General features: G+C 29.4%; 4 protein-coding genes across 5 annotated transcripts in view; 3 read left to right on the top strand and 1 right to left on the bottom strand.

Annotated features, from left to right (window-relative positions):
* LOC111614016 (FERM, ARHGEF and pleckstrin domain-containing protein 1-like) overlaps nt 1-11815 on the top strand; it is a 24270-nt gene extending 12455 nt beyond the window's left edge. Inside the window, exons 3-4 of the mRNA XM_023355394.1 lie at nt 1369-1535; nt 11588-11815. Of these exons, the coding sequence (XP_023211162.1) occupies nt 1369-1535; nt 11588-11815 (395 nt within the window). The remainder of the gene's footprint in view (nt 1-1368; nt 1536-11587) is intronic.
* Nucleotides 11816-30791: 18976 nt separating this feature from the next.
* LOC111614014 (1-acyl-sn-glycerol-3-phosphate acyltransferase delta-like) lies at nt 30792-43217 on the top strand. 2 transcript variants are annotated; one of them, XM_023355392.1, is made up of 5 exons: nt 30792-30964; nt 33711-33892; nt 39137-39335; nt 40607-40818; nt 41173-43217. In XM_023355392.1, exons 1-5 carry the CDS (start codon nt 30865-30867, stop codon nt 41179-41181), a joined length of 702 nt encoding a protein of 233 aa, XP_023211160.1. In that variant the 5' UTR covers nt 30792-30864; the 3' UTR covers nt 41182-43217. The 2 variants fall into 2 exon arrangements, with proteins under 2 accessions (XP_023211160.1, XP_023211159.1); XM_023355391.1 differs by having other exon boundaries at nt 30793-30964; nt 40607-43217.
* Nucleotides 43218-52678: 9461 nt separating this feature from the next.
* On the top strand, nt 52679-54401 carry LOC111614017 (1-acyl-sn-glycerol-3-phosphate acyltransferase delta-like). Its single transcript, XM_023355396.1, has 2 exons — nt 52679-52896; nt 54170-54401. The coding sequence occupies exons 1-2, from the start codon at nt 52707-52709 to the stop codon at nt 54394-54396; spliced, it is 417 nt and encodes a 138-aa protein (XP_023211164.1). The 5' UTR covers nt 52679-52706; the 3' UTR covers nt 54397-54401.
* Nucleotides 54402-56415: 2014 nt separating this feature from the next.
* Nucleotides 56416-70966, bottom strand: LOC111614013 (dehydrodolichyl diphosphate synthase complex subunit DHDDS-like). The gene is made up of 7 exons (XM_023355390.1): nt 70774-70966; nt 68520-68750; nt 65721-65806; nt 64550-64666; nt 60751-60852; nt 56737-56953; nt 56416-56664 (listed from the first exon to the last, which is right to left on the bottom strand). Exons 2-7 carry the CDS (start codon nt 68739-68741, stop codon nt 56437-56439), a joined length of 972 nt encoding a protein of 323 aa, XP_023211158.1. The 5' UTR covers nt 68742-68750; nt 70774-70966; the 3' UTR covers nt 56416-56436.
* Nucleotides 70967-72089: the final 1123 nt, after the last annotated feature.

Raw genomic sequence — 72089 nt, 5'->3', positions numbered from 1 at the left:
ACTGGACCGAGTTAGCCGTATTATAGTTGGCTTTCTAGACATGAATATGTTTGTTTTAAATGTTAATTTCACTATTGTACTAAGATGTGTAGGAAACGTATTAACTTAGACTTATATGTACTGTACATTGGCACTTGTGACACAATGGCATATAAATTAGCAGCTTTTTAGGTCATTATAAAAAGAGTTATAACACATTCAGCATTAGTAGTTTTCAGAACGTAAGAGTTATTGCACATCTTAGGTAACTCTTTTCCATGACTTTCTACCCTTTGTAATTAAAGGTCTATTTAAGAACACCAAGTAATTGAGAATATGAGGTAAAGCAAAGTGCTAAAGACAGTGTATATATATATATATAGTATTTGCGAAGTTAACAACTGCACTCCTTACTACTTATCCAAAGTTAATAATATAACTTTAAGAATCAAGAGACTTCCCACTGTAATGTAGTGGTTATGGAGAACAAAGTTAAAAGAAGAGGATATGACAGGCATCTGTGTAGTCAGGTTCTCCAGGGGATGCAATGACCTATTTATTATGTAGTATCTACATAACTACATATAGAATCTTAAACAAGTGCATTAAGGAACATTAGGATTCTAAGACTAAGGTTGCTCAAGCAAGAACATGTTAATGTAATGGGCCTTTAGATGGTGATGTGCAAGTTGATTGGGAGAATTCTTTATTAAAAAATGGTCATATTCAAGTTTCAATAGATTAGTGGAACAGTATTACATATAAGTTATATATATTTTATCATGCTCAATTAACATTGTTTATAAGCAAGATTTATTAGCTTTCGATGTAAAGCAGGTGGCCATCTTAGATTCATACCACTTCTCTTTTATGGTAAGTAGTTTACATGACAGGTTTAAGAAACAGGCATCAGTATTTAACACTATACATCCTTTGGTTCTCACCTCTATAGTGTTTGCTTATCACAGGACTTTAAATTTCATCTCTATTTTATTAAAGTTTCAGTTCTGTTTTTAATATACTTATGGGTGTTAAAATTTAAACTATTAGGTTAAAAGTTTTATTAAATTATATTAAATTTAGGATGATAGAGTTTAAATTTAAAATGTTAAAATATAAGAATTTAAAATTAAGCCTTTAAACTGTTTGATTTTATCTTTCAAAGAATGAAATTGATTTTGTTCCAAATTATTTAGAGCTGAAGCTGTTCTTTAAAAAGAATGAAAGTGTTTTTTTGAATGAATAAATTTATGATTTTCTGAAATAAGCATTTTGTTTTATTTATTAATATTTTATTTTTTTTTATAATCTTTGAAAACTTGTTTCATATATATTTCTTCATAATTAATTTTATTTAGTAGTAAATTGCTAAATTATTTACGATTATAGAATCAGAAGATTATTTACACAAACTATGTATTCCTGATTCTGAACAAGATCATACTCAGGATAATACTAATATAATCAAACATCAGCATTCTTCAAATTCACTGGTACATGTTTGTTGGCATCGAAATACTAGCGTTAATTATGAAGATTGTAGACATTCTTTATTGGTAAGAAGAATCAGAATTATCTAATTAAAATTTTTCTTGTCAATTTTACAGGTGTATACAGGGTGTTTATAAATGAATGGTGTGGTTTTAAAAATTAATAATAAATCTTTTTATTATCTTATATGGGCAAACCTTACAGCATAAGCAGTGGCAGCTGTCCAAGTTTATATACTGTCAATGCCTGTGTCCCTTGAGGATGCACTGCAGACCATCACGGAGGACATGTTACATTGCATATGGGAAGAATTTGATTACCGTGTAGATGTGTGTCGTGTGACCATGGGTGCACATATTGAAGGATTGTGATTAATGCATAAAAAACTTGGACAGTGCCCTGCTTGTGCTGTAAGGTTTGCCCATATAAGGTAATAAATAGATTTATTATTAATTTTTAAAACTGCACCATTCATTTATAAACACCCTGTATATAGAAAACAACATCAAACTACAATAGTTCCTTGACATATTGCATCTTGTTATATAACTCATTTGAATATATTGCACATTTTTTGTCTTTTAATATAAAAGCACTTTAGGTGATAATCTTTAAAAAATCTGTTTTCATTGAATATCTTCTGGCAAAGAAATATTACCTTATTTCAATCATTGACCTAGAAACCACCATTGTATGAAATCACGCAAAAATAAGTCAGCATGGAGATTGAAAATAGGCAAAACAAATGAATATATGTTCTCTCTTTTAGTCTTAGGTCCTCCTATGCAGATGGCAACCAGCTGTCACCAGCAAATGTGGTCAGCTGCAATGGTTTCAGCATCATTCCATGGAATGCTAATTTTCTTTAGATCTTTTTTTATATATAGAGTGCCAGGTTGTTTGTAATTTACCTTGTTATCTTTTTTCACTGCGTGGTTTCTATTTTAAGGCTACTTTTGGTATTTTTCTAGAAGACAAAGTTCATGCTTTGCAAAAGGCATTCTATGCGCTTATCAATGTCATGTAGTTTGTGTAGGCCACAGCTTCTGAGGACTTCCTCATTTGTGATACAGTCACAATATGTAATTCTAAGTATCCTTTGGAGACAGCATTGATGGAATATGTTGAATCTCTGAGTAATCTTCTTTGTGTCTTTTCATGTTTCACAAATATAAATTACAGTTGGAATGACAATGGTGTTATAGAGATGCATCTTAATTGCTAAACTGATGCTCATGTGAACCAGATTGAGCATAGTCTCTGAAAGACAATTGAATCTTTACAAAGTTGGCATTTTATATTAGCTTCAAATCTTCCACCTTGTGATAACATGCTACCAAGATAGCAGAACTCCACCACTTCATCCATTGTTTGGCTCTTGACTGAAATTTTTACTTTTGTTTGCCTATTTATGGACATTATTTTTGTTTTATCACTGCTGATCTGCAATCCCACCCTTCCAGCCTCAAGGCTTGTGGTCATACTCTGCATCTTTGGGCATGTTTCTGATATCAATGCAATGTCATCAGCATAGTCCAGATTTGCGAGTTGCATCTGCTCTCCCCATGGAATTCCTGCACCGGGGATGGCCATTGCTTTCCTCATTATAAAATCAATGACCAGGAGGAATAATAATAGCAAGAGAGTGCAACCTTACCTAAAATCAATCTCAATTTTGAAGAAATCAGTGTATCTATTCTCTGTCTTTATACAGCGGTAGACTCCAGATACATGTATCAATGCATCACTGTGGTATATCGTAAGATCTAACAATATTCCACAGTGATTCACTGGAATATTGTTTGACAATGGACACTGTCAAAGGCTTTTTTAAAGTCAACAAAGTTAATTATCAGTGGTTTCTGAAACTATGATATGACATTCTCTATGATATTCTAAAAAACATAGATCTGTTCCCAGCATGATTATCTCTTTCTTAAGCCAACTTGCTCTTCCCTCAGGATTCATCCAACTGATCCTCTTAAAATCTGTAAGAGAATTAAGAAGACCTTTCCAGGAACTGAGAGAAGTGTAATGCCTCTCCAGTTGTTATGATAACCAATAGTGTAATAGTCAAACTTCCTTTCTTAGGAAGTTTGACTATTACACTTCTTTGCCTGTCCCTGGGAACACTTTCCTTCTTCCAACAGTTGTTCATAAGATTTGTGAGGGCTTGAATGATGTAATCTGCTCCATACTTCAGGATCGCCACTGAGATCTCATCAAGACCTGCTGCTTTGTTGTTCTTCAAAGATCTGATCACCTTTGCAGTTTCATCTATTGTGATCTCATCCATTTCCACCTCAAGGTCTTGAGATGTTGACAGTGCTGAATTCAAGTGTAGAGATAGTTGATTGGTTTAACGTCTTATTAAACTGTTCCATCCAGTGTATGCTTTGTTCTTCTTTTTACTGATCAGGAATTTACCAGTTTTATCTTTTATGGGAACCTTAGAATTTCTTCTTGCCCCAGTTAGTTCATGGACAGTACAATATAGAGACTTGGAGTTGTTCCTATCTGCTGCCTCCTGTGTCTTAACACATTTGTGTTCAATTCAGGTCCGTTTATCAGCAAGACAGTTCTTTTTTACTTACTTATGTAATATGTGATATTGTGCTACAGTTTCAGTTTTTGTTTGTGGTGATTTGGCCTGGTTTCTTTATTTGTTTTACATTCCTTCTTTTGTCTATTAGATTCCAAATGCCATTCTGTATCCAGTACTGCCTGTTGGTACCTCTTCTTTGTAATACTTTTTCAGCACTATCCTTCACTACTTGTTGAAATCCATTCCATTGTAACAGGATAAAATGGTTTCTGAGATTAAGTTGGAACTCATGAGTAGTAGGTAGATTGTGTAATTTCTCAGTTGCATAGGCGACTCTAAGGTTTATGTTTTTTTTAAGTCAAAACATAGGGAGGTCCAGAGGAGATTATGATCAGACCCATTATCAGCTCCTTGATATGCTTGGACATCTTCAAGTGATGACCTCCAGCAGCTGTTGATACAGATATAATCAATTTTATTGTTTGTGTTATCATCAGGTGAATGCCAGGTTTTCTCATATAGACATTTATGTGCAAAATAAATGTGCATTTTGTGTATTTTCAATGCACAAAATGTTCATGCTGCAGAACAGCAATAGATGTTTCCTATTATCATTTGTTTGCACAGTAGAGCCATGTGATCCAATGACACAGTAGGACTATCCTATGATTGCCTAACTGACAGTGGCATGCCGTCATTGGAAGCGGTGGATTTCTAAAAAATAAATACATATTAATTTTAATTATATGAAAATAATCGCACAATATTTTATTATAACCACATTATGTATCTTGTTACAAATTTCTATACTACACGTGGAAAAAAAGATAAGATTGCTATTGAATATTCGAATATTAGTGGCAGAGTGGAAGTGCTGTATTGTTAGCATCCAAAAAGCCAGATTTGCGCAATGCGCTTTACAGAGCACCAACCTTACCTGGTTTAGCTGGTGGAAGCCTAGGACCTTGGATGGATGCTAAACATATACCACATCCAATTCTATCCAGGACCGGTTCTGGGCTGTTAGCCACCTGCCTGCTAGATATTTGGCTGCCCTCGCCCAATTACATGAATCACGAGTAGATTTATAACGTACCTAACCGATAAGAATTTACTGGTATGTTTTTATGATAGTTCTGTATAGTTGACAGGAGTTAAAAAAATCCATTAAAATATTTGATATTTTTATTCTGCTTGCCCAATTTATATTACTCATGGATTTCAATGTTAAACCAGTGATATTACAATTTCGTAATCCCATCTTTAAGGGGATGTAGAAAAAAACTTGTACAATTCTTGTATAATGTTAAAAAATTAACTGTTACTTTGACAGCATCATTTACAACTAAATTTAATGAATGAGAGAGATGCACAAGGTACAGAAAAAGCTCTAGAATTTATTTTTTTTAAATTTATGATTTATGTATCCATTTGACATAAAAATTTGTCTTTCCACTTTTTCCCGAGACTACAAATATTCGAGTACAAAATAACTTGTTTCGACTTATTTCTACTTAAGAAGTAGTTAAATAATTAAGCGATTAGGGAATTGGGGACATAAACAAAACCCTGACGAAAGAGCCAAAATTTTACTTAAACAAAAGCTTAACCTGTAAAGTACTATTTTTAACTTATCGCTTTACAACGATTTTTGTTCCGGAAAGAGCCAGTACCTAACGGGTACTTTACGTGGGTTCGCGTTTGTTAGTTTGCCATGCCTGGACTTTTCGCATGCACCGAAATAAATTTAAAGACAAGTTAGTCAAAAATCAATAAAAGTATTTAATAAAAATTTAGGAATAACTATTTACAATATTTATAACAAACAACAAATTTATTCAATCAAATAAAATCCAAAAGTCAACCCGACAAAATTCAATCTTATTCTAACTTAAAACTATTACCCTTGGAATTCCGACAAAAATCAATCCTTAACTTAAGGTACAGAATTTCTTACAACTACAAATCCTAACCGTCACCTCAATTATACTAGGAACCTTTTTCTCAACTCAAGACTTTTCCTATTCCTCGATCCACAAATCGAAACTGCAATCGCCTTGGACTATTTCCTATTGGACACCTCGTTCACTGCTACTAGCAGACCAATGCTTATTCTTTTCAGGAGCTCACCTCTGCCGTCTTCACTTGAGCTACGCTATTTATAGTCTGAGGTGACATCACAGTTTCTAAGTGAGACACTCCCCTCACTTACATACTTATATGTAACATTCACTTTTCTCTTTATCTGGTAGCTTAATTCCCGAAAATACTTTGTTAACCTTTTACAGTCTTTTCGTGAACAATTATCGGGATGTTTCCTTTAAGGTTTAACAAGTCTCCTAAAAGTCTGTGGGGTCTGTCCCCCCCTTTCAGTGCGGGCTTACTATCTGCCGCTCGGGCGTGCACGTGAGTGCAATTGCTAGCTATGGCGCTTTCTTTTCGTCATCGGTGAGTTAGTTTTATCTTCTCTTTTTAACTTTCTAAGGTGATGGGTAAGGAAACCTTCATCCTAAATAAACATAAGCCCCAAACAAAATATAATAAAAGTAAAATAAAAGTAAATAAAAATAATGCTCGGACTTGGTTCCTTACAAACCAAACCATCTCTAGTTGAGTACGGTGGAAACTAATTTCTTCATATTATTAATGTAATAAAGACAGAAAATTTTCCAGTTCAATGAGTGTGACCGAAAAGTTGTAAATTTTGGAAATTTTTGAGGACACTTGGTTATAAAACAAATTAATTAGAAAACAAATGACTATTAAGTTTAACATATTTAGATTTTTACAGCTATGGTGAGAAACATTTAAAATTTACAACAGCGCTGTCGTGTCCTTTGAGATATACTAGTGATGCAACAAAAGAGGTATTTGACATTGACCGATATCGGCCCTGGGATACCCTGGGGATTTGGCAGTCCGCGCGTATGTGCACTCTGCAACCGTCTTCGATTCCATCCATTAGCCACTCGTAGGGAGCTATTTGACTAAGTGCATTGTTTTAAGATTTAAAAAGTAAAGAATATTTTATATTTTTATGTACGTTTCTTTACAAAGCTATATTTAATTATAATTTTCTTTAAAAGTATATTCATACAATTGAAGAATATTTTGTACCAGGTATGTACCGGTACATCCACCACACATTTTATTTCACCAAGTAAGTTTTTATTATTTTATTTTTAATTGTAGCCCTTATATCGTGGCTAGCGATTCGGAATGTAATTGTGATATTAAAAATGCATTTAGAAAAGTCTATGGTTTTTACTGGCTTATCGAATAAACGATACGAATGGACCCTAGACCATCACTGATGCGCAATTGACTGATTGTTCCTTGATGTCGGCTTCTTACAGAAACACAGCTTCCCTATCATCAAATGTCACGGCATGCCACTGCTAACTGAGCATTCATGTCATCCATAAGCAGCTTCATGTTGTGACTAAGAATCCCATTTAGTACAATCTGCAGCTGGTCATAGAATGCATCTTTATCTATCTCATCAGCATTTTCAATGGATGCATATGCCTAGATTACAGTAGTTTTACATGTCATGATTGGAATTGAGTTGTTATAATCCCACCATTGACAGGTTTCCAGTCAGTACTCAAGTTGCCTCTTTTGACAGGACGACCCCACTCCTCTTATGTGATTTTCATATGGCCAGAATGCAAGATGGTTTTGCTGGAACACAACTAGACTAAATTTTTGTAAAAAATTTAGTTTAGTTGTGTTCCAGCAAAACCACATAAACTGGAATACAACTAGACTAAATTTTTGTAAAAAATTTAGTCTAGTTGTATTCCAGTCATTCCCTGATATGATAAGCCCTTAAATGTATTATAGCCATATTCATCAATCTATTTAATTTATACTTAATGGTTTTGCCACTTCCTGTTCATCTTACTTTAATAATTTTGAGGTTTTCCATGTGGTATTTATCAAATTCTGGGAGCAACTGTGCTATCCCTGCCACACTGGTACATGGGGGGTCCTTTGTCTGTACATTCCATGTTTCAATTTTAGTTATGCTATTGGCATTTAGTATTGAATTCTGCATTGAGCACAGGACGGGCACAAATCCTCATCGNGCACCGAAATAAATTTAAAGACAAGTTAGTCAAAAATCAATAAAAGTATTTAATAAAAATTTAGGAATAACTATTTACAATATTTATAACAAACAACAAATTTATTCAATCAAATAAAATCCAAAAGTCAACCCGACAAAATTCAATCTTATTCTAACTTAAAACTATTACCCTTGGAATTCCGACAAAAATCAATCCTTAACTTAAGGTACAGAATTTCTTACAACTACAAATCCTAACCGTCACCTCAATTATACTAGGAACCTTTTTCTCAACTCAAGACTTTTCCTATTCCTCGATCCACAAATCGAAATACTGCAATCGCCTTGGACTATTTCCTATTGGACACCTCGTTCACTGCTACTAGCAGACCAATGCTTATTCTTTTCAGGAGCTCACCTCTGCCGTCTTCACTTGAGCTACGCTATTTATAGTCTGAGGTGACATCACAGTTTCTAAGTGAGACACTCCCCTCACTTACATACTTATATGTAACATTCACTTTTCTCTTTATCTGGTAGCTTAATTCCCGAAAATACTTTGTTAACCTTTTACAGTCTTTTCGTGAACAATTATCGGGATGTTTCCTTTAAGGTTTAATAAGTCTCCTAAAAGTCTGTGGGGTCTGTCCCCCCTTTCAGTGCGGGCTTACTATCTTCCGCTCGGGCGTGCACGTGAGTGCAATTGCTAGCTATGGCGCTTTCTTTTCGTCATCGGTGAGTTGGTTTTATCTTCTCTTTTTAACTTTCTAAGGTGATGGGTAAGGAAACCTTCGTCCTAACTAAACATAAGCCCCAAACAAAATATAATAAAAGTAAAATAAAAGTAAATAAAAATAATGCTCGGACTTGGTTCCTTACAAACCAAACCATCTCTAGTTGAGTACGGTGGAAACTAATTTCTTCATATTATTAATGTAATAAAGACAGAAAATTTTCCAGTTCAATGAGTGTGACCGAAAAGTTGTAAATTTTGGAAATTTTTGAGGACACTTGGTTATAAAACAAATTAATTAGAAAACAAATGACTATTAAGTTTAACATATTTAGATTTTTACAGCTATGGTGAGAAACATTTAAAATTTACAACAGCGCTGTCGTGTCCTTTGAGATATACTAGTGATGCAACAAAAGAGGTATTTGACATTGACCGATATCGGCCCTGGGATACCCTGGGGATTTGGCAGTCCGCGCGTATGTGCACTCTGCAACCGTCTTCGATTCCATCCATTAGCCACTCGTAGGGAGCTATTTGACTAAGTGTATTGTTTTAAGATTTAAAAAGTAAAGAATATTTTATATTTTCATGTACGTTTCTTTACAAAGCTATATTTAATTATAATTTTGTTTAAAAGTATATTCATACAATTGAAGAATATTTTGTACCAGGTATGTACCGGTACATCCACCACACATTTCACCAAGTAAGTTTTTATTATTTTATTTTTAATGTAGCCCTTATATCGTGGCTAGCAATTCAGAATGTAATTGTGATATTAATTATTGTGATATTAATATTAATAATTGTGATATTAAAAATGCATTTAGAAAAGTCTATGGTTTTTACTGGCTTATCGAATAAACGATACGAATGGACCCTAGACCATCACTGATGCGCAATTGACTGATTGTTCCTTGATGTCGGCTTCTTACAGAAACACAGCTTCCCTATCATCAAATGTCACGGCATGCCACTGCTAACTGAGCATTCATGTCATCCATAAGCAGCTTCATGTTGTGACTAAGAATCCCATTTAGTACAATCTGCAGCTGGTCATAGAATGCATCTTTATCTATCTCATCAGCATTTTCAATGGATGCATATGCCTAGATTACAGTAGTTTTACATGTCATGATTGGAATTGAGTTGTTATAATCCCACCATTGACAGGTTTCCAGTCAGTACTCAAGTTGCCTCTTTTGACAGGACGACCCCACTCCTCTTATGTGATTTTCATATGGCCAGAATGCAAGATGGTTTTGCTGGAACACAACTAGACTAAATTTTTGTAAAAAATTTAGTTTAGTTGTGTTCCAGCAAAACCACATAAACTGGAATACAACTAGACTAAATTTTTGTAAAAAATTTAGTCTAGTTGTATTCCAGTCATTCCCTGATATGATAAGCCCTTAAATGTATTATAGCCATATTCATCAATCTATTTAATTTATACTTAATGGTTTTGCCACTTCCTGTTCATCTTACTTTAATAATTTTGAGGTTTTCCATGTGATATTTATCAAATTCTGGGAGCAACTGTGCTATCCCTGCCACACTGGTACATGGGGGGTCCTTTGTCTGTACATTCCATGTTTCAATTTTAGTTATGCTATTGGCATTTAGTATTGAATTCTGCATTGAGCACAGGACGGGCACAAATCCTCATCGTTTTGTTTCTACACTGTCATAGAGGATGAACCAATTGTATCACGCTGAGAGTTTTGGTTTTGCTGAAATCTGCTTATTGTTTCTTTAGCAGTGACAGTTTTTATGGAATGGAGTTCCTGATCCTATGCCCCCTCCTCCTTTTTCATCTGGGCTTGAGACTGACAATGGTGGAGTAAAATATTGAATGCTTACAAATTGAATGTTTCCAAACAAATGGATAGATACATAAGTTATATTGCAACATCTGACATATTTCTCATTTGGTTTGTCTCTTGACATGCATGATAAAACAAGGGCCTGCTGTATTTTATCAAGGAATTTTATATGTTCTTTTTTATATATAACAATTTATAATTTATATTAAACAATTTATATTAAATAAAATTCTTTATGATATGATGTACTATAATTGTTTAATATAATATATTTGCATACCACAAATATATAATTTAATATTTAAAGTTGTATTTTAAAATAATTTCTTAGCAGTCTAATGAATGCATGTTAGAAAAATCTGTTAGATTTTTCTAATATGCATTCCCTTAAAATTTTTCAACCAAAATTTAGCATTAAATGATAGTAAACATTAATGTTGTTACAACAAACTAAGATAAATAAATATTCTGTCTGTCTTTATTTTTATGAATATTGAATTGCAAATGTGAAATCAAAGCATAAACTTATGCTTTCTTTTAAAAATTATCATCATTTTATGTTTTCAATGGACACTTTTGCTGTCTTCCAAACAAATACAAAAACATTTTAAATAAACTTTATGAATCTTTTTTGTGACTTTGTAAGTCATCCTTAAAATTCAAAATTTACAATTATATAAATAAATCTTATTATATTATTGTACAATTATATAAATTTGTAATTACTGTTGTGTTTATTAATTTAACTGGTAGATTTATAAGTTAGTTTCCCAAAGATTGATAGTTCATGTAATCATCCAGCCATTATAATTTTTCATCTCAGATAATTTTGATTCAAAATCACATTAATCTCTTACAAAACATTTTAAATAAGTTTTATTTAAATGAACTACAATATTGTTAATGTGTATTTTATATTTATTTTACTCAAAATATAGAATTACTTTAGTGGACCATTGTTAAGAAAATTTAAAAACAGTAGTGGATGGCAAAGATTATGGGTTGTATTTGCTCAATTTTCACTGTTTTTCTACAAATCTTATCAAGTAAGTATTATTATTAAAACTATATTTAAAATATTTTTTAAAAGTATTATTTATAATGGTAAAGACAATAGATATGAAGATCTTACAAATATGCTTTATCATCAGAAAAGACAAAATTAAATTGAATTAATTAAATTAAATGTTTTTGAGCTCAAATACTCAGCTCTAGGATTTTAATACATTTGAATAAAACATAAACTAAACATTCTTATAGAAAAATAATGTTCTATATTTAAATTTTTTGAATCATTTTAAGAAAAACTATAATATATGAGTAATATAAAAATAAAGCTGAATTAATTAATGAATCTTTTAAAAATGGGTGAAATTAAAAAAACACTAATATATGTGACCTGGTTAATAGTCCATTCTTAGGCATGGACAGTCAGAAGTGGAATAATTGGATTGAAAACATTATTATTCTTTCAACTTTGTCAGCTCGACAAAAAGGGGGATGACTTTAATCCAGTATCAGAGATGGCTAAGGATGTTTGCTTATGTGGGTGGTGTGACAGAGACAGTGATCACGACAAGTGTCTTCACAGAGAAATCATTTATTTTTATGAAAAGTTCTTACATGGTCCATTAATTACAGTCCTTCAGTAACAGTCCCTTTCAACATAGGAGAGCAATGTGGCTTCAGTCTTCTAGATGTTTCATTGACGGGTTATACATAGCCCTGGGGCAAACGAGACAATTCTTAGATCAGGAACTTGGACTGGTAGGCAATATAGTTGTGGCATTCCCACATAGAGGACAGCACAAAGTGAGAACAGTTGAAAGGATTGATGTCACACAGATTTATGGGCTATCCAAGAGAGAGAAAAACTGTCTTTTTTTAATGCATTGACACATGGTGTGTGATGACTGACTGAGAGTCTTGACTAACTGAGTGTGATATGTCCTTGAATGTCGGGGATTATATCAATCTCCATTCTTTTGATCAGCCATTTTGATTGGTTGATCTCTCTCATCCATGCTTTCCAAGTGGCTGGTCCCTTGTTACTAAGCATAACGGGACTCCAACCCAAAGTATGAGAGAGGTCAACTCGAAGCTGAATCTGATCTCCCAACCAGAGATAGTTAGTTGATCATAGGATGACATTTCTTCTAAGATTTATGACTGTGTCACATTTTAACATAAACAAAAGGGTGTCTGACTACATACATTTTTTTGTCTTTCTAAACAAATAAATTTTTTCTCTAATTAATTAAATTCTCATCACAAATTTGGAAAGTTCATTTAGGAACAATTTAATAAATTTATAGCTTTGTAACAAATTACAGGATTTGTTGATAAATAATAAATAAAAACAATGTTTTACTTTTTCAGCTTGTTATGTATATAACACAGAAAAAATATGGAATTGTGTCAAATTTTATTCTCCTGAGTTTTTTGCAAATCTCTGTGTTTTGAGACCTGAATTCAAAAAGGTCAAAAAAAAAAAATCCATGTGTGTTGGCATCTGTTTTGTTTAATATCTCAGGATGGGATAATGATTAAGAAATGAAATTTAGCATGGTAACTTGTGTATAAAGGGCATTAATACTATAGTTTTGCATTTGGTAGCTATGATAGCATTTGGTAGTTTTTAGATCAAGGAGTGGGAAGATAGAAAGGGATCATGTGTCATAACTCAGTTGAGTCAGACTTCATGAAGATTTTACTCATTATTAGCATTTATAATTTTTTATAAAACTTGTCTCTACCCTCAAAATTAAACTATTTGCAGTTTTGTAGTTATTAATAGTTGTTTTTTAACAAATTCTCTTAACAGATGGCATTGCACTCAAACTAATTTTAAATTTATTCTATTACATCATTGTGTTTTCACCAGGAAAGTTATGCATTTCATTTCTGGATTTTTTTATTAAATGAAATGTCTTGTTTTAAGTTTCAATAATTTGCGACATTGAAAACTTTTTCTAAATAATAATTTTAACCAATTAAAAATTTTAATTAGCAAAATTTAAGAAGATAACACATTAGAAAGAATGGTAAATATACAGGTGATTTTTCTCTCAATTATTTTTAAGAGAGACATGCTATATATCTTCTAATAGATACCTCCCACATTTAATTACTGAATTGGCTGACTGACCCAGCACTTATTAGCCTATGGTTATGTTCTGCAAAAAATAAAGAAACTGAGTAAAAGAACATATCAAAATATAGATATAGCAAAGGATAATTAATAACCTGTTTCACTAATTCTGATCAACTGACTTGGATACACTGTACTGGAAAATGAAATCAGAAATTTGAGATTCAGCTTTGGTTATGCCAGAGACTGGACTCTAACAAGTCATCACTGTGTTTATGCAAATGCAAGAATAGGGTAAAACATGTGAAAACAAACTTTCTGTACCAGAATTTGCAATCACAACACTGTTTATGCAGAAGCAAGAAATGTGCACAAATATCTAGACCTGTTCAAGCATTAATTCTAAGCATTAATTCTAAGCATTAATTCAAGCATTATACTGCTGCGGTAAACAGCACCAATATCCAGAAGCTCATTTGTGGTGTTTTCTGGTTATAATTACAAACCGTGATTGCTTTATTCGTAATTATTATTAGTTAATAATGAAAATAAGTTATTGTCCTTTAAACAAAAGAAAATATTCTCAAACTAAATTATAACATCAAATGAAACAAAACCCATCAACATAAAATAACATTTGGACTCAACTGCTTAAAAATATTGTATATCCATCTTGGCCAAATAATTTTATTTCAGTCACTGTTTAGTCACTTTTTCCTTGCTTGGAGTTACTATTCTCATGTATTTTGAAGTAATTTTCTGTTTCGAGACCTGTATTTGTATAGTTTGGAATACTAAACCTAACATAGATGAACTCCTCCAGTATATGAATACAATCCATATGGGATCATCTCTTCTACAATTAGATCAAACGAACAACACCAGTGTCCACTTTTTAGATAATTCAATTTATTTTGATGATATGAAACCATGCTTTGCAATTTGTTTATGCTTCTAACACAATAAAGTGCTATAAATTAAGACACTTGGCGGGTTTTCTCATCTTTATTTAGTTGATACGTGTGAAAAAATTACACGTTTCGGGCTCTTAAGCCCCTCTTCAGCCAACTATGCATATAAGTCTTATAGATTGAAGTAACAGCTTACTCTCGATATTTTTTCAGTAACATCAGCTTATTCATAATATATTTTTTTTTCAACCAACTATAATATTAGGGGAGTATACGACATATATATACAAAACTATACATAAGAATCTATAAAACTATCTTCAATTAAGGCATACCTTGAGTATTAAAGTTGTACACAATTGATTATACCTTCCACTTATAAAACAGTTCTACAAAATCCTTGATCTAAAACATACTTTGGACAACAATTATCAAATTAGTATACAATTGATCATGCTTTCCACTCATAAATCTGTTTTACGAAAGTATAGAAAGTATAGAAATAATCAAAAATCAAAATAGTATAAATAAAAATCNGTAACATGTGTTCACTTTCAGCACAGAAATAATAGACATGTCTTTTGTACTCAAGTTTGAAACAATATGGTCTGTTAATATCATCATTTTCAGTTGGAATACTGATATTATAATGAAGCACTGGTAAATTGGCAAGTGGGAAATCGTCCTATAAAATAAATATTTCAATCAATTTTATATGCTAATGTTTTTAAATTAAAAATATTGATCAATACACTAAATACTGTGCATCTTTTTTAAATATTTTAATTTTTTGTATATATAATATTACAAATTATATTAAATATAACCAAAATATTTATATTGGTTAAAAATGTAAGATAAAATTGGCATAAATATTAAATTTGATAAATATATTTATCTTTATTTATTTATATAATATTTTAAAACAAAATAAGCCTGATAATTTCTCCACTTCAGTCTCAGATACACAATTTTTCTAAATGTTCCACTCTTCCACAAACTGGGCAAGCAAATAAAATAATGAACATACTAACCTAACAAAAACAGAGGTTTAGTGTGTTTTCTAATTTATTATACATTACTTTTCTATCATATCATAAATATACTCTTTACAGAGATATCATTTGACCTTCTATTATTGAATGATAATATGAGTTTGTGTCATACATTGCTGAAAATGTACAAAAGGTCAGTTTGTCATCAATTATACAGTAGTTCCTGCTTTAAGGAATAAAATATAAATTGAATTTTTTTATGCTTCTAACACAATAAAGTGCTATAAATTAAGACACTTGGCGGGTTTTCTCATCTTTATTTAGTTGATACGTGTGCGTATCAACTAAATAAAGATGAGAAAACCCGCCAAGTGTCTTAATTTATAGCACTTTATTGTGTTAGAAGCATAAAAAAATTCAATTTATATTTTATTCCTTAAAGCAGGAACTACTGTATAATTGATGACAAACTGACCTTTTGTACATTTTCAGCAATGTATGACACAAACTCATATTATCATTCAATAATAGAAGGTCAAATGATATCTCTGTAAAGAGTATATTTATGATATGATAGAAAAGTAATGTATAATAAATTAGAAAACACACTAAACCTCTGTTTTTGTTAGGTTAGTATGTTCATTATTTTATTTGCTTGCCCAGTTTGTGGAAGAGTGGCTAATAGATACCTCCCACATTTAATTACTGAATTGGCTGANGAAAATTAATTTTTAATTTTATGTATTTATTTTAAAACAGAGTAATTAAGAAAGATATAATAGCTATTAATTTTGTCATTTGACAAAACATTGATACAAAATCTATAAATCCAAATTCAATTGAAGTTTAAAATTAATATGTAATAAAAATCAAAATTCAGTTTGATTCCTTATTAGCTGAAATATAAACAAATCTTATAAATAACTTTCTTCATACTTTTAAATTGTTGGCGTGCATTATGCAAATTTATTTTTTTGATATCTAATCTAATCACATTTTCTACTTGCAGTAATTTTTAGAATTAGATTTTCTCAAAAGAATATTTCATATACAGGGTTTTTATGAAAGTCTGTACACTCTTATAACCACTTGCTGTAGTGCCACAGAAGTAATTTGCACCAATAAGTAAGTGACTATGTATAGTCCATTGAATATGATTTTAGTGTTCCTTGTTGTGAAATACAAAACTAAAGAAACTAACTCAGAAAGCAACAGAGATAGACAAAAAAAATTCCAATTACAAAATGTTAGAGCATTGTTTAATTAGTACGAAACAATACTTGGTTCAGCAGAAACACAAAGAGCAGAAAAGACAATAAAAGTAGTAAACATTTATGGACAAAAACAACACAGTTTTAACATAAAGTTCATGCAGCATAGGTGCAACTAACCTCAAAGTAATCTACTTTACATAGTGTTTAAAGTATGCACCATCAGTAATGATGTACTTCTGGATTTGGGACAGAGCTATACTTTGAATAGCATGCAGGATTGCATGCTATTCAGGGGTTACAGAAGTACTGGTGTTGACAATGTGTTCCTTTAAATCTTCCATGGTGGAAGATTCCATAGTATACACTTTATCTTTCAGGTATCCCCAAAAGAAGAACATTGGTAATAAGTTCGGTGACTGTGGCAGCCATATTGAGTATGGTGGTTGTACTGTACACTATGTTCAAAAAGTGTGTTGCTAAACAAGTGAATTGCAAGTGTTTTGTGGACAGGACAGCCATTATGTTGAAACCATATCTGCGGCAATGCATTCAAAGAAATATTAACCAACCAATTGCTTACTGTGTTGCATAACAACTAGCAAATGCTGACCTGTTAAGTTCCTTCAATGAACACTGATCCAATTACTGATGTTTGCCATATGCCACACCACACATTAAGTGACCAACATACTTGATGGCATGAATATCCTTTCATGTATGGATTTGTCATACCCCACTAGTGGGAATTCTGGCTATTGATGATTCCATTTTTTGTAAACGTTGACTCGTCTGTCCATATGGTTTCTGTCCAAAAACCACAGCTTTTATTGTAAGGTGTTCAAGATGAAGTCATATAATCTTTGATGGTTTCCAGATATAAGGTATTGCATGAGAGTATGACTGTAGGGATAAACACCATGTTCATTCAAGATTTGCTACACCTATGATATGGACAATTCAAATGCATAGCTCACTGTAGTAGTACTGATTTTGGGTATTTGCAAGAACATAATCCAAAACGTTTGCAGGTTACAATCACATACTGATACCAACAGAATGACTCAACCAAGGACCACTGTAATGCTTCCTGTTTCTCACAGACATTGGATGGCTTGTGGCAATTGATACAACCTCACAGCACTTACTTGCATTCTGTTGACATTTGTTTTACATCAGTAATATGTTCCAGTATCTTTGGTCATGAAGACAGCCATCAATCTTCAACCTTGCGCTCTGATTCTCATTCAGTTTCCAGCAATCACTTATATCCCTTTGGCTATCTGCTGTGGTTTACATTAATTAAACTCAAATTACCATATGCTATTGTATTTCATTCATCTTTTCTGTTGCTGTTGCATGATAGCAATCAGAAATAATTTTTCCATCAATGATTTCTTAATTAATCTTTTGTACTCTTCTTTGTAAGTGTTTCTGCTGAACTATTTATCATTTTGTAATTGGCATAAGTAAGGGGAGCGAAGGTGGGTATGTTCCCCAGGTGCTGACCTTGCAGATGCCAAAATGAACTTTTAGAATTCAATGCCTGTAGAATTATTTTGTAATTAATGTTGAATCAGGAACCATAACTGCTTAGCATAGCTCTGTTTATAATTGCACTTTTTTACCTATTGTTGATTTCTGACTTAGTTTTCTTTAGTTCTGTATTTTGCAACTAGCGGGCACTAAAATTACGTTTAATGGACTGAATATAATTACTTTTTCATAACTTTTATTATTTCTTACATGACACTACAACAGGTAGTTTAAGTTATACATGGTGTACAGAATTTCCTAGGAACCCTGTATGTTTTAATAAATGCATTTCCAAGATTTTGTTTTTGTTAAGTTAATCAATAGTATTGCATATAGACATTTAATTGCAATCATATAAATACTTAAAAACTTACTTAAAAACCAAGTTATAGATATATTAGTTTATGGTAAAATAATGCATCTCTAGCATTATTTTACTAAAGATGAGGATGACAAACTACAAAAAATCGACACACCTGAACCAATTACGGTGTGATCATGCAAAAGATCGGAAAACAAACGTTTTCGAACCCCTTCTGGGTTCTGCTTCAGGTTCTAATCAGCTTCTAAAGACGTTCGATGTCCGTTATAAGTAGAAATTCGATCGTTCATGTCGTTTAAAGCTTGAAATTTAAGTTNTTCAGGTGTGTCGATTTTTTGTAGTAGTTCCGGTGTGATAGATAGTGAATTTATTTGAGGATGACAAACATATTAAAAATATAGATAGTTAATGATATATATGTTGTTCATCATCTTCATATATTGGATTTATCAATCCAATAGTTAATCTTCTGAAAAACTGTTTCTAACAAGATGATAATTCTTTTAATTAGCATGACAACTTTTATAGACCATTGAAGTACATTATTCTTGTTTCTGATGAAACTTCCTCAAGATATGTTAATTTTAGATTTCTCTATAATCATAAATAGGTATTGAGATTACAAACAGTTTGAAATTACCATGCTTGTCTGGAATCTAAGATGGCATAACTGACAATGCACTTATGTATTAAACAAATATTAAAAGTTATAATCTTGATTCAGATATTTATTTTTTAGATATATGAAAATTTAATTACGATAATAGAAATTCATTAAGCATTATATTCTAACAGGTAACTGGTTGTGTACTATCTATTAAGTATCTATTGTTAACTAAGTGAAAACATTATTTCTAATTTTGGAGATTACAGACCCAAATGAGATGTACTATATTTGTGAGTTTTAAGCTAAAACTATATTATACTATATTATCTAGCTTTGTCACATGATTATAATCATTATGAAAAGCAATATGAAAGATGAAATAAGCCTATCTGATATTAATAAGTTTCTTCCATGCTAAAATTCCAAATCAAATTATTTTCTATAGCTGAATTTTTCATAATAATTTCATAAATAAATTATTTCATTCAGAAAAATATATGTACTCTTATTCTAATTTTAATATTTTTAATGAATTTTATAGATTTTTATAGTTAACTTTTAAATATATTTATTTATAAATAGGTGGATTGAAATAATTGGTTCTGCTACTGCTCAGAGAGAATTGTTAAATTGTGTTTGTATGGATATGGAAGAAGATTTTTGAAAATCAGAATTTTACACTGATGAAATAATGTGCCTTGCTATCTTAAAAGGGAAACTTTTTGTTAATGTTTGTAAAAATATTTCCATATTATTAGAATGGATTTTATATTTCAATATCAAAAACATTTAAAGAATCCTAAAAAAATGTATTCATCAAAACTTTTTTTTATACATATATATGTATATTCTTAGATTTAGAGAATCATTGCCTTCAATCAATATATCATCAATCAATCAATGTTCCAAATCATTATTATCCTAAAATTCATATTAACGAAGGCAAAAAGTAAAAAAAAATATTAATAATAGAAGATATTGAAATTAAAAATATTCTGCTTGGTGAAAAAATGAAAATGAAAAATCTAAATATGTTATACCAGTTATCAATGTTATTAAGAATACTTTTTAATTTTTATATTTTCCTAAAAATATAATAATTATTATATAATATATACTACCGCACTGAATCCTATTTTCTTTTATACAGATAAAAATTTTCACATTTACTATTGTATTCTATGAAATACAGAAGAATTACAATCAGACTAGTTGTAAATTTATAATTCTGCTTTTTTAAGTATTTTTTAAATGAAGAGAGCATTCTTTGATATTAGAAGTATATTATTTCAATTAATTTTAATATTTAACACGCTACAATGATGCTTAAATTATTAGTTTTAATATTTAAAAATATGAATAAAAACTTTTTTATTAATTGATTAAATTTTTAAAATTTTAAAAGTGTTAATTGAAATAGGAGAATATAAAAATGTTGTGTAATTTGATTTTGAATATAAAGAAAATTTAAAGATGCTCAATAGAATTATTAATGAAAATATAATATTCATGTTAAATATTATACATTTTTCTAATATTAAATTAATCTTTATAATAAATAATTCTACATTATAATAATTTTTCTGCTGAATAATTCTACAATGTTTCAGTATTGTAGAATTTGTTGTTAAAGTTTGTTTTCTAATTGTTAAAATGTTTCATAGTAAAAGATCATAAATATGACATAGTTTATTTAAAACAATTATATGTACTGCTAAATCAAAATTGATACATTTTAATTTTGACTATTATTATGCTTTAGACCAGTGGTTCTCAATCTTTTTGAAGTCGGGGAACACTTAACTTTGACATTTTTTTTCCACAGAACACTTACAATACATCAGCTTTAAAGCAGGAGTGGTAAACCTTTTTGAAATCAAGTGCACTCGGTCTAGTAAATGACAACATTGGCATTTGCTGATTACATTCCCATACAAAAATTATTTTACATTGTATTGATTTTTCTTTTGCAATAATTTTTAATTGTATATTTGATTTTTTCAAGGAACACTTGAAGTGGCTTCACGGAACAGACTTGTTCCACGGACCACAGATTGAGAACCACGACTTTAGACTACTAAAACAATTATCTTTACTAATAAAAACTAATTTTATTCATAAAAAGCTTCAAATTTTGATATTTATTGATAAATTTTTAAACAATAATTTTGAAGTTTTTGTGAATCCAAATAATATACATTATAATTTTTTGTATATAATTTAATATTAAAAAATAATGTAAATAACAATATAGAAAATTAATTAAACATTAAAAAGTGGAAACTTTTAGTCTACTTATATAAGTGCCTAAAAATTAAAATATAATGATATTTAAATATCAGTTGTTCTCACTATTTCTCTAATGTCAAATTTGATAATAATACAAAATAAATAAAAATAAATTAAAATGATATATATAAACTAAAATAAGTAAAAACTAAATTTTTGAAAAATCATTAAAAAAGAAAATTTTTCTTCTAAAAGATATTCTTTTCCATTTTTATTTTGATGTTTTATAACTGTTATATATAAAAACTAATGGATCTTCCAAAGATGGAGAAGAATATTTCTGAAAAGATTTTAGAATAAAAATTCTCAATAGTAAAAAGAAAATAATATACAACTGCTTTCACATTACCAAAAATTATTCATTTGTACAAAAAATATTTTCGGTTCTACTAGAGCAGTATGACATTTTAAACTTGCTATCTGTTTAGAACAGCTTTTGGACAGACTATTTAAATAAGATGTTTTTAAATATTAATGAACGTATCAAACAACAGAATGATTTTAAATGCTTGCATGAAAGTTTTATGTATAAGCTTTAAAATATTTTAGAACATTTAAAATAACTAAAATTTTTTTAAAAATAAAATAAAAACACTTAACAACTCAAACTTCTTCTTATGGAATAGTAAGATCTACCAATAACTCATAGGAGTCCCTTCAGAGTCACTGGTTTCTGGAGACACAAGAGAAATTGTTTTAAAGTTGGTGGAGGATGTATTTTAAAAATTTCTTAAATGACATCAAAATAATCCTGAGATACATTGATGACATGTTACTTATTTTAAAAGGTAAAGCAAAGTTCAAGAGTTAATAAAGTGTATAAATGATAATTCGACAGGTGTGTCTGTTAGATTAATAGAGGACAGCTATGAAAGTATAAACTTTCTAGATTTAATAGTTTACAAGAAAGGATTGAAACCTTTGACTAAAGTAGTGTTGTTTACTGGGCCAAAACCAAAAGTAAAAATACACTGTGGCTGCACATATTTATTTACAACAAAACATATACAATTATACAGTATTTTGTATGTATTTTAATGTGAAACTTGCTTTTCAATTTTTTCACTTAATTTTTTAATATCAACATGTATTTTTGATGATGTACAACATAGTTGGTTTTTTAAATTTTTATCAGCCAATTTATTATGACTTTTACATTTAACAATCTTCAATTTTGAGAAAAAAAGATTCACAAAGATAGGTGATTCCCATTGCAGCTGTAATACTCATCACATTTTTTTAGGTTAGGAATTTATTATTACAGACATATTTTATATGAATTGGCAGAAAAAGGTTCCTGATTGTCCATCTTTACATGAACAAGTTATGTTGTCAATTTTACAAGATTTTCCTTAAAAGTTTAAAATGCCAGTAATTTTTGCTGGATAATGTGTGCATTTACATTCATTTGATATTTTACTTGTGATTACACAAAATAAAATTAGAATTGCATTAATAAATCTAATTTACTTTATTTTGATCTTTAAAGTCACACCTCGTCCTATATGCGAGTAAATACAGTAATTCAGGAATATTCTGGTAATTTTCATTCATAAAAATTCAATTTTCCTCTCACAATTTCCAAATTTCTTTAAGCGTTTTCTACAACTTAATTAGCAGAGATAGCTAAACAGAATAACATTAAAAATGGCTGCCAGGTCAAAGAAAAGAAAACCAGTAACTAACGGTCATTCAATTTTGAAATGACCTACAGAACATAATCATTACATAAAGCACTCCTTGGTGGCAAATAACTTGCACAGTAAAACTTAATTAAACCCATTAGCAATCTAAACAGGGAATGATTTGAAATTTTAGATCTATATGCATGTGTAAATTTGTAATTCTAATTAAAATTTTATTAGGCTTATTTCAAAAAACTTAAAAAAAAAAACAATAATAATAATGATAATCATCGTCTCATCATCAATCATCATCATTTATTTTAACGTATTAGGCATTTGCCTGTTACAGAGACGTGCTATTTAAACATAAATTATTATAACTTTACAATCAATAACTTCATTACATATAATTTTTTTTTTCTTTTTATCTAACATATATTTTAGTTTAGGCCAGGGGTGGCCAACCTTTTGCATACCATGCGCCAATTTTTGTGATAGACGAATTCAGATGCACATAGGCGTACCGTGAGTGTTAGCAGCCCGGGGCGGAGAAAAATTTCGGCCACCCGTTAACTAGGTATTTCAATTTATAAGAAGAAACTATTTATAATCTATAATTCATAAGAGAACTATCTTACACGGGTAGCACTATCTTACACTACCCGTATAAAGTAGTTCTATATGACATCAGTGGTGTAACGAATGCATAGTGTAACGTGCAAGCAAAAAATAAAAAAAAAAAAAGGTCAACAGGTCGATTGCAACGAACTGTGTATACAATGAAGCCGAATCTGGCAATGTTGCTCAGAAACGACTAAAGCGTCACTTGTAATCGTCCAATGCGCCAAGTTTGGCGCATGCGCCACGTGTTGGCCACCCCTGGTTTAGGCTCTTGATTAACCGTTTATTGTTTGAAAAATTTCCTCATATAATTATAAAGATTAAAGATAGTATCAATATTCGCTTTGTCCAATATTTTATACATATCTATCTCATTCTTACTGTTAACTATTGGCTTAATTTCAGAATTTTGAGCATTGTTGTTTTCATTGTTGCATTTACTAAAAATGTGTATTTTTGATAATGGTATATCACAATATGGGCATTTGGATTGCGCATATTCTATGTATTTATTTCCCAACATTATACTGTTTTGATTTAATCTTAGTTGAATAAAGAATTTTTTAACATTAAATGCAAGAGTTGTTAGCATATGATCATTGATTAATGGATAGTTTAAAATTATTTTGTACCAATTTCTATTTGTTCTTTTTTGAATGTCTTCGATATCTTGTATGATGGAATATTCCATTACTCTATATATTAATAACTTACTTTTTTGTTCAAAACTGTTAGTCTGATCCAAGAATAATTCTATAGAAAAACCATATGTATTTAAAATCTTCAATAGTTGTACTATCCAGTTACGTTTAAAGTCAGTATCTCTTGATTTTTCATATAGTAAATACAATGTTTTTGTTGTTAAGTCTTCGGAAGTAATTATTTTTTTAAGCCATTTAATATATCTTTTTATCAATATTGTATTTAGTTTGTATCTATTAATTTCTAGTTGTAGTACCTGCCTGGGATATTGTATTCCAATTGGAATATTCTACGAATGAATATATTTTGTATTTTTTCTAATTCATCAAGTTTACCTATGCTCCAAATTGGGGAAGCATAACCCATTGAATTCATTACAATTGAATTGAATAGATGAAATTGAGTATGCACATTCTTCATTTTGATTTTACAAAATAATACTATTAAATTATTAATTAAGTTTTTGCCTTGTTTATTGTACTCTTATAATGTTTCTCAAATGATAAATTAGGTGTAAATATTATTCCTAAAAATTTAACTTCATTTACTATTTTCACTTCTTCTTTCCTAATGTAGAACAACATGTGTTTTTTAGGTAGATTACTACCGTTTCTAAAAATCATTATTACCGACTTTTTTGGATTTATTTTTACTTTTAGTTTTTCCAGGTATTCATATATTTGTTGAATTTTTCTACACAGTGCCAAGCTGTCAGTGCTAATAAAACAATATCATCTGCGTATGTTATTGAATGTATGCTTAGATTATCAATATAGATGCCATCTTCTTCTCTTTCAAAACAGTTATTCAGATCGAAAAGATAAAAATTAAAAAGGTAAGGTGAAAACGGATCACCCTGTAACAATCCTCTATTTGTTGTAAATGGCAGCCAGACATTACTATTTTGTTTGATAATTGTCTCATATCTCCTGAATAATTTTCCTATTATTTTTATTAGATGGTTACTTGTGTTATATTTCTCCAATTTGATCTGTAAATCTCCTATACTAATCGAGTTGTATGCTTTTTCCAAGTCTAAAAAGATCGCAAAGACCTTGTGCCTTTTCTTAAGCAATTGTAGTTGGATTGTTGTCAATAAGACGAAAAGAGCTGTTTGCATACCTCCTTTATCTACAAATGCATATTGTGTTGGATTCCTATAGTTATTTTTTTCAATCCACCTGTTGAATTTATCAGCTAAAATTGCGGTAAATATTTTCCGAAAGCCCGACAGTAATGCGATTGGTCTATAATTCGATGGTTCACCTCTATTGTCTTGTTTAAATATCATTGTAAGTATGATTTCATTCCATTTAGCTGGTATTAAACTATACGTATATAATTTGTTAAATAATCTGGTTAAATAATGAATTAGTTCTGTAGGAAATAGTTTGATAAGTGAATTGGGGATCATATCTGATCCAGGTGTAGATTTGTCTTTCAATCTATGTATACATTTCTGAACTTCTTCTACCTTAATTATCTCGTCTTGGTTTATCAGATGAATTGTCCCAACTTCCGTATATGTTTGTCTCCGATTACACAAATAGTGTTCTGTGAACTTTTTAAAGTATATGACCCATTTATCATAGTCCACTCTACTTTGTATATTATATTCCAACTTCTTTTTTTGAAAATTATTGATTATCATCCAAAATATTCTTGAATCACTCTTTCTCATCATATTAATTTCTTACTAATATTCGAAAAGTATAATTTCTTTTTTGCTTTGATTAAGTTATTATAAGTTTTCTTATTTTATACGTATTTTATAAGTGTTTCTTTTGTGTTGGTTTTTCTAAAGGCTTGCAAACTCTTTTGTTTTTTGATTTTATGGATATAACAAGTGTTATCAAACCATTCGTTTTTATATCTTTGCTTATAAAATCGTCTACATTTCTTAAATCTGAATTTTCCTAATTTGGTTAAAAGCCTCTGATAGTCAGTTATAGGATCGTTCTCTTCTTCTAAATTTATTAGATCAACAATTACAGACTCAACCTCCTCCAACCATTTTCGTTTATTATATGTTGGACGATATTCCATATTAAAACCCTGACTATGTACTAGCTTATTTTATTACTTTAAGTTCAGTTGTATCGGAAAATGGTCTGAAGTATCATCTTCCAGAACTGTAAGGGTCATATAGTAATCTATCATAGCTTCTGAACATATAATGTAATCTATAGTTGACTTTCCATTTCGAGATATAAACGTGAATTCTGCGGAAACATCACCTTTCATTCTACCTTTGCCAGAAGAAAATAACAAAGAATACAGTCTTCACAATCTGCTGTTTCAGTCATTGTTGACAACCAAAAACACAAATCTTCACTTAGAGAGAACTTTTTATTTAAGGCTATGCCTCTGCACTGAGGATATTTTAAAACCAATTTACATTATTTGAGGCTATGCCTCGATAAAAAATAAAAGTGGTCTCTAAGTGAATTTTGTCAATGGTCACTGAAACAGTGGATTGTGAAGACATTTATTTTTCTTTAACAAATTTTATGTAGTAAAATTATAATTTTGTGCAGATAACTATTGAAACTTTGCCCTTTGTTTCAAGATATAGCTGATAACAAAAAATTGTTATCAGTTTTAGCCAGTGTTAAACACTGATCATTTTAATTATTTGCTCTCAGTACAGTGTTTTAAATTTCTGGCATATCTTACTTCTAATCCAATGTTGTTAAAGATGATGGCAAGCAAGCAATAGTGAATGAATTGTATTTTAATTATAATTAAAAAAATTCCAAGTTATAAAAACTTAAATTGTTTTAACATATCCTTATAATGCAAGTAATCAGAATAAATTTTTACTAATTGTACACTTGTTTACTTATATAATATGCTGAATGTTTGTCAGTTATTGTCATCAATAAGTCAAGATTTCCAAAGTGATTATGATCAGGCTGTACATAAGAATTTGATACATCAAATGATATTAAAATTTAAATTAAATTGTATATAAAACAAATTTCTAAAAGCTGCTTTTCCAAAAATAAATATATTAATGAATTAGGAAGAAAATTTTTAAAAATTACTCCTATATATCATTGTCAATATTTCTTGATTTTAATAAATTTAATTGAAGTAATTCAATATTGAAGAATGAAACTCCTACAATATTTACATAGATCTTTGTTGTTAAGATACAGTGACATCACAGAACATTCAGAATGTAACTTCAAGCATAATTTTGTACAGTTTAATATAATCATAATCTTAGTTCATATACTGTTGACACCATTAACTCTCCTTTTTTTCCTGAAATCAAAAGAAAATAACTCTGAAATTCAGTAAATATAAATTAGTGCTACTGTTCGTGTTTGTTTTGGATGATAATTAAAGACTGAACTAATTAAGAGGAAACTTTAGTAGCAGGATGGCCAAGCAGTTAGGGTGGCAGCCTACCATTCTGGGAGACACTGGATCAGATCTGGGTGGGTCAAAACACCCTCCAGGAATTTTTTAGGGTGGTCCATCTGGCTTTGTCGGACTCAGTACCTCACCATCCAGCTGTCCCTTTTCAGGCCTGGCTGTACCCAATAGGCTTAATAACTTTAGGGCAGAAAGTCAAAGTATGTGTATTGGTAAAAGGCCACTTTTCAGATTCACCAAAGAACATAAAACAAATATCAACAATTCAATCATTTTGAATTGTTTTTGTACCAAATTGTTATAAGTATCTCCCTATGTTGGATTTAGCACACTTGATGGTCCACTTGTCCTTCTTCGAATAAGGGGTCACCTACATACAAACAAGGGGTGTGCCGATGGTCAGCCCAATATCAGGAACACTTTGTGAATTAGTGATCAGAAAACACGAGAAGAGGACATAGCTTTCATTCTACCATTTAAGATAATTAACTGATTATCTTGTACAAAGTCCAAGAGAATTTTACCATCTGTATATAGTAATTTATCTTTCAGTAGTCTTCTGTAATATTATCATAATTCTGAAAAACATTTGTATCAGAGTTTTTGCCAATATGTGCATTAAGATCTCCTTCAATCAGCCATAGTTGGACTGAAAAGGACCATCTATTTAAATAATACTGTACTTCTTGTAATATGGATTTCTTATCAATTAATGGTGGGAGGTACATTACTACTAGACCCAAATATGGATAATTCCATATAGTTTTAATTTCATTATCAACTTTTATTATAACGACTATAAAGTATTCTAGAGTATACTGACAAAGAATGACTCCAAATTTTTTCTTAATTAGCAACAGGATACCACTTGATGGACAGCCAAATTTACTTTTACGAATGGCCTTACTCATTATGATATTATTCTCTTGTTTTAAATAATTTTTTTCGGTCATACTCAAGTTGAGACTCCATGTTTCTGTAATTCCAACGATTTCGTTTGAATTTAGGAATTTTCTCACTGACGATTTATGTATTTTTTTTCTCTTAAACCTTGGATATTCCAGAAACTTATATTCATCTTATTGCTTTCATAATTCGACCAATCTATATTGATCACCTTAAAATTGTTATTTATAATAGACGAATTATCTTCATTCGTATTATTATTATTTAACGTCAGCTTTTTCATTCCATAATTTTCGTGCTTTATATTAGTTTTTTCTATTAATTTATCTAAGTTTGTTTTGTTGCTAATCCTAAAAATTGATTAATTAATATGATCTCTCTTGTATTTATATCATATGTATACATTAAATTATCTTTAATATAGTAGTCGTCTATTACTCTATATCTATTGCCATCTGAATATTCTGACTAATCTTTTGGAGTAACTGCTTTCTTCTAATTCTAGAGTGATAACATAAATCGGTTTTTATTATTATTTTTTTCTTCTCATCATCCATTTTTGGTCTCATTCTCCAGAATTTTTTAAGAATTAGATTTCTGTCTTTGACTGTTTCCATTATAATTTTTACCATTTGATTATTTGGATTATTTTTTAACTGAACTAACCCTCAATTTCAATATTATTTAAATCTAAATCTTCATTTATAAATTTTTTGAGTTCTTCTACACCCTCAGAAGTTTTAAAAGGAAAATTCATGATAACTAGATTTTTTCTTGTATTTCCGTTTAATATTTTATTGAGTTCAAATTCGAAAGTACCTTTTAAATTGGCATAGGAATTAGTCCTTTTTTCTAATGTGTGAATTTTATGACCAATGTTCTTCATTTCATCTTTAATCTTGGCATTGTCTTCCTTCATACAGCTGATTTCAGATTTAATTGTTTGAATATCTTGGGTCAGAAGGTCAAACTTCTCCCGAATCAATTTGTAAATCGATTTTAATGAGTATCTGGGTTCGTTATCACTTAGATATCCTAGGTTTTCTGTTGGTTCAAAAAATCCTTAATGGTAGTGTTTTTTGTAGCACCTGTAGTTTCTCTCATATCTTCTTCGGATAGATAATCTTCTCCTAACAACTCTACTAACTGATTATTTTCTTCCGTAACTTGTGAATAATCCTTTCGAGGTCTACCTCGCCCCCTTCTTTGCATAGTTACTTGACTTGCCTGAGGGGGGAACATTGAAGAGGACCGGGATTTTTTCCTATTCCAGCCATAATTAGCAGAATTGTTATTAAATTCAAAGTTAGTGGACCCATTTGACTTCTTATAATATCTTGATAATTGACATTATTTCTTAAAACTTCCATACTAACTTTCTTCGGAACAGCTCTACCAAAAAGTCACCAACACCTTTGCTGTCAGGACACGCCCCTATTAATTTCAATTAAAAAAAAAAGTTCTTATCATTTATTGGAAAAACAGAAGACTGTTGTAATTTAAGAATGTGTGTATTGTTTGACATTTATTACACATATAGGGCAAATTTAAGGAAATATAATTTCATTATACCAATTTAATTCTAAAACACCAATTTAAAAACATTTGTCGTTGTAAACATAATGATTAAATACACATATATTTAACAGTATGTACNGCAACTTTCTATGGGTTATAAGCAGGAAATTATGATATTTATCAAAAAAATTGAATGAAATTTTATACAATATTAAAAATTAAAAAATAAGATATTAAGGAAACAATTTTTTTGGTCTAAGTTAGTCCAGCATTAGCTTAGAGCAGAGCTTTAGATAAGATTCAGTTAAATTTTGAAGTTCCACTCGGAGAGCAGATGCTGGACTAAATTAGTTCAAAAAATTAGTTCTAATAAATAAATGGTATTTATATTTAAATTTTAATTCATGACATAATTAAATATTTTATATATTTGGTATTTATAGATACTATTATTTTGTGAAGGAACAAGATTTACACCAGAAAAACACAAAGCAAGCATGGAATATGCTCGTCAAAAGAACTTGACTGAATTGAAATATCATTTGCTTCCAAGAACTAAAGGATTTAATTATTGTGTTCAGCATTTAAAGAATAAAAGTAAGATTGTATTATTATGTAGTTAAAATTGCCATTTTACACATATGTGACACAAAAATAATCAAAATATGCACTTACATAACTAGGTTTTTACAGAATATTTATTACTTATTAAAGATTTATGTAATAATATATTTACATTATTGTAGGAAAACCTAGACATTACAATATATAATGTTATATTTTGACATTTTCTTCATTTGAAGGACAGTTTGGTTTGATTTAACAATAATTTTGTATCTTAAATGATCTGTCTAAATTGCAAGTTATAATTATGAACTTTCTAGAATTCAATGTTTGGTTTACTAAGATGTTTCTATATTTCACTTTTATTGATTTTTCTTGATTTTGAATGTGGTGTTTGTTATCAATGAAAAGATTTATTCAAAAATGTCTTGAAATTGTCTTCCATTTATCTACAAATTCTTAAAGGAAATTCTCTATATATTTAAAAATGTATAATTTTTCTCTAAAATTATTTATTTGGGGGATGCTGTGGAGTTATCTCAAGAGAATTATACTAACAACCAAATTTTAAAAGTATACTAAAATTCAATTTGTCAATGATCATCATAATACAAGCAAACTGTGAAATAACCTCAAATATTGATAAATTTAATTCAACTTTCTCCAAGAGACACTTGAAAAAATTTACTTATCATATATGTCAGTAATTCAAGGTTTATAAGTATTGCACCCAAAGAAACTTTTCATGGAAGGATTAATTAATAAACAAAAATGTTTACATTATAATAGCAGTCTTAGGTTATTTGTAATGAACAGAATTGAAATAATTTAATTTTTTGTTTTGTTAAACTAAAATTATTAATAAAAAATGATCAATAGTAATTGACAGAAAAATCATAACAAAGAATACAAAGTCTTCACAATCTGCTGTTTCAGTCATTGTTGACAACCAAAAACACAAATCTTCACTTAGAGACAACCTTTTATTTGAGGCTATGCCTCTGCACTGAGGATATTTTAAAACCAATTTACATTATTTGAGGCTATGCCTCTATAAAAAAAAAGTGGTCTCTAAGTGAATTTTTGTCAATGGTGATGACTGAAACAGTGGATTGTGAAGACATAATTTTACTACATAAAATTTGTTAAAGAAAAATAATTTTGTGCAGATAACTATTGAAACTTTGCCCTTTGTTTCAAGATATAGCTGATAACAAGAAATTGTTATCAGTTTTAGCCAGTGTTAAACACTGATCATTTTAATTATTTGCTCTCAGTACAGTGTTTTAAATTTCTGGCAAATCTTACTTCTAATCCAATGTTGTTAAAGGTGATGGCAAGCAAGCAATAGTGAATGAATTGTATTTTAATTACAATTAAAATTCCAAGTTATAAAAACTTAAATTGTTTTAACATATCCTTATAATGCAAGTAATCAGAATAAATTTTTACTAATTGTACACTTGTTTACTTATATAATATGCTGAATGTTTGTCAGTTATTGTCATCAATAAGTCAAGATTTCCAAAGTGATTATGATCAGGCTGTACATAAGAATTTGATACATCAAATGATATTAAAATTTAAATTAAATTGTATATAAAATAAATTTCTAAAAGCTGCTTTTCCAAAAATAAATATATTAATGAATTAGGAAGAAAATTTTTAAAAATTACTCCTATATATCATTGTCAATATTTCTTGATTTTAATAAATTTAATTGAAGTAATTCAATATTGAAGAATGAAACTCCTACAATATTTACATAGATCTTTGTTGTTAAGATACAGTGACATCACAGAACATTCAGAATGTAACTTCAAGCATAATTTTGTACAGTTTAATATAATCATAATCTTAGTTCATATACTGTTGACACCATTAACTCTCCTTTTTTTTCCTGAAATCAAAAGAAAATAACTCTGAAATTCAGTAAATATAAATTAGTGCTACTGTTCGTGTTTGTTTTGGATGATAATTAAAGATTGAACTAATTAAAAGGAAACTTTAGTGGCAGGATGGCCAAGCAGTTAGGGTGGCAGCTTACCATTCTGGGAGAGACTGGATCAGATCTGGGTGGGTCAAAACACCCTCCAGGAATTTTTTAGGGTGGTCCATCTGGCTTTGTCGGACTCAGTACCTCACCATCCAGCTGTCCCTTTGCAGGTCTGGCTGTACCCAGTAGGCTTAATAATTTTAGGGCAGAAAGTCAAAGTATGTGTATTGGTAAAAGGCCACTTTTCAGATTCACCAAAGAACATAAAACAAATATCAACAATTCAATCATTTTGAATTGTTTTTGTACCAAAACAAAAATGTTTTGTATGTATGGTATTACAAAGAAAATATCCATTAACCAGTATCTGCCGAGTCCACTATAAATGTAAACCACAACTTTTATTTTCATTTTATTCAATTTGTAACAAAATAAAAAATTTCATTTATTATTTACATACAGAGTTTACTTTAAAACTGATCAATTTTATAGTATCCACACCATTATCTATGCAATCAAATGGAGAGAATTTCTAAATGTATTACATGTGACAAACATGTTTATCACTAATTTTATTTTGTTTTTCTATGTAGTGAACAAATGCAGTTCCTATTGATTTGGATGTTTCTAATTTTATATGTAATACAAGATGAATTTATATTTCATAATGTGTTATGTTTCTAAATTTATTTTTAAAAATATAATTTTCATGTTAATATAATTCAGAAAATTTTATTGAATTCTTAGACAATTTCATGATTTGGTCTAATAATAAATTTTCAGCACAAGCTATTTATGATATTGAAATTGCATTCCCCGAAACGCCCAAGCCTACGATGCTAAATATTTTGTTTGGCCGTAAATTAATTGGTGATATGTATGTTAGACGAATACCAATACAAGAAATTCCTATTGATTCAGATGAGGAGTGCTCGAAATGGCTCCACGAATTATATCAGCGAAAGGTAATATAATTCAATTAATTCATGTAAAAAATTTAACAAATATGTATATTTAATGTTATGTTGTGTTAATAATTATGTTAGAATAAATATCTCAAATACATGAAACACAATTTTAAATTTTGAGGTGTGTTGATATAGTTAAAAAGTTGAATTTTTATTTATTTCTTTTAAATAAATCTTGTAGAAATAATCACTAAAAATAAATATTTTCAGTTAAAAACAAGTAAAAAATACTATCTACTTCAGACTTCGAGGATTCCACAGGTCAAAACCGGCTTTCTTGTCACTTGTTTGCCAGTTTTGACCTGTAGAATCCTCAGTCTGGAGTATTTTTTACTTGTTTTTAACTGAAAATAATAATTTCTTTTTAGTGATTATTGAATAACCGATCCCATTGGTTCTAATTTTTGAATTTTATATTTATACACTTGTAGAAATAGCTTCTTGTCCTTGATTTTGTATTTAATATCTTACATCAACTTGGGCTTATTTTACTTATTGTACAGATTGGAATGAATAAAAACACTAAGCAAGTTCATCTTTCCTTTTTTCCAAATGCATTGTAAGCCTCCTCATCAATGGGTTTGAGAGTAAGTCCAAGCTGACATTAAGATATAAAAAATGAAACTTCTTATTGAGATGATATATTGACAGTTTTTTAGTGTTTGGGCATTAATTTTGTACTTAATTTTAAGAGTTTTTTTACTTTCTTGAAGATGACCAGATTACAAATAATTTTATATTCAAAAGTAAATTAAGAAATAATTAAACTTATTACATATTATGATCATTAATTACATTTAAAAGTTAATATTTATAATTCTAAAATAGAGATTTTCAAATGTTTTTATCATTAAATTTGTATACTAAATTTAATTAGAAAACTAAAAATTTAATTAGAAAACAAATTAGCTGAAGTTGGAATTTGGATCAGTGTTTTTTTGCATGGCTTGTTTCTCATTACCTTCAGAATCTAGATTGTATGTTAGTTTTTAATTTATTTAATAATTATAATGGCATATAAAAGGTAAAATTTTGACCATTCTTTCAGTAAACAATTCAACATATATCATATATGATATATAAACAAACTGAAGTTAAACTTTAACTCTAAATGCATTTCCCAGAATGAATATAATTATTAATGTAGTTTCCAGACTGAAGATTTTTAAAGAGTATGTAATAAAATTACTAACTTTTGAAATCCTGCTATATAAAAAAATTTTAAACAAAATTTGATTGAAATGGCTGACAGTATTTGTACATCCAAAAACTGTTTAATTTTTGGCATTAATGTTAAAGAATATTTTAACACTGTTTTTTGTATAATTTTAGAGATGTATAGTCTGTAAATGAAAACTGTTCCTTGTGACTAAGTGATGGAGACAAAGACGAATTTAGTTTCTTCAATGCATTTTTAATATCATAAAACATGTCAGATTTTCATGTAAAACAAATCAGTAGAAATTATAAAGTTTTTAAAATTTTCATTTAAGCGGAGCATTAGCAAAGCTGCTATTATGAGGCTTACAGAATTGTGCTTGTTCTCAAAATCTGTTTGATCAATTTCGATTAAACTTTGCCATTTTCCACTAATTGCAATGAGGATCCAAAACTGCAATAAAAATGTGGGTGTCCATGACTTGTTCAAGATACATGCACTTGTAAAACGATCTTATGACTTTGTTGTGCGATGTTTTATGGCCGCTAGCAAGTCTTGTATGGTCTTATAGAATCGAGTTCATTCTCAAAATTTAATGGATTGATTTTAATAAAACTTTGTCATTTTCCATTAATTGAGACGAGGAATCAAGAAATGTAATGTGGGTCCATTTAAATGTGAAAAATCCAGCACTGAATCGCTTAACTTTTCTGGTAACATTTAAAATTCTGGTGGTGCTATCTGTTACATTTTATTTAAAAAACTGTTTGTTTGTATTTTTAATTATTATAAAGTGGCATAAAGCTTAATTTTGAGGGTAGGGCTGGGTTTTATAAAAAATAGTAAATGCTAATAACAAGTAAAATCATCATTAAATCTGGCCTATTTGAGATATGAATCACAACTACCCTTTATCACCTACCTTGTTGACTGGTAATTAAATAGCATGAATCTGTCTAATAAACAAACCTTCTTGCAAAATTTCAGAAATTTTTAAGAGCATGGGAGCTATTAAGCTTAAAGGTCCCCTAAGTCAAAAAATGTACAAATCTTGGGAGGTCTTTATTGATAGATTGTCATACTTTCCTGGCCCTTATCTATAACAGAGGGAAAGTGAAAACAAGAGTTTATGACATTGTCACTGTAATACCTTTGTATATTGAAAACAATATCCATGCTCTCTGATGCAAAGAGATCACCTAATGAAATTTAGGCGTAGGGTCAAAAATAAAAACAGTATTATGTGCGCCTGATGGAAAATAAGCACAAAAAACAAACAAAATACAAAAACAAAGCAATCGCCATTGATTGCTTTGTTCTTGGATCGTTTCTCCATACCTGGCCAGTACAGGAATCATGTCTCCCACGGCCTGCAGGTAAGAGAATAGCCACTTTTGTGGCGGCAAGTGCAAAGTTCACCCATCTGTGTCCGTCAGGTACTGTACAAGAATTGCCTGTTCTGTGCCTAACAGATGCTGGGATCGCTTCTTTCCTTCCAGCTCCGCTTCAATTCTATTGTGATATGACAGTTGCACGATGTCCTAGTACAACAAGCACATCTCAAAATACTGTATTTACTCAGATATAAGACTCCCTCACATTTAGGATGAGGTGTGATTTTAAAGATCAAAATAAAGAAAATTAGATTAATACAACTCTAATTTTATTTTGTTTAGTCACAAGTAAAATATTGAATGAATGTAAATGCACACATTGTCCTGCAAAAATTACTGGCATTTTAAACTTTAAGGAAAAATGTTATAAAATCGACAAAATAATTTGCTTATGTAGAGTGGGACAATTGGGGACCTTTTTTTGCCAAGTCTTAACGGTTGAATCCACTCTCCATTGATTACACTTATAAGTTTCTCCGAATAATCATCTGTTTTCATGTGTGAATGGATTAAAACTTATATCGGGCTCCTGTGTGATTTTGGAATTTCAATCTGCAATTCAATTCAAAAGCTTTGTTTTTCCTATTGCTCTTCATCTTTACTTCTGACAATATACAAGAAAGATTCAAACAATCCAGATAAAATACTTGTTTTTTTAAATACAAGAGGGTAAGCATCCATTATAAATGCAAATACACAGTTCACAAAAATTATTTGCAAAAATGCAAAGAATTTTTCACTCACATGTATAGGACAATCTAGGAATTTGAAGCTCTGATAAATGAATAAAAACCTCGTCGTATATCCAAGTAAAAACAGTATTAAATAGAAAACTCAAATTTTATATGTAGAGGAGGGAAGTCTGACAATACATGCTGAACTGACTAGTCTAGATTCTTGTTTTCTTTGTTATAAATGGATTACAAAATACTACAGAGTAGCTTGAATTAGCATATCAAAGTATTTTCTTTATCAAAAATATTAAGCTAAATTTAAAGATTCAGACCATCTGAATTATGATCTGGCTTTTATTCTGTATATAATAAAAGATGTTTATTAAATCTACAAGTGAGGACTATAGTTAATTTAACTATTTATATGTAATTATCACTAAACTATTGTACCTTAACAAATTCCATTTTAAGCAGATTCAATAACAACCAACATTGTGTTTATTATGGTTATAGCCTATTTGAAAAATTCCAAATATTACTTTCTATCCAAACCACATATTCATTGCCATGGTAGATGCAGTTCATAAATATATTAATTCCTCATTTTTCAGAATACTAAAGGAATAAGTGAAGGAAAAGTTGAATTCATGAAATGTGTTTTTAGTACTGCTTTGGGTACTATTTGAAATTTAATTTTTAGATTAACATGCACCAGAACTTTCAGATACTATTTTCTTATAGCAATTGTCAAAAGTTTAAAATGCCAGTAATTTTTGCAGGACAATGTGTGCATTTACATTCGATATTTTACTTGTGATTAAAAGTTTAATTTGGATACAAATCCAAATTAAACTTTTAATAAAAAAAAAATCTCATTCATTAACAAGTCAATTTATTTTTCAAACATTAAGCAAAAGCACAATGTGTAATATATTTGCACAGTTCATTTTCGGTTACCGAGATTTGGACTCGCTTGACAATGAATTAGATAACTGTCTTTTGGCGTTAGCATGTTGTTTTGTCTAGTGTTTTTCATTTTCATTTCTGCTTCTGGCCATAAGACAACATTCCAAAGGATTTGTCATGTAATTTCTATGGAAGACTGTTTGCATATATTGTTGTAATTGTCCAAGATTTGATGTTTGGGTATGGACTGTATGTTACATAGCTTTTATCAAGTTGTAACAAAATTTATTTTGTTTTTAGTATCCTTGTTTACAATGCCTAGAGTGGTGGTGGTGGTGGTGGTGATGGTTGTAGTTGTCGATTATTTTAAACCCTAAAATTATTATGCAGCTTATATTATAATCGATATGGGTTAATAATAATAATAATAAGCACATAGACCAAACGGTGAGGAGTTGCAATTTGATACACAGTTAGTGTGCATTCTCATTACATACTCCGCCGAAGGGGGAGATGGAGAGGGTTAAGGATTACCCCGAAGAACTCGGCTTCTACTGTAATATTTTAGGTGCAGTTTTTTATGTTTTTGCAGAAAATCGAACATATTTTTAGACCCATCTAAAAATTCTCTAATTAGCCTTGAAAGAGGAGGTAACCTAATTATTGCACCCAGTGAAAATGGGTAAAATCGGCTATAATCTTAATCTTCACTTTTAAAAAATCAATTTTTCAAAAATATTTCCTCAAAATTGATGGAAAAACTTTATGGGTTAATTGTACCTAAATAACCCCCGTTTTTGTGCCTGGACCGCATTTAATCAGAGACAAAGCTTTTATTCATATTCTTTATTTTCTATGCATTTCGGGTGCAATATTTTCTTTAATTTGCACCCCTCTTCAGGATTTTTACATTTCTATAAATTTGGTAAATTTAATTATTACATCGGTAAATTACTACAATAGTTATACAACGGTTAACTAACCTGTTTAAGTTTTAGATCGAAATATGTAGTAGATAATTAATAACTTAAGGAATCAAATTTATTATTTACTTAGAAATAAGATTCTAGTATAGCAATACAACAATAAATTTTAAATATTTTTACAGGACAAAATAATGGAGGAATATCTTCAAACTGGAAAATTTCCTGGAAAATACATAGAATTTTCTCGTCGTCCTTATCCCATTATCAATATGATTTTTTGGTCATTAGTAGTGGGAACACCTTTTATTTATGGTTTATGGTTAATGTTTCTTTCTGGAAATACTGTTGTCATCATGATTGCATGGACGCTTGTTATAACAGGTAAATTTATTTGAATTAAAATTATTAATTATAAATCTAAGGATTGTATTTTATTGCATTGAATTACAACAACTTAAAATAAATCACTTCACTATTAGAATAAGTTAGGTTAGAATTCAATGCAATAAATAATTTTTGAAAAATGCAGATTAAACATTTATTTTTAATATTTATAATTAATTTCTCATTGTTTTTTTAAGCTGAAAACTTAAGTAATCAAATTTGTTATTTAAATTGTTTAATTAATGCTGAACGTTGAATACCCATTTAAAAGGTGTAAGAGTGTGTAAGAAGGTGTAAAAATGTGTAAGAGAAATCTTAGGAGAAATTATTAAACTTAAATTATAGTAAATATTTATTATTTAGCTGTTTTTAATGAATTGATTGTTTTCAAATTATCAGAATTTTCAATGAACAGATTCTTTCATTTTAGTTTAAAACCTTAATCTATTTTAATGTGTTTTTATTACATAAAAATAATTTATCCTGTTGTCCGTTAATCTAAAACTGAGAAGACTTTGAAAAGAAGAAATTATAGGCAGTTATTTATAGGATTTTATTAATGAATAATAATGTTTTACAAAATATAAATTTGTCTCCTTAACAAATTCCTTAAATTTCAGTAAATTTTTCTCTAGTGTTAATATTTTAATCAGAAATTAAATGCAATTTTAATGTGTGCTCTGCAGCTTCTAATAAAAAGCATATTAATGAATAAATAGATAGATAGATAAATAGAAATGCAAAAATAAAAATAAATGTTCAAGATCACTTAAAATCTGATCTTTTTAAATGATCGTATTCACTCTTTTGCATTATTATAAATAATAATAATAGTAAAAATAAATGTTTAGCATGCATTTCCATCACTCAAATGTGTAAATACTTTTATGTAACAAATTTTTTTGCCTTAATTAAATGCAGTAACATATTGAAATTTTATTTTAATTATTATTATTACATTTCACAATAAAGCTTATCATTTTGTACATTCGTAATTTTTATAAGAGCTAGAAGTACTTTTGTATATAACATTGCTCATACAACAGATGCAAAATGTATTTTCTATATTATGCAGCAACAAACATTTTTAAATGAGAAATATGTTAGAATTGATTTTTATATATTTAGAAGTTTTATTATTAATGTATAGTTGTTTTAAAATTGAGCTCTGTGCAGTATATTGATCAGATAAACTAAATAAACCTTTATATTGCAAATATCCGTATATTTTAATTTGACTAACATATTTTTATATTTTCTGTATATAGTAATGACGGGTGTATATTTACTTGTTCGTGTTACAAAAGCTGACAAAGGTTCTGCCTATGGCAAGACTTCACCCACTACAGCATTGCCCAAAACCGACGACGACGAAACTAAAGTGAAGTTAATGGAAGGATCGGTAACAATGGAAACAATACCCGAGACCGCAGAAGATCAAGAGAACCTTAACATCCCTAACGGACACATAAACGATGAAGTGAGAGTTTCGTAGAATTTTGTACCTATATTTATGCAGTATTTACTTACTCGATGTGTGTTAATGCAAATAAAATTTAAAAAGTAAAAAAGATTAAAAGACATAAATCTTATTTTGAAAAAAAGAAAAGAAAGCAATAAAAATGTTTTACAAAGTTTAAAGTTTAACACCTACTGTTTGCATTAACACATTTTATATTGTTTATATATAAATATACATATTAACATGGTAAAGGACCATATATTTTTGAATTTATAAAAGGAAAAAATGGATGCAATGTATGAAACCCATTATCATTCTAGTTAATTGCAATTAATGAAAGTTAATCACCAATTTCTAAACCATTTTTTACAGTTCGTATAAAGACAGATATTTTCGAATTCTGGAAATTATTTTTGTAATGGTATGGAAGTAGGAAGGTAGCTTATTTCCAAGTTTGGAAAAAATTTTAGTACTTATTTGTGTGAACCAACCGAAATATCAATATTGTAATAGCACGTGGGGAATAAATGTTTTTCCACAAGTAATTAATACTGCAAACTTTGTATTTTTTTTGTCCGTGGGCATATAAAAATTTTTGATGTTTTTATCTTTATTAAAATTAAAATTTGGCAGTATTTCCATCAGCCTCAGGAAATATTATTTTTGTCAATTGTATAAAAGAAAGCATTTAATAATAATAATTTTAAATTAAGGACATTTTAAAATTTCTAAATCGACAGTGGTTTTTAAATCATTTGAAAGTAACTGTTAGTCATTCTAATCTCTAATAATTTCAGGTTTATAATTAATTGTAATGAAGCATCAAATGATTTCATGTAAATTAAATTTGTATATATGCACAAAGCTTGTATTTGGATTTATTCATTCCATAATTTTTCTGTGTAATTCAGAAATTTCCATCAAAATTGATTTTTGAACATCACTGTTCTATTCAGACTTGTTTGTATTTTCAGTTACTTGTGAAGAAACTTATGTACTTCAAATGTTTATATTTATGTAAATTACTAAATCTTAAGTACAAAAAATTTGTTAAAAAAACCATAAATTTATATAAGAACTTAAGTAAAATATAGGATTAGATTGACTTATGAATAATTTTTAGTATTGATCAATTTGTCAAGTAATCAAAACCTATTTAAATATACAAAAGCCATCAGTTGTCCAGAGTAGTCCAGACATAAAACATTTGAAATAACATGTTTTGATCCCCAAAAAACTGCATTTGCAAACATTTTAACTAAATAGAACTTCCATAATTTTGTACAAATTTAATACTGCAGACAGTTTTTGGTATAGAGAAGTACTTGTATAATTCAAATTTTAAAACAATTGCTAAGAAAGTACTTTACACGAACATTGTATATAATGTTGTATGCATACGCTTATTATGCACAGTCTATTTGCGTGCACATCACATGTACTTATAAATGTTGTAATATTATTGAGAAATATAGTACTGTTGACTTTGATAGTTATCCACATGCATATATAAATATATAATATAGTGTATGAGGCATATCAGCAGTATTTCAGTACTAAACAAATGATTGCAAGGAACTGTTAAGAATTTATATATACACGTACATTAAAAATACACTTCTTTATTTGTAAAATTGCACAATATTATTTTGATATTTTTTGTTCCAATATCAAATTATTTATTTTCTTACTCTTGTTTTTTTAACTGAAAATTTTTATTTAAAAGTCTACCAGTAATTATTTTTGTATTAGCATACAGTGTTTAGTGCCTTAAGTAAACAGGAAACAAAAATGAAATTCTGATTACATTCACAAAATTTTGGGTGCTGCTGCAGACTGGTAGAAAACAGTTATGCATTTTTTTTAATCATATTTGAATAATATAGCACACTGCTTACCTCTTCAAATCTTAATTTAGAATTAAAACAAGTTTTGAATACTGTACATACATTTACACTAGGTAACTAAGAATGCACATATCTAATTTTTCATATTAGAGTAGCTTGTCAGTTCATATCCTTTGATTTTCAATTCTAACAAAAGGATTTTATTAAGAGAATGTTATAAAAAAAAAAACATATTTTTCTATGTGATATTCTTTATTCATGCTTTGTTCTAATTGTGCATATTTAACGATTAAATTAGTCAGACTCTGTTCTTATATTCCAATGTGTTGTTGTTCCGTAATCTGTAGCCACGGTTTCTTTTCATACATCAAAAGAATGTAAGAAAAGAAAAATTAAAATGTCTAGATTTATAAAATGTTAAATTTTGTAGTGACTTGTTTTCCAAATTGTAGTTTTCTAGAATTTTTATTTGAAGTAATTGTCGGTCACTAAGAATGTCATTCCCATTTCCCGACCGATCATATCATATTTTTAAGAAATCATTGTATAAATCAAATAGGCTTTTTATAAGAGAACCAGAAACATGCTTTTATCCCAAACAATATCCAGAAATGTGTGTAAAAAAGATTTTCTATCCATCCCAACAGGATTTTCTAATCAGACTAAAATTTATATTTTACTTGGAATTTAAATGTTAGCAATAAGAGCTTGAATTTGTAACATGTCTAAGAAACAAGTCACTGCAAGATATCTAAATATAGATTTTATTTTTGTGTAACTGTAATCATTTTGAAAAATCTTAAGTCATTTGTAACGTTAATATTTCAAATTTCTGATAGTGTAGATGATAAAAAGAAATTGTTCAAAGTTTTGTAATAAAAATATTAATTTTTATTCATGAATGTGTGTCCTTATTTATATACAATACAATGTTTTTCTCCCGCCTTAAAAAGCCCTTTTAAGGCTTTGAGACAGTCAAACCAAACCTCACTTAATTAAGCTAGACCTACAAAGATGATTATCGAGGTGGCGTGAAAAATTTCCCAACTCAAACCTTTTTACTCAAACCACTCACTTTTAACTCAAACCAGAGCAGTAGGCAGACACCTTTTTACTTCTTGGGTTGTCCGATCGTTATTAAGCACATTAACAAATAAATCAATTAAACTCGAAATATTCAAACATTGCATTTTTCTAATACAGTAGAGCCACCATACTCAACCTTTTTTTCTCTCGGGCCACATACACATGATAGCTATTACACGTGGGCCACAACATAACAATTATAATAAACTTACTTAATTTCTCACTTACCCTGGAAATTTAGTGTGATTGTTGATATTGCGAACATTTTTTCACAATTTCATTAAAATTTTTTTTTTAATACTCTTAGTGCCAGCAGGGACCAATTAAGAGGCCCATTATGGGTTCGGCCAGGTGGTGAGGGATGGGGCCCAACAAATCCGACCAGACCATACCCCGAAAAATTCCTGGGGGATTCCCTGACCCGACCGGATCCAATCCCGAGTGCCCTAGAGCGGTAGGCTGCCACCTTGATCGCTCGGCCATCTGGCCGTCAATTCATATAAATCAGGCTTGTAACTGCTGCATGCTACTCGTAAAACGGCATTCAGGTGTGAATCAGTAAACCAGTTTTTATATATGTTCTTTGCATATTTCATTTTTGAGAGTGACGTTTCACATAGATACGTTGATGCGAACAATGTAAGTAAAATTTGAGCACTTTTTTTTTTTTTACAGTCTTACATTGATCGGGCATTACTTTCCAGAAGTCAACGTAATTATTTTCCGCTCTCTTTCACGTCCGGGCCACTCACAAAAGCTCAGCGGGCCGCAGGTTGAGTATGGTGGCAGTAGAGCCTCAAACTCGGCCTAATGGGGACTGAAGGGTGGCCGAGTTTGTGAAAATGCCGGGTTATCAGGAATGGGTTAAAAAAGGATAAGTATGCATGTTTATTCAGAAAACATTGTACTGTACTTGTATGTATTGTTTGCTTGAGAATACAACAGAGAATAAACTGCCCAAATACCCTTAAACAAAGGAAAAGTACGTCCTTTATGAAGGCATAGAGCCTTTACTACATGAAAATGAAAATTAATGAATACTCTGTGTACAGTAATTTACCTGATAAGACAGACCTCAGAAAAATACTTTGAGGCATAGAGCTGTCTATGATGAAAATTAATTATCTAAGGGTATTTTTGCCCTGCCAAGGTGTGGCCGAGTTTTCAAGGCTCTACTGTATATTAAAATCCAAAAAGCTATTGGTGCAACGGCATTTAAAACTACCAAAAACGAATAGTTGGTCCCAAGTCTGTGCAGAATTTTTTTGGGTTTTCCACATGTGCTAAGCAACTAAATGGATATTTTGTATAAAGCCCTCCCGGGAGGACAATCTTCAGCATAGAAAACTTCCTATGTTTTTGAAGATCACAATGATATGATATATCATTTTGGGATAAAATAATAAGTTTTAAAATTTTATATATATATAAAACTATTTCCATCAAAACAATTATATTTAAAATTGCAAAAAATGAAAGTGTCATTAGTAACAATTTACATAGATGGAATTTACAAAAGCACTCATATGGTTAAAATAAATGAAATTTACAGAATTTACACACTGGCATTATCATCAGTAAGATCTGGCAGCCATTACTATCAAAAGTCCATTTTAAGATGTTCTTTCCCCCAGGCCATTTTAATTCACTGTATCATACAAAATATCAGACTTTCTCATAAACATAGTGAATGCTTTTACTCCTTATTTTTAACAAGTTTTAATTGGTTTTAAAGTTTTACTATTTTTTTTTTATTCATTAGTTTTTAATGTACAGTGGTGCCACGAATAATGGACTTTGTTTGGCCATTACGTGACTCGAGCAACGGACTGGCTGCAGACAATGGACTTTCCGTTCGGCAGTTACGTGAGGCAACCAATGGACTTTCTACGAACAAGTGCGAATGATGTTTCCACTCTTTTGCCATTGCCAATGACAATCTGCTATTTTTATAATATATTACTATTATTAGAATATATTATCAGTATATCTGAAGTACAGAGCTCCTGTTGGGATTATGCTCGCTCCCTTGTTTATTATGTACATCACCTCAGTGCAGGGTATTTACATTTATTTGAGTGTTGTGCAAAGAGTGGCTTCTAAAAAACCAGAAAAGTGATTTCAATTGAAACAATGCAAGAAATCATCAGGAGGAGTGAAAGTTGACAAAAACTTCCTTGTTGAATGGGGAGAGGTTTGAGTTTACCAACACTCATTATACAAACAGAGCCGAGGCCAACAGTATCAATGATCTCTACAATGACACCCTTGCCCGTCATTTCCGACAGGTGTCAAAGAAGAGAGAGAAACAGACCATCTTGGACATGCTTTTCAAGAAGCCAGCAGGGAAAAAACAAAGGATGGAACAAGAGGAGTTGACCCTGCAAGCTCCAGTAGCCTTTTCTGAATCTGATTAAAAAACAATAAAAAAAAAAAGACCCTTTGCAATGTGTAAAAAGTCTATATCTGTATGAATGTGTGAAGAAAGTGTTCCTCCACGTCAACATCTGACTACCTTGCATAATTGGTGACCGCTCCATTTTCATTTTTTTTATGGTACAGTATGGTTATTTTATGCCGCGGAACGAATTATATGTTTTAACATGTATTTCTATGGGAAAATGCGTTTCGTATAATGGACTATTCGCTTAACGGACGTGCACTTGGAACGGATTAAGTACGTTATACGAGGCACCACTGTATTAGACCATGGTTTTATCCAATAATTAACAAAAACAATTTTTATTTCTACAGGTATACTGTAATTTTGCTGTATTTATTTCTTTACTTATTTTACCCAAAGGTTTTAATAGTTAGTTGTTCCAGCTGTCACTATATTTTTTAGGACTGAAGAAGGGCATTAAACCCGAATTTGTATCATTTTAAATTATAGAAAATAAACGTACTTTTTCCATCAAAAAGTGTGCTATTGAGAACAAATCACACAGGAAATCTTGTGCTAATTCCGAAGGAAATAAAACTAATTGAGAGAACAGTAAGCAATCAAGTACAAAGACCATGTTATTGACCAATAAGGATATGGTAAACTAAATAAAGCTTTGGAAATAGTGATACACATGCTGCAATTCAAAAGTATATTCTCAAATAATTTCATGTCTTTGGTGTACACTTTGAATATGTCATTAGGGATGAAATGAATGGCGCAAGTTTTATTTGGCAACTTTCTATTTGCCGCATCACTGTATGGGAGACAAGATGTCATACTTCAAGATGGTGACTATTTGAGGGAAAAGAACGTATGCACTCTGGTTATTCAAAACAATGTCATTATAACATTCAAAATAAAGATATGGAAAAGATCCACCTTCAGATAACATTGTCAAACATTTGTTAAAGCAATTTCAAGAGAGTTAGTAGTTGACACCAAAAAGGGGGTGGAAGGACCGACCACTTCTCAGGAAGATATGGATCGAATCCAAGAAACTTTTTTTTAAAGATCCCGAAAGTCAACTGGACGAGTTTCTTAGCAGTTAGATATACCACAAACTATAGCAATATGTTACCCCTAGTTGGAGAATCATTATACAAATGAAGTGTTCTAGCACCATCACATTGGGCTCTTGAGAATTTACCACTCTGGGGACCCAGGATTGAATTCTGGCCGTCAAAGAACACCAAGAATTTGTTAATTAGGTTGGTCCCTGTTGGGTGCAAAAGAAATTCTGCTTTGGTTCTTTCCTCCCTTTGGGCGCTAATAAATACTAATTTTTTTTCAGTTGATAAGTTACTAGAAGAGTAAGTGAAAGTATTTCAGTTAGAGATAAGGTAACCTAGTAATGAAGCAATGTAATTTCTATTTACATGTCAACTGTATAATCACAGATGTCCCTAACACTAATGTAATTTCATTGTTTTACAAAATTAAAATTAAATGTTTTCAGTTGTGCCATTTAAGACAGTTAAAAATTACTGTAACCAGACCATATTCGTGAAGCTTGCACCCGATTACAATGGTTACATCAGTTAGCAAAAAGTATGCATTCACTTTGAACATTTTACATCACTTTTAACACAAAATTAGTTATGTATATTTCATGTGTTCAGAATGAAATATGAAATATACACATGAAATATACATAACTAATTTTTGTTTTTATAATTATTCTAGACACTAATCATATTTTTGCACAAGTAACTGAATTGCTTCACAATTGCATGCTTCATTTGCATTAGATCCAGTTGTCACATTCAAGGTAATCTAATACTTCAATGTAGATGTGGCAATTTCAAAATATAAAAATTACCATTTTATTTGAATAAATTCTTTTGCTTTCCTTGAATGTAATGGGTGACCAAATCTCATCACAAGCCAATATCATGAGCCACATCGTTTATTGAAATTATATTTTATATACAATTAAAAAACCAGTGGTGTGTTATCCTATGGAGAAAAAGGACAATTGCATAGGACCTCAAACCAATCTTTTATAACAAAATATTTCCCCAAAAATTCCCCCGAAGAAAACTGTCCAAAATCAACATTTGAATTAGGGTGCCCCAGTTACAATTTGCCTATGCCCCACAAAGCCATAATGTGCCAATGTAAAAAAACTATGTCACTGTTCTATAGTAAACCTTACTGGTAATTTATGACCAGCTAAGTAAACATTCTTTAACCCTTTTTTCATTTCTTGATCTTTTGACACTCCATTAGCCCAAAAATGTTGGTGCACTGTTTAAAAGTGTATTAACAAGCTAGAATATACTACCGGTATATAGTGGCTGTGACCTTAGATACAGTGCTCTTGTGGCAATAACAGGTACTATTGACTGCCATTTTACTTAAGTCAAAACAATGAAGTCTGTGCCACATGTTGGGTGATTGTCACTTTAGAATCTTTTTCTCATCTAAATCTAGATTTTGTTTGCCCCAAGATTTGAGATTTAGTCAATTATATAAGTGAAAAAAAAATCTAGATTTTTTTTTCACTTATTTCAAATTTAGCTATTTTCTAGATTTTATTTGCCTTTATCAGCAACAAAGAGAAACAAAACACCTTTTTTGCCGAGAAATAAATATAATTTTAAAAAACAAACGTTTTCAGCCTAGTTAATAGGCCATCTTCAGGTCGAAAAATAAAAATGGAACGTAAATGTTCCATGAATAGAACATAAAAATTTTTAAATCAAAAATTTTACAAGAGAAAAAAAAATAACGGAAGAATACATAAAAATAAAACAAAAATAACATAAATCTTCAATGTACTAATTCTGGTCGAAGTTTCTAGTAAATTTCTTAACCAAATATTTCCATGCCGATGGTAGGCTCTCCGCATCCCTCGCATTTAAACAGCCTTCTATCTTCTGTATATTTCTATTTTCTCCGCCGTCATTGCTAGAGTTGGGGAAGACAGTTATTTTTTGATTTAAAAATTTTTATGTTCTATTCATGGAACATTTTCCATTTTTATTTTTCGACCTAAAGATGGCCTATTAACTAGGCTGAAAATGTTTGTTTTTTAAAATTATATTTATTTCTCGGCAAAAAAGGCGTTTTGTTTCTCTTTATTTAGTTGCTGAGCGCTTTTGATATTCTTATCAGCAACTATGAAAAAGGGTGGCATAAACTTGGCTTGCCTTGGGAGACAATTTTTGGCACGCTGGCCCTGGAATAACTCTGTTGCAATGATTTCTAGATTCTTCAGTTCAGCATACACTCAGACTCATTGAATATTATACAACATATACACCTTATTGCTGAGAATCATTTTTACTACTATAACTAATGTTTTCAACCTGATCAACAGGCCATCATCAGGTTATCAGTTTACAAAAATGATTTCTAGATTCACAGAACTAAAAAAAATTACATTCCAAATGCTTTAGTTTGTGGAATTTGTGACAACGAATTGAGATCTTTACACAATGCATGTATTTTGACCTTTTATCAATGGATTTTTCCTGAAAACAAACTGACAGCGAAAATTGAAAAACGGATTCAATTTCAGGTTTGTTTCCGTTAAGCTAAGCTCCACACTACCTGAAAAATTGCAACAGACTGAAAAAATATTCAAAACTGATTTTCCAAATGCTTCCATATTGCTGTAAGTAGCATTAATAATTTATTAAAAGTGAAAAGAAAACAATGAGTTTGAGTGAGAAATTTACAAAAATGGATTGACTTATAGTTATGATGCAAGGCTGCTGAGGAATTGCAATCTCAATCAGTAAGTTTGAGTAGGTAAGTTTTGTAGATATAAATAAAATAGTTAATTAAATCTATTATATCAAATTATCATCTGATATTTGTTAAATAATAGCACTAGTATGGGTTGCTGCTGATTTTACATCACAAGCATTCTGTAACTTTTTCATTTTGGTCCAACTTTCAATTAAGATATTTTTAACTTAGATTCTCACCTAAAAGCAATCAAAAAGCAAAAAATTCAGATGTTACATCATTTTCAGTTTTGGTTATATTGCTTTATTAGAAGTTCGAACTTAAGTAATTTATGATTGTGCTCAGGGATTTCAATAATACTGTTTACTGGATAAGCCTTGGTTTGAAGGTTCATGCCAAGACTTATTTGAGAAGTACATTTTCTGTTATTTTCAAGAAAATCAAAGTTAAAAACTCCCAAGTAACTTATGTAACCTGAAAAAGTTTTGTGGAATCTATCATCAAAAACTGTGTGGTTTGGCAGCAAGTATGCCTTATTCATATTTGCATTATCTTTGGTTATTGGTTCACATCTTGACAAGTGAATTTTATGTAAAAATTTACAAACTAGTTTTAACAGTTAATTCTAAAAATGGAATTCTTAGAGATATGCATATTTTTAATACAAAATAAAGAAAATTGAAATAAATGTATTTAATATTGAAAACAGAAAAATAACTGTCAAAATATCATTCAGAATGAATTTAAATAGTGATAAAAACTTTAAAATTATATTAATTTGGCAANTTTTTCACTCACATGTATAGGACAATCTAGGAATTTGAAGCTCTGATAAATGAATAAAAACCTCGTCGTATATCCAAGTAAAAACAGTATTAAATAGAAAACTCAAATTTTATATGTAGAGGAGGGAAGTCTGACAATACATGCTGAACTGACTAGTCTAGATTCTTGTTTTCTTTGTTATAAATGGATTACAAAATACTACAGAGTAGCTTGAATTAGCATATCAAAGTATTTTCTTTATCAAAAATATTAAGCTAAATTTAAAGATTCAGACCATCTGAATTATGATCTGGCTTTTATTCTGTACATAATAAAAGATGTTTATTAAATCTACAAGTGAGGACTATAGTTAATTTAACTATTTATATGTAATTATCACTAAACTATTGTACCTTAACAAATTCCATTTTAAGCAGATTCAATAACAACCAACATTGTGTTTATTATGGTTATAGCCTATTTGAAAAATTCCAAATATTACTTTCTATCCAAACCACATATTCATTGCCATGGTAGATGCAGTTCGTAAATATATTAATTCCTCATTTTTCAGAATACTAAAGGAATAAGTGAAGGAAAAGTTGAATTCATGAAATGTGTTTTTAGTACTGCTTTGGGTACTATTTGAAATTTAATTTTTAGATTAACATGCACCAGAACTTTCAGATACTATTTTCTTATAGCAATTGTCAAAAGTTTAAAATGCCAGTAATTTTTGCAGGACAATGTGTGCATTTACATTCGATATTTTACTTGTGATTAAAAGTTTAATTTGGATACAAATCCAAATTAAACTTTTAATAAAAAAAAAATCTCATTCATTAACAAGTCAATTTATTTTTCAAACATTAAGCAAAAGCACAATGTGTAATATATTTGCACAGTTCATTTTCGGTTACCGAGATTTGGACTCGCTTGACAATGAATTAGATAACTGTCTTTTGGCGTTAGCATGTTGTTTTGTCTAGTGTTTTTCATTTTCATTTCTGCTTCTGGCCATAAGACGACATTCCAAAGGATTTGTCATGTAATTTCTATGGAAGACTGTTTGCATATATTGTTGTAATTGTCCAAGATTTGATGTTTGGGTATGGACTGTATGTTACATAGCTTTTATCAAGTTGTAACAAAATTTATTTTGTTTTTAGTATCCTTGTTTACAATGCCTAGAGTGGTGGTGGTGGTGGTGGTGATGGTTGTAGTTGTCGATTATTTTAAACCCTAAAATTATTATGCAGCTTATATTATAATCGATATGGGTTAATAATAATAATAATAAGCACATAGACCAAACGGTGAGGAGTTGCAATTTGATACACAGTTAGTGTGCATTCTCATTACATACTCCGCCGAAGGGGGAGATGGAGAGGGTTAAGGATTACCCCGAAGAACTCGGCTTCTACTGTAATATTTTAGGTGCAGTTTTTTATGTTTTTGCAGAAAATCGAACATATTTTTAGACCCATCTAAAAATTCTCTAATTAGTCTGGAAACAAGGGGACCCAATTCTTGCATTCTGTGAAATCGAACATATTTTTAGACCCATCTAAAAATTCTCTAATTAGCCTTGAAAGAGGAGGTAACCTAATTATTGCACCCAGTGAAAATGGGTAAAATCGGCTATAATCTTAATCTTCACTTTTAAAAAATCAATTTTTCAAAAATATTTCCTCAAAATTGATGGAAAAACTTTATGGGTTAATTGTACCTAAATAACCCCCGTTTTTGTGCCTGGACCGCATTTAATCAGAGACAAAGCTTTTATTCATATTCTTTATTTTCTATGCATTTCGGGTGCAATATTTTCTTTAATTTGCACCCCTCTTCAGGATTTTTACATTTCTATAAATTAGGTAAATTTAATTATTACATCGGTAAATTACTACAATAGTTATACAACGGTTAACTAACCTGTTTAAGTTTTAGATCGAAATATGTAGTAGATAATTAATAACTTAAGGAATCAAATTTATTATTTACTTAGAAATAAGATTCTAGTATAGCAATACAACAATAAATTTTAAATATTTTTACAGGACAAAATAATGGAGGAATATCTTCAAACTGGAAAATTTCCTGGAAAATACATAGAATTTTCTCGTCGTCCTTATCCCATTATCAATATGATTTTTTGGTCATTAGTAGTGGGAACACCTTTTATTTATGGTTTATGGTTAATGTTTCTTTCTGGAAATACTGTTGTCATCATGATTGCATGGACGCTTGTTATAACAGGTAAATTTATTTGAATTAAAATTATTAATTATAAATCTAAGGATTGTATTTTATTGCATTGAATTACAACAACTTAAAATAAATCACTTCACTATTAGAATAAGTTAGGTTAGAATTCAATGCAATAAATAATTTTTGAAAAATGCAGATTAAACATTTATTTTTAATATTTATAATTAATTTCTCATTGTTTTTTTTAAGCTGAAAACTTAAGTAATCAAATTTGTTATTTAAATTGTTTAATTAATGCTGAACGTTGAATACCCATTTAAAAGGTGTAAGAGTGTGTAAAAAAGGTGTAAAAATGTGTAAGAAAAATCTTAGGAGAAATTATTAAACTTAAATTATAGTAAATATTTATTATTTAGCTGTTTTTAATGAATTGATTGTTTTCAAATTATCAGAATTTTCAATGAACAGATTCTTTCATTTTAGTTTAAAACCTTAATCTATTTTAATGTGTTTTTATTACATAAAAATAATTTATCCTGTTGTCCGTTAATCTAAAACTGAGAAGACTTTGAAAAGAAGAAATTATAGGCAGTTATTTATAGGATTTTATTAATGAATAATAATGTTTTACAAAATATAAATTTGTCTCCTTAACAAATTCCTTAAATTTCAGTAAATTTTTCTCTAGTGTTAATATTTTAATCAGAAATTAAATGCAATTTTAATGTGTGCTCTGCAGCTTCTAATAAAAAGCATATTAATGAATAAATAGATAGATAGATAAATAGAAATGCAAAAATAAAAATAAATGTTCAAGATCACTTAAAATCTGATCTTTTTAAATGATCGTATTCACTCTTTTGCATTATTATAAATAATAATAATAGTAAAAATAAATGTTTAGCATGCATTTCCATCACTCAAATGTGTAAATACTTTTATGTAACAAATTTTTTTGCCTTAATTAAATGCAGTAACATATTGAAATTTTATTTTAATTATTATTATTACATTTCACAATAAAGCTTATCATTTTGTACATTCGTAATTTTTATAAGAGCTAGAAGTACTTTTGTATATAACATTGCTCATACAACAGATGCAAAATGTATTTTCTATATTATGCAGCAACAAACATTTTTAAATGAGAAATATGTTAGAATTGATTTTTATATATTTAGAAGTTTTATTATTAATGTATAGTTGTTTTAAAATTGAGCTCTGTGCAGTATATTGATCAGATAAACTAAATAAACCTTTATATTGCAAATATCCGTATATTTTAATTTGACTAACATATTTTTATATTTTCTGTATATAGTAATGACGGGTGTATATTTACTTGTTCGTGTTACAAAAGCTGACAAAGGTTCTGCCTATGGCAAGACTTCACCCACTACAGCATTGCCCAAAACCGACGACGACGAAACTAAAGTGAAGTTAATGGAAGGATCGGTAACAATGGAAACAATACCCGAGACCGCAGAAGATCAAGAGAACCTTAACATCCCTAACGGACACATAAACGATGAAGTGAGAGTTTCGTAGAATTTTGTACCNATAAAAATAAAACAAAAATAACATAAATCTTCAATGTACTAATTCTGGTCGAAGTTTCTAGTAAATTTCTTAACCAAATATTTCCATGCCGATGGTAGGCTCTCCGCATCCCTCGCATTTAAACAGCCTTCTATCTTCTGTATATTTCTATTTTCTCCGCCGTCATTGCTAGAGTTGGGGAAGACAGTTATTTTTTGATTTTAAAATTTTTATGTTCTTTTTATGTAAAATTTTTCTATTCATGGAACATTTTCCATTTTTATTTTTCGACCTAAAGATGGCCTATTAACCAGGCTGAAAATGTTTGTTTTTTAAAATTATATTTATTTCTCGGCAAAAAAGGCGTTTTGTTTCTCTTTATTTAGTTGCTGAGCGCTTTTGATATTCTTATCAGCAACTATGAAAAAGGGTGGCATAAACTTGGCTTGCCTTGGGAGACAATTTTTGGCACGCTGGCCCTGGAATAACTCTGTTGCAATGATTTCTAGATTCTTCAGTTCAGCATACACTCAGACTCATTGAATATTATACAACATATACACCTTATTGCTGAGAATCATTTTTACTACTATAACTAATGTTTTCAACCTGATCAACAGGCCATCATCAGGTTATCAGTTTACAAAAATGATTTCTAGATTCACAGAACTAAAAAAAATTACATTCAAAATGCTTTAGTTTGTGGAATTTGTGACAACGAATTGAGATCTTTACACAATGCATGTATTTTGACCTTTTATCAATGGATTTTTCCTGAAAACAAACTGACAGCGAAAATTGAAAAACGGATTCAATTTCAGGTTTGTTTCCGTTAAGCTAAGCTCCACACTACCTGAAAAATTGCAACAGACTGAAAAAATATTCAAAACTGATTTTCCAAATGCTTCCATATTGCTGTAAGTAGCATTAATAATTTATTAAAAGTGAAAAGAAAACAATGAGTTTGAGTGAGAAATTTACAAAAATGGATTGACTTATAGTTATGATGCAAGGCTGCTGAGGAATTGCAATCTCAATCAGTAAGTTTGAGTAGGTAAGTTTTGTAGATATAAATAAAATAGTTAATTAAATCTATTATATCAAATTATCATCTGATATTTGTTAAATAATAGCACTAGTATGGGTTGCTGCTGATTTTACATCACAAGCATTCTGTAACTTTTTCATTTTGGTCCAACTTTCAATTAAGATATTTTTAACTTAGATTCTCACCTAAAAGCAATCAAAAAGCAAAAAATTCAGATGTTACATCATTTTCAGTTTTGGTTATATTGCTTTATTAGAAGTTTGAACTTAAGTAATTTATGATTGTGCTCAGGGATTTCAATAATACTGTTTACTGGATAAGCCTTGGTTTGAAGGTTCATGCCAAGACTTATTTGAGAAGTACATTTTCTGTTATTTTCAAGAAAATCAAAGTTAAAAACTCCCAAGTAACTTATGTAACCTGAAAAAGTTTTGTGGAATCTATCATCAAAAACTGTGTGGTTTGGCAGCAAGTATGCCTTATTCATATTTGCATTATCTTTGGTTATTGGTTCACATCTTGACAAGTGAATTTTATGTAAAAATTTACAAACTAGTTTTAACAGTTAATTCTAAAAATGGAATTCTTAGAGATATGCATATTTTTAATACAAAATAAAGAAAATTGAAATAAATGTATTTAATATTGAAAACAGAAAAATAACTGTCAAAATATCATTCAGAATGAATTTAAATAGTGATAAAAACTTTAAAATTATATTAATTTGGCAATGAAATTTATAAAAATAATTTTTTTTTTAGAATTAAAATAACTAATATATTAAAGAAAAATTGTCTTCATAGGCCTCATTCACAATCATCAGGAGGAAAAAAAGGGGATAGTGTCTATTTTTCCATTCCTGGTAATTGTGTGAGTGACAACTTATGAAGTTAAAACTGTATTGAAGAAACAAAAATTAATATGTATAATTCTAATTAAAAATGGCTGACAGTATAAAGAAATTTTTTTCAATTCATAAATTTAATATTCAAATTTTATTTTTAAAAATCATCATTTACTTCTCCATTTTTTTTTATTTCTTCCAATTTTCTTATACGCTTATGCTTCAGATGGCATAGAAAATTATTTATTCTTTCCTTTCTCTTTAAAATATAATCCTGCAATTTTTCTTCAGTTAATTCTTCATCTCTAAGTGCAGATATAGCATGCCTGTAAATCTCTCTCTCTGTCTGTTGTTTTCTAGCTTCAAAATGTTTCTCGCGACCAGCCTTAAAAACAAAGGACACATCATTATTATATTTTGCAAATTATTTTACTTAAATATTTTTAAAATATCTTGCCTTTATATATTTAAGGGAATGTTGATAACTCCAAATAGAAGCAAATAAATGCCAAATACTGTATTCTGGCCACAACACTTTCACAAATGTTAAGAGTGAATAGCTACTCTGCCAAAGAAGAAAATCACTTAACCGAACTTCGCCTGAAGTTCTTACAAGTAAATCGGGTTCCGAACTGTTATACATGCACTGGTCAAGAAGTTCTTCATCTACATCTCTATATTAAATAAATAATATAATATTTAATATAATTAACATAAATATATTACATATTGTTATATTAATATATTTAATATAATTAAATATTATAAACATTTTAAAATAATGCAGTTTGTTTGTATGCCATGATTAACTTTTGATATTAAATAATTATGCAGAGTTTAGAAAAAAAAACTTTTAAACTTTCTCTTTCTGCCTTGTGGGCACTAAGAGGGCTTTTTTTTTTTAGCAAGCCCATTATGAGTTTTAGTACCCCACTGTGGGCCTGGCTGGGTCATCAGAGATAGAGCCCAATTTATCTGAATGGACCACTCTCGACAAATCACTCGTGTTTTTTACCCCGCTCCCCAGAACAATAGGCTGTCACTTTAACCACTTGGTCATCAAGCCGTCCTTTTCTGTTATATATTTTAACAATTTAAAGTTATAAAAAAGCTACTTGTTTTTAGAAAATATTAAAAGTTAGGTTATAAAATAATATAATTGAATTTTAATGTATACTTTTGAAAGATAACTTCCAACATTTATGGAAATTTTTCTGCATAAAAATTGTACTTATGAAATTTTAATTTTCCACATTATATTTGGTGCTAATTAAGATAAACTGTGATTTATGGATTTCATCTGGATAAAATTTTAATATTAATTCTAGAAATGTAGACTAAGTTGGACAAACTGCAGAAATATCAAAAAGAAATTATGAAAATATTTTCATAGTTAACCAAAATATACCAAAAGTGTCAATAAATTATCGTAATGATGATGCTTTAGGATGTAGATATTTATGTCATCATCAAATATTAATAATTATCATAAACTTATCTTACAGATTTGTTAAAATTATCTGATACATCTCAGAATTAAATTATTTATTACTTTCTACAGATATTAATGTTTTAATAAGAAGAATGAAGTAGTAATCCATTTAAAGCAAAACTATGCTCTCAGCTGAACAGAAAAACAATAGTAGTTCAATACAGTGTGCTTATGCTCATTTCAGATATTTCTAAAATTATCACATACAATAATACACCTACCTACAATGAATTTAGTGATTAATAAATAATCTAAATAATTCAACAAGTTTTGTTAAAAAAATAAGTATCTTTCAATTAGTTTTACTACAAATAAAAAAAAGCTGGCAAGAGCTCTTGCATGATTCCTGCTACTCATAATTCACAAAGTTAGTTATGCACAATGCCATCTGCTATGAGATTTTATTTTTATAATAATCAGTAATATATAAATATTATTTTTAAAGGCAAAAGGCTTACTTTTGGAGAGGAGCCAGTTTTTAAAGAAGATATAAAACTAGTAACAAGTAAAATTTTCAATATGTCGACCCCACTGGAGATATGACACATGACCTCCCTTTATATCATCACTCCCTTGAACCTTAATTACCAAAATTTATACCATCAATGCATCAATATGCAGAAATAAATCTGCTATTTCAAAATTTTTGGTTTATCTAGTTCTGAGATATAATACAAGATAGATGACAATATACATAAACACCCAATTCTGTAGGTTTTTTTTTTCATATTTTGACTCCTGGAAAGTCAATGTCAATAAATGCAAAAAATCAGGAATCAAACTTTGACCAGTCACCATATTCTATAACAGTCAAAAAAGTAAAAACATTTTTGATGATAAATTTTTTATTAACATTTAAGTTTAGTTGAAACTTTTATTTGACTTTTGAGTATACGAAAAAAAAATTAACAAAATGTAATCCATAACTATCTTAGCTTTCATTTTATTGCTAAAAATAGTGATCAATCAAAAATCCCAAAAACATTTAAGCTCGCAATATGCACAGGCATTCAATTAAGACTAAGTTTTTATGTTTTAGAATTAGATTTACAATTGATGTAAGATCAGTGATTTAGAATTTAACTCTACTTGATACAATTTAAAAACACTAACTATATCTATACAATTTAATTGAAGCAGAATTACATCTGCAAAATAAGTCTCCAAAAGATAATAAAAATATATGCAGACATTTTTTTTCAACAACATATTAAACAATAACAAAAAGTTTAGTACAGTACCCAAAGAATTTGCAAATGGATACAGATTAAAACTAAATTGCTAAATTGTTCTTAAATTCACTTCTACTGTTCTTACAACTTATTGTATATTGACATTGAGTAGTAGTTTTGAAGTCTGTGTTGAATGGTCAAAAACATTACAAATGCCACAAGAGAAACTCAACACTAAGCTTAAATCAATTTTGGTTAATCTGGGAATTTATCATCATTTTTTGATTATTATTCTTTGTCTTAATCTAAAGAATGAAACTGATGATTATGAGTCTCCTGATAACAAATGGTTTTATTAATTTTTTTTTATTAATAAATAAGTTTCAAAAGTAAACCAATACTTCTTTTTTCAGTATTTTGTAATGAATTCTTAATTTCTATAATTAATCACCTTATTTGCCCAATCAAATCTTATTGAATGCTTCTGTAAATAATTATAAAAACTTAAATATAAATGTTAAGTTATGAGACATTTGAAGATTGGTGCAGCAGACATTTCTATTAAAAAGTCAAACAGAATTTTTATTTTCTGTTTCTGTATTTAAACAAGCCAATGACAATTTAGTGCATTTTCTCAACTTCTCTAAAATTTCAGCAAAATTCCCAAACTTTAAGAGTAAAGAATGAATTCTTGAAATTTTCAAATTTTTCAGGATTGTAGGATCCTTGGAAACATTATCATAAAACTTTCAATATTGTAAAAAAGGTACAAAGTACAAAATTGTCTGTGTACATTGTGTATTGTTTCATTAAGAAGAAATTTTACTTTTAGACTGTAGTTTGTAAAAAAATTAATTATTCAAAATATATAGAATCTGTGTGTGGTTAAAAACATATCTTGTTCATTTTTGCAAAAAAATTAATTATTCAAAATATATAGAATCTGTGTGTGGTTAAAAACATATCTTGTTCATTTTTGCATTAAATACATACATTATAATTGTTAAATTATAATTATAATTATTTTCTGGTTCTTTTCACCCTGTATTCATAGATGGCTTTTTTATCAAGCCCATTATGGGTTCAGCCAAGCCTACAATGGAGCAACTGGATAGTGAGGGATAGGCCCTGATATATCTGGAGTGGACCACATCATAAAAAAATTCTGGGATTTTTCAACTTATCTGTACTTGTTCTCAGGTTTATCAGAGAAGTAGGGTGATGTCTTAACTGCTCAACCATTTGGCAATCAAGATGATAGATTTGAAGTACAGTATTATCTTTTAAGAGAGAGGTTGAGGCAGACGTTTTAAACGTGTAAACGTGTAGGACGGACGTTCGGTGCCGCTTTCCTGTAAGCCTAGAAGTTTGACGATGGTGTTTGGAATGTCGAGCGTGATTCCACCGACTATCCAAACACCATTGTCAAACTTTTAGGCGCCGAACGTCCGACCTACACGTTTAAAACGTCTGCCTCAACCTCTCTAAGGATCTGTGCTAAGAATGTGCTGATTGAGCTAATCTGATTACCAATGCTTTTGGCTTATTTATTTTCATCATACTAATTGAAGTCATTGATGATTATAATACCAAATCCAATGTTCAAGAGTTAGCAATTCAAATCTTCAGCAATCTTTTACCATTATTGATATTCTCAATTATCGATAATGAAAAAAGATAACTTATATTTCTATTATCTCTCATCCAATAATTATTCTTTTTATTGAATCTCTTCACATTATTTAAAATTACTATTTACAGATCATTTATTCATAAAATAAATTTTATATAATAAAAATATACTAACTCAGGTTTCAGAATACCATCTGAAACTGCTTCTGCTATTTCATTTGCTGCTGTACTGATTTCTTCTTGAGAAGTATATGCAAGACAAACATTGATGAATAAACTAAAAATAGAAAAAGCTTTTATCAAATTTTGTATCATGAAAATACTATTATTTTCATAGTTATAATAATAAACATTGGTGTGATATAACAATTATATTATTTAATATTACAAATACTGTTTAAATTTATAATTGTTATATATTTATGATAAATAATTTTGAATTAAATACAAAATATCAAGATAGTGCCTCTCTGATAACAAATTATTGAAGGATGTCACTCTAGACCAGTGGTTCTCAACCTTCCTAATGCCGCCACCCTTTAATAGTTCCTCATGTTGTGGTGACACACAACCATAAAATTATTTTCATTACTACTTCATAACTGTAATTTTGCTACTGTTATGAATTGTAATGTAAATATCTTATATACAGGATTTATTTTCATTGTTACAAATTGAATGTAATTAAAGCATAGTGATTAATCACAAAAACAATACAGTCGATCCCCCTATAACACTGTAGATAATCCCGTGTTATATGAATTCCATGTTGTACGAGTCACTTAGATTTTACAAATTGTATGTAATTATACAGTATATTGTGAAATATTTATTTCTAATTACAAGTAAATGAAATTTTGTCTTGAAGCATGGTGTAGCATGGGTAACAGTCTTAATATAACAACAGTAAACTACATTTCTACATTTTGCAACAGTATGCATAAAAGCCAATGTCAGTGTGAAGATTGAGACTGCTTCTTTCTCACCAGATCAGAAATTCTTGGGGCAATCTTTGCAAGAGCACAACACAGATACATCTTCCACAATAAGTCTTCTTCTGTATTTAGACTTGATAACCAACAGGCTGGAAAATCCTGTTTCACAAAGATATGTTGTTGGAAATGGAAGAAGGCACAACACAGTCTCAGACACAACAGGATAGAACTGCAAACACTTGATTCAGAATTTTGTAACTGGCATTGTAGAGAAATCAGTTCTCTCTGCATCACTGTTAATAAATTCAATGAAGATGTCTCAGAAACATCTTCAACTTTGACCATGAATAGGCTTCTGGCAAGTGCAAATGAGGTGTTAGGTAGATTTGGAAAGTATGATGAAATTTCGTCTGTAAGCATGTGCAAGTGCTCTTTCACAGAAATTATCATCGTAATCCTTTCGTCTGGTTCAATGTCATGTTTCTCAAAGAAAGCAGATAAGGTAGGTAACATGTAAATTTTATTTTCATCCAATTTTTTTTTACCAAAGCTGAAGTTTCATTTGGAATGATAGGATCTTTTCAGACAAATCGAGACATGTTGCATTTGGTCCTTGCAGTGATAAATTTACTCATTCAAGATGGCAAAGATGTCAACCAAGTAAGCTATCTTCTACAGTTCACTTTTATTGCTGAAAAGTGCTTCAAAAGTGTGGTCTTGCTTTCTGATTAAAAAACATTTTGAGTTCATCACAAAGCTCAAAAACATGTTTTAAAACTTTTCCTCTGGACAACCATCTCACTTCAGTGTGAAATAGCAGAACATTGTTTGGCACATCCAACTCATTGCACAGTTGCAAAAACAGTCTACTGTTTAAAGTGCTCACCTTTACAAAATTGACAGAACTTACGACGCTTTTTATTACTTCTTGTAACTCTTGTGGCAGCGTCTTCATTGCTAATATTTGCCAATGAATCATACAATGAGTTCCAATAATACAGTGAGTTTGGTGACTCATTTAGGCAACTCCTGTGAAAGAGTCGTTCGACCTCCAAAGGGCTCGCAATCCACAGGTTGAGAACCGCTACTCTAGACCATTCTGACAAAACTGTTCTATTGTTTTACCTTTTGCTCTCTAACAGATTTTCTAGAACTCTGTTAGAAAGCATGTGAAATTAGTATTTTGAATGTAATATAGGAAGAAATAGCAATGAAGTGTGAGTTAATCTAATTCTATCAATCATTTCACAAACTACAAGTAGGTTCAACTATAGTAGTTTAAAGACTGTTGCTGGAAAGTTACTGTAATAGTTATGTCAGTAAAAGAGGAAAATTCTAATATTAAGCAGTCTTGTAGCTATAAAATATATCAGTGGACTTCACTGTAAAATATAAAACATCAAAGCTAATTATTGATAGAAAGATAATTTTTTGCAATGTTTGTCAAAACAAGTCATAGCTGAGAAGAAATACAAAATTGAAGAACACAGAAATTGCTTACCAAACTTACAATTTGTTAAGTAAAGTCAATTTTATGTAAAGATGATGCACAGTTACATGTAGAAAATGACTTTAGTAAATCATAATTTTTAAGTGTTTTAACATGGAAGAATTTTCTATTTTCTCAAAAAACATGCTAAGGCTTGCTAGAATATTTTTAACACTGATTCATTTAGAAAACAAATGGATATTTTATGAATATTTTTGTTGGATTCTTGCTGTAACAAATATTACCCTTTTTAAAACTGAATATCTTTGCTATACAATAATTCTTAAAAAATTATTCTCATAAAGAAAACATTAAGTTGAAAAAATTCTACATAAAAATTATTTGCTTGCATGTTGCAAAGAGATTATGGACAAACTCAGAATATTTACATGTGATGATTGATGAGTCAACTGATAGAAAAGATAATCTTTCTAATATGAATATTGAATGCACTAGATATGTATATTAAAACTTTTCTAATCCAATATTCTAATTAATAAGTTTAAAAATTTATGCTTTCATGCATGCAAACTGTTAAAAAGGTTTATAAATTTTGCTTTGAAAACTGTTTTGAAATATGTATTTTTGAAAGTGGTTCATTTTAAAATGGATTTTAAAATAGTAAGCATATTTGAACAGCCTACTGAAAAAAATCAGATTTTAGATGCTAAAAACAAAATTAGAATTTTAAATATAACAAACATTGTAAAGCCCAATGAGTATATATAAACATCCAACAATCACTTAAATGATCAAGCTACAATTCAGCTATTTTAAATACTTAATACATATTAATTTGCTACTAGAGGTAGTGCCATCTCTTAACTAAATCTAGTAGCAAATTAATTTGTATTAATTATTTAAAATAGCTAAATTGTAGCCCATTCATTTAGGATTATTGGATGTTTATAAAATTAGAATTTTACTACCTTTAGTAAAATTCTAAATTTTACTAAAGGTAAAATTTAAAAATTTTAAATTTTAAAAGCTATGTACAATAAAATTTTATATATTGTTAATAAAAATACTTAATTTTAAATAAAATAGTAATAAAAATTTTTAAACATGTTAGACTAAAGTTCTATAGTGTAAAAAACAAAAAAGATTTCACATTTTTCCAACTGTGTTAAGTCAAAATCATGCAATTTAAATATACCTTCAATCAAGGGTTAGATGTCTTTGTTAAATCCATGCTTAGTTGTATGCAGACAAGAACTGTTAGAAAGAGCTCATTATGAAATTTTTACACTTGAAACTTATGAACATTCATGAAAAACAATTCATGAATGTTCAAAATTTATACTTTAGCAACTTTCAACACTATAATGTAAAATTTGAACAAATAAATGATAAATATCTTTAAACTTATACAAGATAACAAATTATTCATCAATTTTTTATAACAATGTGTAAAATGTAATAATTTTGTAATAATAAATTTGTATGAAAATCTTTGTCAATCAAAATATAAGTTTTTATATAAAAAATTAAATTCAGTTTAATGCAATTTTAAATATAAATGAATTTTGATAACATTTATAAAAACAAACCTATTGTTGTGCATTGAATATAAAACAACATCAGCAATTGCTTTTTGTATATCATTTGGAAGAAGATTTATATCACCAAGCACTCTCACACAAATACCATATTTATCAATCTTCTCTCTATAAAATTAATATACTTAAATTAAATAAGGAGTTTAGTTAATAAATATAATAATTACAAGATTCAGTTATCAAATACTCTAAGTATTACTATTAACACAAGCATTATGATTTTATATTTCAAAAAATTAATTCCACAACTTTATTCACTGCTACAAAAAGAATTCATTCAATAAAAAATACAAAGTATAATTATGAGAATCCAATTCTCTGTCAAATAGGTATAGATAGCATTTGTTTAAAATTCTAATGTACAATGCATGTTTATACTTTGTGTAAACAATTATTAAACATATGTCTGATAACATTACAGGTCTCTTCCCTGCCAAAATCTTATAATTATGAAATACAGCATTTGTCTGTTTTCTTTTTATTGTTGATTAAACTTTTTAGTCTTTTGTTTAAGGCTTCTTCAATTAAAATGTTAAAGAAAATAACACCTTCCTAACCTTATCATTTAAACATCAAAACTTGGAATTTGAAAAACTACAATGTTTACAAGTATTTCTTATATCCTGTAAGCTCATTGTCTAGATCAGTGGTGCTAAAACTATTGTGAGAATCGCGATTCATTTAATTAAATAACGTGGGAAATATATTTAGTTTTTCAAAGTTATTTACAAAAAGGAAAGATACAATATCACTTTTTCACTAGAAAAGGAAATCAACTTCGTTTCCCATAAAACCTTATCTACAAATTTGACATCCATCTGGCACTAGCAATTCACCCCCTTTCCATGTCCTCATACATCCCGTTAGTAACCATGGATTCTTTTATATAATTGGACAGAAAGGATGATAAAAAGGGTGATTTTCCCATCATTTGAGGCAGTCATCCAAAGAGTAGATTGCCATATGAGACGCAGTCAACATAAGTCCAACTTTGCCACATAGACACAGGCAGTCAACAGAAATATGACATTGCCATAGAAGACACATAGTCTACAAAAGAACAGATCTGCCACAAAAACAACAGTAGTCCACAAGAAATTGGGGAAAAGTGCCATAAGAATCTCTTATCCGCAAATTTAACTTGTGCACCATAAGTTCCCACCTTGAACTACGCCCATGAGTCGAAATTCCACTGCAGTCATCCTTCTGCATCAACGTTTTGTCATTGATACAAGAGTGACTCCAGATCTACAGTTGAGGTAGTACATCTTAATACTTCTAAACACTCTCTCTTGAGAATAAGCTAGGGATTAATAATCTCTAAATAACTGTATTTTATTTGTTATTTCTTATTAAATAATGTTTTGGTTTTGTTACTTTATCATGGTCTCATTCTTGAACTCACGTCCATGCAAAAATCCTATCACTTGCCTACTGTCCCCTCTCGGAAGAGTTATCTAAATTACACAGAAGCATGCCTAATGCTAAATTTTAGGCTGGTGTCAGGAGCCTGACAAGACCAAGATTCTATGATCTTGTAGTCTATCTTAATTTTAATATAATCTCCACCTTACAACCCTGCAGGCGGATCTTCCAGATCTATAGCTGAATAAACAGTAGAGAGATTACACTTATCTACCCCCAGTTCCTCACACTATATCCCCAGGCCAAATCTGGCGCACACCATACATTAATCCTGTCCATACACATTTGTCACACATCATTTATAAATGATAGAAATAGGCCTACATTTTGTATTTACGGAATATATAAAATATTTGTGGCCTATCTACTCATGACTTATGCACAATTTGGCTCACCAATTAAAAAGTTTGGGTTCTACTAATCTAAACTAAAAGGATATAAATTTTAATATCTACAATAACTGTACATCATTAAAAAATAAAAATTTTGTATATAATAAAAAAAAATTTGTTATAAATAATAATTACATGTAAAACAACTAAATTTCTTTAAAATAATAACATAATATAAAATATAACAATCTATGTTTACAGAAATCAAAGAAATCTTTAAACCCTTTGTTATGTTGATAAATCAAAAATATATTCTTATTTGAAAAAAATTTCTTGAATAGCTTTAAATTGAAGCTGTAGTTCAAATCAAACAATATTCTATACAATATAAATTTTTAATGACTTAATTCATGTATGTTTATCAATTCATTTGTGAATTGATTAGCATATATAAACCAGATGATGAACCAGATATGAAGAACCATATATGATAAACCACATGTGTTTATCAATTCATGAATGAATTACTAAACACATCTGCTTTCAAAGGAACATTTCTTAATTAATGATTCAATCTTAATTAACAAAACGGTTTTATAAATAATAGTTAATTGTTATATATATCATATATATATATATAATTTACCAATAAAAGTTTCAAAAGTAGATTCTATTTTCAATGAGTTATCTATTGAATTTAAATAAATTTACACAATCAAATCATAATACAAATAATTTATTTATCATTACTAAATATCAATTTATTTATTCATTTATTTATTTATTTTATGCTATTAATCTCATTTGATTCATATATAAATATAAATTGAAAATAAACAGTTAAAATTACTTGTATTATTAATATTAAAACTTTTATGCAGAAGCACCTGAAATGAAGAGACTTGCAGTTAATTATATCTAAGAAAAGATAAGTCTAAATTTAGCATTTAATAAAAAAGAAAAAAGATACACAAAAAGTACCAAGTTGGCTAGAATAGCATAGAATCTGACCACTGTGAGAACAAAGCTTGCATTTCAATCAATATGCTATTTTTCTTTGATCTCTAACTTTCCAATGAATATTTGACCATCATCCATAAGACAAAAGCAGTTTAAGCACAATATTAGCTTCTCAATCTCTTATCTTGTGACAATAGTAAAATCTTTTGCTGTCAATATATAATTAAGTCTGCATAGCCTAAGAATGATCTTTATGATAAACAATAAAAATTACATAGATAATGGAATTAACATATACTATTCAATAAAATCTACATAAATTTTGGCAACTTAATATTACATTAATTTAAATATGAATGCTATATCATTAATTAATTGATTGTCACTATTAATATAATAAATATATATATCCAAAATAGAATATAAAATATAAGACTTAATAAATGTTATTAATTGATAATAATAATATCCTCTCAATTAAGTTAAGCCATTCAGTATTTTCTTTAATAAGATTGCAATGTTATGGATGTAAATCAATCAAACAGAAAATTTTTGGATTAAAGTGATTTCACTGATATGTCCATTTTCATATTTTCGATTTTTCTATAATATCAATAGTATTCTTTGTCAACTTCTTATTTTTAGTTCTATCAAAAAAATATTCCAATATTTAAAAAAAAAATTCATATTCTGATTATTATAGTTCAATTCACAACCACTTCATTTATCTAAAATATCTTTTATTTTTCTACAAAAGAAAAAAATGCATAATATACCATTTTAATAAAGCCAACCACTGCCATTGTTATATGCCATTGGGCTATATAACAGCTATATAGCCTGTTGGCATGCGGCAGTGGTTGGCTTTATTATTGATATAATGTATCGGGTTTTTGTAGAGTTGTTTGTTTATACCATTTTAATTTCATCAATATGATATAGAAATATTACATATTTTATTTTAAAACAAATGTAACACATTTTAATGTTTTAGTGTTGATAATGTTATCTAATACCCAAATAAAATATTTATATTGTACTTATAAATATTAATTGCATAAAAAAATTTGAAACTGTTTGCATGAATTTTTATTTCAAGATTTCATTTTCATTATAGTTTTTAAAAAATATGTATATAATTTATTCAAGGAAATATCAGGATTTATTCATTGTAACAAATGAATGAAAATACGTTACAAGTTTGAAAACATAAGATTAAATTTTTTAAAAATTTATTGGGTTTATGAATTCTCATTTCTGAAATACATTAGAACTTTTATATTTACCTCTGATAATTTTTTAAATCCATGAGTATGGCCATCCACTCTGTTTAAATTTAACTTGTCAGCATATCTTCTATTACCATCCATAATAAATGCAACATGTTTAGGAATATCACCAGTCTGCAACACCTTGATAACAAAAGATTCTAACCAGGTACGTTGTACTTTTTCCAACCAAACCATTTTGAATACCTAAAATTAACATAAATAAAAAGAGTTACATTGAAATTATAAAACTACAATAATAATTCTAGTTTAACTGAAAGATATTACTCTATTTATATAAACACAATCTTGACTTATATGATGTTAGTGATTTTCATCCTTAGCAATACTAGCCGTAATTTACTATTCATTTTCAGCTAAGATTTTGAATATGCAAATTTCATCATCCAAATACTGAAGTATATCTCTCAAAATTTACATTGATAAATAAAATTTTAGGGGAAAAAACTTAAAAAATTTGTACAAGCTATTAAAAGACATGTTACTCTATAAAAAAATTATAGCAAATTAGAAAATGAGAAAAACTATCTCAAAAGTTTACTGAAAATAACTTCAATATATGAGTAGTATAAAAGGGCAAGTTCAGCTTTGCATATCATATTGAAAACAACAAACTAGACTTATTGTAATATTTAAGAACATTTAAATAAATATTGCAGATGAAAAAAAATAATTGTAACTTATCAACTTTTGGAAAATCTCAAAAAAAATTTCCAAACATCGAAGGTCGTTACTCAAATAACAAAAATCATTAAATAATAATTGAATTAATTAAATAATCATCATTAGAACTGTAGCATTTTTTAATGATGTTTTGAGCAAATTTTGTCACAGTAGGCATGTTTGATGATGGAGAAGATTCAAATAAAGTTGATTTAGTATCTTTTGAAAAGATTGAATTGGACTGGATTGACAAAGAAAAGACAAATCAAAAACATATGCAATCTATAAATGGGGGAATACCTCCTGTGAGGAGTTTAATGGAAAACTTGCAGATGGCTTTATTCAAATGTTAAACACATGAAGAAAACCCAGAAAACCCCATATGGCCAGTTCATTGTTAGGTGCAAACCACAACCATCAGTGTTCATTAGTTTTATCCACTTGGCCATCTGTGGGACCACCTTCTACAGAGATCAATTAAAAAATAATTTAATTGATATAGATGAAAGATTTACTGTGTGTAGAATAACAATAACAGTGTGGTTAAAAATTATTTTCACTGCATGATTACATTTATATTTATTTCATTTTCAAACCAGCATCTTTCCATCAAAGTGAAAAAGCTTTTTGTAAAATACTTGGCAAATTTGTAAAATTGTGGAAATTGCATTAATTTATACATTAATAGAATTCCATGTCATATTCTCATAGTTTCTTCATTTATTACAGGTATGTAATGTGCACTAACAAATCTTTCATCAAAATGAAAAGTCACACACACATCTTATTAATTCTTTAAGTGAAATTTGGGAAAAGGGGATAAGAACTATTTGTTTTACTTTATTTAAAGTTCTTTTGGGAGCACCAGCTCAGCATTTTTATCCAGTTTTACATACAAGCAGGGACAAAACAAGCTCTAAATATTAATATTTACCTAAATCACTTTTAATGTATAAAAATCTATTAGTACGTAGAAAAATATGCTTTAAAAAAAATACAACGCGCAAACAACAGCAGAAGCCACGACACCTAAGTCTCATCGAATCCACATACTAGCATTAATATTACTGACTTAGATAGTTCTAAGTTCGCTTACCGCACCCTCTAGACGAGAGTTTGACAATCGCAATAGATGAGACAGTGGGTTCGACAACCAGAAAAATTGAAACTAATTACAAACTCTATTATTGGCCAGGGCCTAATACGCTTGTCTACTTCTCTACCTGTCAGGTAAAAAGAATTCATCAAATTATAAAAGTGCTATATTTGTATTGATTAATGAAGTTTAAAGGAATTAAGTGTTTAATTGTGAAAAATTTGATGTATATATTTTATATTAAATTGAAAATTAACCTCTAAGAATATTTCATGTTTTGGCCTTCTATAATATTTAATTAATGTATCTGGTTACTAAGATTATGTCGCCATATCATAGAAATAATTGCATTGAATTATATCAACGTGACTATAATTAATTGTAAATAGAGTATTTATACAGTCATTATTATTAGCATGTAAAACTCCATTCGGGTTCAAATATACTCACTATTCGTTAAACAATCATATATGAAGCATTTTATCTATTTAATGTAGTCTTATGAAACAATCTTGCGTATTCTGAAATTCGGATAATTCGGCCTTCGTATATTATCTTACGTCAAAGGTCATGACTTCATCGTTAGCACCGGTTTATATCAAAAGACACGAACCTCTCGTCTGTTTTTTTTAAAGTGTTGCCATCTCTTATAAGCTTAATTCGTCGGCTAGAAATTACAGAAATGATCGAATTTTTAGTAAAATTATTTACAAAATAATTATTTTTATTACAAAATTTGTAAGTTGAAGCAAAAAAGTTCGAAAATATTATGTTCATTAAGAAATGTTTACATTTTTTTTTTAAACCATTACCGCCCTACGGGTATTAAGAACGCCTCTTTAAGCAAGCCCATTATGGGTTCGGTCAGGCCCATATGGAGCGGCCGGGTGGTAAGAGATGGGGGCCGACACAAGGACTTTAAACTCCTTGGGGCCGACATATCCGGTCGGAGCATTCCTGGGATTTTTCGACCCGTCCGGATTCGACCCTAGATCGGTAGGCTGTCACCTTGACCGCTCGGCTATGCGGCCGTCAATCCCTACGGGTACTAAGAGCCTTTTTAGTAAGCCTATTATGAATTCGACAAGGCCCACAACGGGATGGATAGGCGGTGAAGGGTGGAGCCAACGGATCCGGATGAACCACCCCGAAAATTTTCTGGTGTTTTTCCCACATTCGTCCGGATTCGTTTCCGGGTATCCAGAACAGCAGGTTGCTACCTTAACCTCTCGGCCATCAATATTTAAGTTTTTAAAACATTGGTATTAAATGGAAATTGTATTTTGCAAGTCTGTAATTACTAATTAGTCATACCGACATGAGGCGACAGCCTGGCACATCGCAAATATTAGGAGGCTTGCGGCGCGTCGCTTCTCGAGCCGTTCCGTAAACGTTGAATTTTTTTCAAAAACAACATGTTCGAGTGGCCGAGAAAACACTTTCTCCAAGTGAATCGTTCTTAAAACGCATCATTATGGATGATGAAACACAGATCTATATGCTTTGACAATAAATCAGCTTAACAATCGAGTGAATGCACTCGAAAGTGAAGCGAGACGGAAATGACCACGTCAAAGTCAGTCAAAAATCGAGGACGTGCTGTTTTCTTCAATTGTCCTGGTGTTCTACATCACGAATTCCTTCCCACTGGCCAAATGTCAACAGACAATATTTGAGTGTTTTGCGTCGCTTGTGTGAAGCAATTCGTAGAAAACGATCTGATTTTGCACCATGATTAGGGGCCGTCCATAAATTACGTAAGGGCG

Source organism: Centruroides sculpturatus, unplaced genomic scaffold, assembly GCF_000671375.1.
Source record: "Centruroides sculpturatus isolate CEXI.00-Female unplaced genomic scaffold, Cexi_2.0 scaffold1951, whole genome shotgun sequence".
NCBI lineage: Eukaryota > Metazoa > Arthropoda > Arachnida > Scorpiones > Buthidae > Centruroides > Centruroides sculpturatus.
The sequence above is the reverse complement of the archived record's forward strand: the minus strand, read 5'-3'. Positions and strand labels throughout refer to the sequence as shown.

Excerpts from the sequence above, each read along its gene's own strand:
- LOC111614013 (XM_023355390.1), bottom strand. The coding sequence starts at position 68,741 with ATGGTTTGGTTGGAAAAAGTACAACGTACCTGGTTAGAATCTTTTGTT. Across the intron at positions 65,807-68,519 it reads ATTTCAGAAATGAGAATTCA|ATCTGGAGTCACTCTTGTAT; the intron begins TAAACCCAATAA and ends CCTCAACTGTAG. Across the intron at positions 56,665-56,736 it reads ATTCCCTTAAATATATAAAG|GCTGGTCGCGAGAAACATTT; the intron begins GCAAGATATTTT and ends TTTGTTTTTAAG.
- LOC111614014 (XM_023355391.1), top strand. The coding sequence starts at position 30,865 with ATGGAATATGCTCGTCAAAAGAACTTGACTGAATTGAAATATCATTTG. Across the intron at positions 30,965-33,710 it reads TCAGCATTTAAAGAATAAAA|CACAAGCTATTTATGATATT; the intron begins GTAAGATTGTAT and ends ATAAATTTTCAG. Across the intron at positions 33,893-39,136 it reads ACGAATTATATCAGCGAAAG|GACAAAATAATGGAGGAATA; the intron begins GTAATATAATTC and ends ATATTTTTACAG.
- LOC111614017 (XM_023355396.1), top strand. The coding sequence starts at position 52,707 with ATGGAGGAATATCTTCAAACTGGAAAATTTCCTGGAAAATACATAGAA. Across the intron at positions 52,897-54,169 it reads ATGGACGCTTGTTATAACAG|TAATGACGGGTGTATATTTA; the intron begins GTAAATTTATTT and ends TTCTGTATATAG.